General features: G+C 40.7%; 2 protein-coding genes, 1 long non-coding RNA gene and 2 pseudogenes across 5 annotated transcripts; 2 read left to right on the top strand and 3 right to left on the bottom strand.

Annotated features, from left to right (window-relative positions):
- Positions 1–14520: 14520 nt before the first annotated feature.
- Positions 14521–16887, bottom strand: LOC104415825 (cytochrome P450 78A7). The gene is given in 4 exon segments (XM_010027200.3): positions 14521–15246; positions 15726–16225; positions 16228–16492; positions 16495–16887. Coding segments are annotated over 4 exon segments (1620 nt in total). The 5' UTR covers positions 16738–16887; the 3' UTR covers positions 14521–14634.
- A 9099-nt stretch (positions 16888–25986) lies between these two features.
- LOC104417812 lies at positions 25987–27301 on the top strand (annotated as a pseudogene).
- Positions 27302–38034: 10733 nt separating this feature from the next.
- Positions 38035–52413, bottom strand: LOC104415824 (E3 ubiquitin-protein ligase RKP). 2 transcript variants are annotated; one of them, XM_010027198.3, is made up of 11 exons: positions 52140–52413; positions 50125–51740; positions 48686–49486; positions 46245–46405; positions 45388–45526; positions 44560–44643; positions 42917–43204; positions 42702–42833; positions 40008–40204; positions 39575–39779; positions 38035–38915 (listed from the first exon to the last, which is right to left on the bottom strand). In XM_010027198.3, exons 2-11 carry the CDS (start codon positions 51622–51624, stop codon positions 38610–38612), a joined length of 3813 nt encoding a protein of 1270 aa, XP_010025500.1. In that variant the 5' UTR covers positions 51625–51740; positions 52140–52413; the 3' UTR covers positions 38035–38609. The 2 variants fall into 2 exon arrangements, with proteins under 2 accessions (XP_010025500.1, XP_010025501.1); XM_010027199.3 differs by lacking the exon at positions 52140–52413 and adding an exon at positions 51847–51977.
- Positions 52414–54300: 1887 nt separating this feature from the next.
- On the top strand, positions 54301–58430 carry LOC104445749. Of its 2 annotated transcripts, XR_005545781.1 has the most exons (4): positions 54301–54853; positions 55229–55401; positions 55836–55899; positions 58132–58430. It is a non-coding gene; the product is annotated as an uncharacterized LOC104445749 (long non-coding RNA). The 2 variants fall into 2 exon arrangements; XR_726062.3 differs by lacking the exon at positions 58132–58430 and having other exon boundaries at positions 55836–56082.
- Positions 58431–62406: 3976 nt separating this feature from the next.
- Positions 62407–68543, bottom strand: LOC104447493 (annotated as a pseudogene).
- Positions 68544–72089: the final 3546 nt, after the last annotated feature.

Below are 72089 nucleotides of genomic sequence, written 5' to 3'. Positions count from 1 at the left end.
ACTTCAATGGTGCTCGTCTAAGCCTCCAAGGAAGTTGAAATGGCATCAATTATTCGAGATTGATGACTGCAACTCTTCAAGGATGCAGACTTTAAAAGCTCTGACTCTTCAAGGATGAAGTTAAAACTCTTCTAGGTTTTCAAGGGGTTTAAACTCTTTTAAGGTTCAAGGGAATTGGACTAAGCAAATTTTCATTAATCAAATTCAACGTGTATTTTACAGAGGCTCGATAACATTTTATAGCAAAACAAAAGAAGAGCAAAAGACTAGACTCAAACCTAGAATCTAATAGTCATTTTTGTACATAGAAACTAGAAACATTTAGAAACTAAGAGCTATTAAATGTACAACATTTTCAATGCTTGTGACCATCCCAAAATATCTTGATGCAAGCTTCAATGCATGAGAAATGACAAAGTCAAAGATGACGCCTTATCAATGAGGGATTTTTCTATAAGAATGCCATCGATCTTGAATGCGCGCTAATCTTCTTAATTGAACGAGTCGGTCTTGAATATGGATAATCATTCCCCCTTTCTTTAAAAGAATTCGTCCCCAAATTTGAATCAACAATTGGAAGAATCACCCACATAATGTGTTAGATGACGAACATTGAACACATCACGTATCTTCATATGATAAAGAAGCTTTAGTCAATATGCATTAGGATTATTGCACTCAAGAACTTCAAGTGGACCAAGCTTTTGATCACTAAGCTTATTGTAGCTTCCAACACGACGATGCTCTGATGGCAAAAAAGCCCAAACAAAATCTCTAGGTTCAAAGATAATTTCACACCATCACTTATCATCATCTTTTTTATAGGACTCAGTTTTGCTCTCTAACCTTTGGCGCTTCCTCATGAACTGTCCTCATTTGAGATACATTATCAGTCACATTATCGATCGACTTTGTAGCAAAAGGAATGGGTGCAAGATTGAGAGGAGTCTTCAGTTGATGTCTATACACGATAATAAGGGGACTGTATCTGATGGTACGGTTCACCAAATAATTATATGCAAATTCCCCAAATGAAAACCGAGTTTCCTAAGAATGGGAGTTATCATCGATGAAAGTTCTTAATAGATTTCCCAGGACCAATTGACAACTTCAGTTTGTCAATCCATTTACGGAGGAGACACCGCACTAGCTTCCTTCATGGCACCCTTTACTTCTCATGAGTAAAGTTGGGGATAAGGAATTCTCAACCAAAGGGTTCTTAGAAGATTCCTTGCTAGGCACCAAAGTAATTTTTTTCCTCCATACTCAAAAGAATATATATCACAATAACTATCATGGATTGTCTTTCTATCAAATTGCCACGGTCGGCCAAGAATAATATGACTAGCATCCATGGTAGAACATTACATCATATCTTGTCAAAATAGATAAAACCAATGAAAAGATTAGTAAGGCATCGTTTGTAAACAATTACCTCAATTACCTCTCTTCAACTAAGACATTTTGTAAGATGTGGGGTGTGCCTTCAACTCTAATTTTAGCTTGCTTGCCGCCACTTGAGAAATCACATTTTCACAACAACCTAGATCAATAATTAATCGACAGACCTTCCCTGAAATAGTGCAAGCTAGGTGAAATATATTGGTGCACAACCACCTATCTCCAATGTTATCTTTAGCAGTGAGAAAATTTTTCTCATTATGAGAAGCTTGCTGGAATCGGCATGAATTATTTGTTCATCTTCCACAACAACTTCGCCATCTTTTGATCTTCTTTAGGTGGCTCCTTTGTGTCCTTATCAAATTCATTCTCCACCAAGAAAGCTTCACAGACTGGCTGATTCTTATTGATTCGACAATTAGTAGCACAACAACCCATCTATTCACAAGAATAACAACATATATCGTAGTAATTGGTTTTTTGAAATGTTGGACTTAGTAGAAAGCTTACTAGTAGGTTGTACCATGGCTTTAGCGATTTTGACAGTATTGGTGGTACTCCTAGTTGCTTGGTTTGGCAAGGTGGAGGGTTGTTGTCTCTTAAAGGGAGAACGCTCCACTTTGACTGCCCAATGATGTGTATCTTCCAAGTTCCAAATGTCAAGGACTTCTAATGCATCTTGGGTATAAAGTTGAAGACCACTCAAGTACTTGTTCACGAACACCTCTTCCAAATATGAATGTTGTTGTGAATCACCAATTCATTGAATTCATTAGTGTATTAATATACCATTCATGTACTTTGTCTTAAATTTTGGTATCTTTGGTAGAGCTCTCTCTTGTATCCTTGGGGAAGGAAATACTTTCGAATCTTGTTCTCCATTTTTCTCCATAAAGTGACTAGAGCCTTACCAACGGATTTGGCAACTCTCTTGTATCCTTGGGGAAGGAAATACTTTCGAATCTTGTTCTCCATTTTTCTCCATAAAGTGACTAGAGCCTTACCAACGGATTTGGCAAGTCTGCTTCTCATGTCTCCACCAAGCTATGGCCTTGCCTTGGAATTGCATAGCAATGATGCCAACTCGGTAGTTTTCCGGGATATTCCTATGCTCAAAAAATTTATTTATAAGTGTCAACCGATTAACAATTTCATCAACAGAATTGGTGCCCAAAAACTCTAGAATGTCTCTCTTGATTTTTCTTTCCCAATCCAATTCACAAACTTCTAATATGGGGCATTCCCCCTTTGGGGAAATGATTGAACACTTTCTGAGAATGGGGAATCGCCGTTGGATTCTTCGATTCGGGAATGGGGTGGAGGGTTGTTTGCTTTAGCCCTCAGACACTAGACTTCTTGGGCCAAATCATCAATTTTTTGCTGCATATGTTGTTGTAAATTCTCTACAAATGTTTGTACTTCGTTTAATGGAATGGTTCTACCATCTCAACACCTTGCTTGTTTTGAAGGCATTGTCATCTCCTCCAAAGCTCTGATACCAAATGATGTAGCCCAAGGTCAACTACTCAAACAATGGGATTGGAAGAGTGACTTACACGCATGAAAACTCAGTCATAAATCGAGCAGAAATTTATGTTCCACGCTAACTTGGGAAAATGGGCATAACTTTGTTGATTGAGATCAGAATGACTTGATTCCATGACCAAAAGAACAAGGACTCTTATATCTACAACTTTTCTATTGTGAGTTTTCTCAGATAAGAACTATGGGCTTATCGATTTTTTATGTAAGTGGGCAAAACGGCATTGGACAAAATGAAGAAAGTATAGGAACTTCTATGGTTGCTCTACTAGGCCCTCAAGAAAGTTGAAATGGTATCAGTTCTTCAAGATTGTCAGCTATAACTCTTCAAGGATGCAGGTTTTAAAAGCCCCAACTCTTCAAGGACGGAGTGAAAACTTTTATAGGTTTTCAAGGGGTTTGAACTATTCAAGGTTCAAGGAAATTGCACTATTTTCATTAATCAAATTCGGTCTATAATTTACAGAGGCTCAATGACCTTTTATAGCAAAACAAAAGAAGAGCAAAAGACTAGACCTAAACCTAGAATCTAATGGTTATTTATGTACATAGAAACTAGAAACATTTAGAAACTATGAGTTATTAAATGTACAACATTTTCAATGCCTGTAGCCATCCCAAAGCGCCTTAGTGCAAGCTTCAATGCATAGGAAATGACAGTCTTTATGAGAAAGTCAAAGATGAGGCCTTATCGATGAGGGATTTTTCGATGAGAGCGTCATCGATCTTGGATGCACACTGATCTTCTTGATCAAACGAGTTGGTCTTGAATATAGGTTGCATCTAGGCTTGTACTCTTTATTTGGTAATGTGAACATATTACACTTTCCTCTCTTTTATTACAAACCACAAATCTCAAGTTAGTATCAAAGCCATTGTTACCCAAAGAGAGCCTATCGAATCTACTAAAAGGCTGGCATGACGCTAGCTGCACCGACAGCATTGCACTCGATTCTCCGCCGAGACCGAAGCCTTTAGTTGCTATTTGACATATTTATGCTGCTCATTTCGAAAAATCAACACCACCGTCACCCTCGCTGCTCTCAAAAGAGCCAAAACCTGAAATTCCGTGGCCAACGGATGCCCAATGCCACCACACGCACCACTGCGTCTCGAACCTAGGGAATTGCCGCTGTTCAGTAGTGATCTGGACGTCTCTGCCGCATATTTCAAAAAACAAACACCAATCCATGACTTGCTGCCCTCTGCACTCTACTCATGAATTTTCATCACAAACCACCGCCGAACGCACCGCCAACAGGTTCGACAAGTGAGATCCATGCGCCTGCACTTGGCAAAGGTCCTCCAAGCTGCTGACATCATTGCTACATCATCCGCTACGTTAGCGCCACGTCATCTAACAGATGCCAACCTGTTTTGGATCGCATAGATGATGCATGCATTAATCATATCTAATAAATAATATTTCAATTTTCAATGTACTAATCTCCCATAATATGAAAGAGATTGACTATTGAAATCATGGCTCTCTCTTTATTTTGATGTTTAATGAGTGCTCTAAAGGTACCAGTTAACAAAATTTGTCTCTTTATTGGTTCAATTAAATTAATAAAATATAAAAACGAAAGAACAACTTAATTGGTTACCGCAAATTAATTTAGGGAAATAACGAGAGGAAACATGGCCATTTGGGCCCCCGTGCTCAACTGAGCTCCCCTCCGCGCGATGCACGCATGTCGAGAGCTAGCCAAGAATCCAGATATATACGTTCCAATCAAAAGCCGCCTTCAACTATTCTCACCCTTTTTGTCCAAACATCTCATGAAGAAATTTTCAAATCTTATACATTTCTTTATCAACTTCACAGTCTCATAGGTTTCGAGTTGGGAAATTGATTACAATCGTCCAACCCATCACTCCCATGTCCCACAACTCATCAAAAGATACAAAACCAAGTGTTAGATTAATTTCAACTTTACCAAGTAAATTTTTGAAAAGTTATTGTTAAACTCGCTAAACCTCTAAAACACTCAAATGATCACCACACCACGCATATATATAATATAGAGGCAAGCTTTCACATATGTTGTAGAAACATAAAAATAAAATTCATCCATTTGGCAATTAATGTGTGCCTCTCACTAAAGCACGAAAGAGATCTCAAATTATTAATTAGGACTCATTTTATCAAAGAATTGGAAAAAATTGGATTCTTTTTTTCTATCTTTCGAGATTCACCTTACTATACGGGGTTGTTTGGCAACAGATCACGTAATTATGGTGATTTTCGTGAGGACGATCAATGTTTGGTGAACAAATCACTCTCAGGTAATAATGGGACCATGTCCAATAATTATAATTTCTTTTGATGAAAACACACAAAATGCGAGGAAATCAACGTCAGGCCAATTCCAAACTTCTACAGGAAAAAGGAAATATCAAGACTTCTTGAGATAAAGATAAATCCTAGTCAATCGTAGGGTCATTTGATACTCATTGTGCCTACCAATCATGCTTGTCCCTGTCCCTCATGGCAATCCTCTTCCACATTTTGCACACCCTTTCACGCGTGCCCTTTTGGACAAAGAAAAAGAAAAGGTTAAAAGCTAGGTGTTAGGAAGTTTGGACAAGATCTCAAATTATATTCTACCTTTGTCGTCTCTGTAACGATCTAGGCAGCGGACACTGAGTCCCCACGACTTTAAAATGCGTTACACAGATTAAAGGAACCCAAGCCTTTATAAACTAACCCAGGACTCTCCCCTAAGCGATGTAAGATTAGAGAGAGACCCCTTCCCCTTCCCTGCGCACGTTCAAGGATCGAGATGTGGACACAACGCCATCCCTCCTCCCCATGCACCGTCGCTTGGGCTATCACACTCTCCACCCCTTAGGAGCATAGTGTCTTGTGGCCCCACACGCGATTGGGAGTCGGCTCTGATAAAATTTAAACGACCCGAGCCCCACTGTATAATATTATCAGCTTTAGACACTGAGTCATCATGGCTTTAAAACACATTACACAAATTAGAGAGACTCAAGCCTTTATAAAAGCGTTGTGGGACTAGAGAGAGACCCCTTCCCCTTCCTTGCGCACGTCCAGGGACCGAGGCGCGGACACACCGCCATCCCTCCTCCCGCGCACCGTCGCTTGGACTGTCACAGTCTCCGACTAGGATATCTATAGCTGATGGATTGAAAAGTCAAATTGACATCAAGTCTTTGACTACTAGACATGTATCATTAGTCATATTTAGTCTAACTCATTTTGAAAATTATTGATTTGTTGCTTGATGTTGGAAATTCTGATTCACAAAGCAATTCTTTGCCTCAGGAGGGTGGATGGTGGGATGGGCGGAAAAAATGCGATCCTCGATCCCAACTCGGCACCACTCCATAGCCATTCCTTGAGACGAAGAACAAAGATATGGACGGTTCATTTCCTATTACTTAACCGTAATGTTATGATGTGGTTTATACTCCCCATCGATAGGAATGTACAAGGGGTCTAACTCTCCAGTGAGCAGGCAAGGGTCCAAGGGGTCCTTTCCGGTGAGCGAGCAGGAGTCTAGGGGTCCAAGGCAATACCCTCGAGTTCCCAAGGGGCATTTATAGTTTGGACTTGTATTTTATTGATAGTTTGAGCTTGAGCTAATAAATAGCTATTGATTTGTGCCATATATATATAATCTATTTTTCTTGTAAGTGAGAATTGTAGTAGAGATGTGGAAGATACTAATTATAGCAAAAATCCTCTACTAAATGTAATCTTAATCTAATGGTGAATCAAAATAAATATTGTGTCTCAATTTCTCTCTCGTATCACTCTTGTTTTGTTGTTTTTGTGCATCTAATCCTATCACCAAAAATATATATACGCTAGCCATGAAATGGATTCTAAGAGAAACAAAATCAATATCATCCACTATCTACTTTATCTAACACATATCTCTCTTGGCATCTCGTATGTGTGAAGCCGATAGACAAAACATGTCTCCGACGTGTCCCTCCTAACCTTTAAGGTCGACGTTGTCCGTCGCGGCGTCATGAGATTTCCAACCCCATGAACTAGATGTGGCCTTTTCGAGTCCTCCCAAAATTGCACACAAACATTTCTGTGTCAAGACGCTTTAACTAGTTCAAGGGATTTGCGAGGATTTACGGGCCTTCAAGCAATTGAGTTTGCACATTCACATCAAGTTATCGAAAAGAAGTCAATACACAGAAAAACGGACCTAGTAAAGGTTTTTTAAGATGTATATATTTGAGATTAGGCAAATTATAATTTACATCAATTGTAATTAAACCTAATTGCCTTCTCAACTTACATATAAGGAAGGGCTTGAACTCTTCATTTGGTAATGTGAATATTTTAACTCTTTCCACTCCTTTATTACAAATCTCAAGTAGGTATCAAAGCTATTATAACCTGAGGAGGGCCCACCAAATCTGCTACAAGTCCGCCACAACCCTAGTTGCACCGACTGCGTTGCTTCCGGTTCTCCGCCAAGATCGAAGCTTTTAGATGCCGTTTGTCATTCTCCCGCTACTCAGTCCAGAAAACCAACACCACCATCCCACTCGTCGCTCTCAAACGAGCCAAATCCTAAATTTTCTCGCCAGCGAATGCCGAATGCTACCACGCGCACCGCTTCGTCTCGGACCCAGGGAGCCGACGGCTATTCAGTGGTGTTATATACACCTTCTACCACGTATTTCGAAACTAACACCAACCCACGGCTCGCCGCCCTCCGCTAGGGCAGCTCATGAAATTTCACCACCAATTGCTGTCGAACGCGCAAGTTCAACGCTTGAGATCCATTCACCTCCATAACAACATGCGCCTGCACCATCAAAGATCTTCCGAGCAGCTAACATCAATACCACGTCATCTGCTACGTCAACACCATGTCATCGGGCAGATGCCAACCTGTTTCTGGATCGCGTCAATAATGTACGCACTAATCATATCAAATAAATATATATTTCAATTTTCAAAGTATTAATCACACACAGTATGAATGAGATTGAATATCAAGAATATGGTGGTCTCCTTATTTTGATGTTTCACAAGTACTCTAGAGGTGCTTGTTAATAAAATCCGTCTCTTTATTGTTTCAATTAAATTATTAAAAATAAACATTAAAGAACATCTTACTGGGTTACCGTATCTTAATTTAGGAAAATAACGGGAGGAAACATGGTCTTCTGGGCCTGCGTGCTCAACTGAGCTCCCTGCGTGCGATGCATGCATGTCAAGAGCTAGCCATGAATCCAACTATTTTTTATATACATATATATGTATGTATGTATATTCAATCCAATCAAAAATAGCCTTAAATTATTCCACACCCATTTTGTCCCAACATCTCATGAAATGAAATTTTCAAATTTTGTACATTTCTTTATATACCTCAAAATTCAGCTTGGGAATTTGATTACAATTGTCCAACTCATCACTCCTATGTCCCACATCTCATCAGAAAATGCAAATCAAATAGTGGGATAATTTCAATTTTACCGAACAAATTTTGAAAAGTCAATCTCAAACCGGCTAAACCTCCGAAACACCCAAATTACCACCACGCCATCGATGTATATAAAATGCAAAAGCAAGCTTTCACATAAGGTGTAGACACATGAAAACAGAATTCCTCCATTTGGCAATTAATTTGTGCCTCTCATTAAAGCACGAAATACATCACAAAAATATTTAAAAAGATTCATTTCATCAAAAGGTTGGGAAAAATTGGGCTTTTCTTTCATACCTTTCGAGATCCACCCTACTTTATGGGGTTGTTAATGTTTGGTGAATAAATCACTCTCGAGATATAATTGAGCCATATACTATAATTTAATCTCTTCCCATGAAAACATATAAGGAATGGAATGTGCGGAAATCAACTTTCATGCCAAATCCATTTTTTTGGTAAAAGAAGGAAATATTAAGGCTCCATTTGTCTAGCGGTAGCCAAACGATTTAGAATATATTTTCCAAAAAATAATTGTTTGTATTGTTTGCCAAAAAAAAAAAAAAAAAATAACGAAATATATTTTTATCATCTATGAAAAAAGTTATTGTTGATAATGAAAACATTATACTAACTAGTCAAAGCGATATAAGCTATCATCCTCAGAAAAAAAAAATTCTTGTCATTTATTTTTTGTGAAATAAATGGATTCTAAGTTTTATTGAAATGAATCTTAGTTAATCGAAAGGTCATCTGTTACTCCTGATATGAACCAACCATGATTGCCCTTTCCTTTATTGCGATATTTTTCGAGATCTTGGTCGTCCAAATGAAGGGTGATCTTTGTTTGTTCTCAAGCCGAGTCCTGCTAAGCAGCGGCCGTTGTTTACCTTCCGATGATGGATGGTCGGGTTCGACCAAAACAAAATAGAAGAAAAGGGTGGATGGTCGGTCGGACGGGCGGGAGATATTCATACGAAGAAACCATAGTGCAGGGAAGAGAATGCGACCCTCAATTCTGACTCGGCACCGCCCTGTGGCCATCCCTATGATGGAGAATAATGAGCCAGATAGTTCATCTCCTATTGCTTAACCGGAAAAATATGCATGTGGCTATGAAATGGATGCTAAGAGAGACGAAGTTGATAGCATCCATTATTAAAACTAATGTATCGCTCTTTTAACATCTCGAATGTACGAAATCAATAAACAAATCACGACTTCAACATGTTCTCCCTTCTATCCCTTAAGGTTGATGTAGTTGACTGCGATGTCATGGGATTTTCAGCCCCACGGACTAGATGTGCCCTTTCAAGTCTGGCCAAAATTGCAAACAAATTATCCTATGTGAAGGTGCTTTGATCATTTCAGGAGATTTGTAGAGAATTCAGGAACCTTTAATAAGTCGAATTTGCAAATTCACGTGTACAAATGATCGAAAAAGAGTCAATACATTGAGGAAAAAAAAAAAGCAGATCTAATAAAGGGCTCACGACACGGACTGCCCTCGTCGTTAGATCAATCGTATTCGATAAAATGACGTGAATCTTCTAGCGCACGGAAAAGGGCTATGATCCAACGACTCACGGAAAGCGAAATGGAGAGGTCGTACGAAGGAGAAAATAGGATGAGGATGGTCGAGTCAACTTGAACGTGATACACAACCAGAACAATTGCTTATGGTTGATTGGATGATGGGGACGTGACTTGCGACAGCAATTTGAGAGGCACATGAATGATTGCCATTTTCACATGGCTTTGCTCTCGCTCTACCAACTACGGCCTGTCCTCCTTTTCCATGCGCTCAGAAATTTGACACAAAGGCGACACAACATCGACCCCACGGAGCAAGTCCTCCGCACGGTACACCAGGTGGTACACAATCCACAGTATTGGCCAAAACAAGCCACTTTTAACACGGACAGAATCGATACCAAAACGGACAGAACCGATACCAAAACGGGGAGAGTTCCACGATTCGGAAACCGCGTAGATCCCGTGTTCACGTCACAACGTTGTTTTCACAGGGTCGTGCGTAACGCGAGCCGGACAAGAACAGCAGATTACGTTATTAAAGCAAACCTCACATTGGCCAAGGACTCGAGTCAGGTTGCCTTCGATTCGGTATTATTTAGAGTCGAAATGGACTTGCTACTTATTAGATGTGTCCTCGATCTCACATTGGTCGGCTTTTGATTATTGCTCTCTCAAATTATGGCACGATGCCTTTTGAATCCATGCGGATGCAGGCGAGCCACGACTGCAGCAGACATTCTCACACGTTGATGGCAGGACTAGGTGGGGCTACCTTCACGGAGTGTAGATATTCACTAGTGAAAATTCGGAGTATTAACCTCTCAACACCCAACCTTTCAAGTAAACCTCACATGTTCTACACACTCCAAATTATTAGAAGGTGAGTACAACTTCATCTCAAGCCCCCCTGGAAAGGTCATGGCCTAAAAGTGCTTTTCAAAATGAAGTAATGTTCAGTAAATCATAATTAAAAAATGCATTTGGAAGTAATTGTTATTTAAATAATATTTGGTAAAACCACATTTTATAAAAGGACTTTTGCAATTTATAATATATATATATATATATAGATTGGCAAAGGGTTCAGCAATCAATGAGGCCCAATCTGGTATTAATATTCTCAACCAGGTAACTTGAGTTGTGTACCCCAAGGCAATGGTCCCCCTTGCCTAAGGTCAACCTAGCTTGCTAGGCTACTAGATCTAGCCTCTCCGATGGCCAGTCAGTAGTTGAGCCCTTCGCCGATGACGTATCACAACTTGATACTTAAGATCACAAGCCATGCAACACTTAGTCTCCCTTCGGCTCTTGCTTGGATGCCCACTCGATTCATAGAAAAAGAAGGTATTTAGAGATAGAAGATTGAATTTATTTCTATTACTCAAATATTGAATAACACAAGTGACGGAAGAGATATCTCTATTTATATAAGTTTTCCTCAAATTATAACTATCAATCTCACCTCCCATCTAATGCTAGAGTTCATTCTCACTACTTAATCTCACCTATGAAGCTAACGGTGGAGATTCACTCCCACTTATTGATCAAATAATAGAGACATTTGATCTTCATTTCAGCTAATTTGATGACAAAGATATATCATGGTGTATACCAATCTTGTCTTAGGATTCGATAGTGTAGATTGAGTCCCACCCGCCAATTCGACATTTCTTGTTTATTTGGATTGATGCATAGCAATACATCCGTTATAAATGTCATGTGAGGTGATAATATTTTTGAAATTATAAAAGTTTAACTATAGCAAAGTTGGATAGAAAAAAATGTGTTAGCATTCCCAAAATGCTCAAAATCAAAAGTATTTCCAAACCTAACTTAACCAAAAGCCTTTGGAAATAAAATTGTATTTCTTCAAAACTCTCTAAAAAATTCATCAACTGGTTCCATTTACATAAGGGGTTTTAGAGCTCAAAACCCGTCAAGAAACATCATTAGCTTAGGTAAAGTGGAAAAGTATGAGGACTGGCTTTGGTTTCCAAATGCACCGACATGAACCTCATTTAAAATTTCTCAGGTCATCGATAGTCAACGCCTCAAAAATTCGAGTCATAAAGCGGCAATGGCCCAGGGCATGTGAACATATATAAAAGAAACGGGCGATCATATGACTTTTGCGTCAATTTATAAGCAATCTGGGTATTCATCTTTTCGGGTGATCTCAGACGCGCACTTCTCACCTGCACTTTTTGCTATTCTCGGGCGTTCTTAACAATGACTTTGAATTTTTTTTAAGTCACGAGGACCTTACTCTTGGAGTGCTTGGGGAGAAGCTATGTTCACTTGACACGTAATAAGCCAAAGAAGAAAAGGAAGAAGAGAGAGAAAAAAAGGCAATTGGGGGAAGTCACGGCCAGAGAGGCCTAGGTTTGTAGGGCAAGGTGCTCAAAAAGACACCAGGAGCAGTCACATCAGGGAGGATTGCGATCATACGGTCTTTCTGGTTCTTGAACTGTGTCGGCCAGAAGAGACCTGCCGTTCACCCCCAGCCACACACGCCCACGCCCGCCACCATACCACAGTGACTGAGATCCCACTGCCAAGCCACGAGATACGAGGCATCTCTCTGTCTCTCTCTCTCTCTCTCTCTCTCTCTCAAGAAGCTCCTTTTTTGACTGAGATCCCACTTTCCCTCGAGCTCGTTATGGTCAGCCTTCTCTCCCTCTCTCTCTCTCTCTCTCTCTCAATCTTTAGCTAGAGCTTGTTCGATACATCTTGTCTGTCAGTGCCTCAGTTCAAATTAGTAATGACCAGCTACATGACTCAGAAAATTTAAGACGGTGGAGGCATCGAATGAAACATGTTTGTTTCTTCTTTTACGTATTGATTGAACTTATAACACATTCAACCACTCTCCAAAGAGAATCTAATATGAAAGCAATATCTCTTTAATATAAAATTATTAATATTTCCTGATGACAAAGAAGAAAAATATCTACTGCCAACTTGGGGATATTGGGCGTTTGTTAAAATAAAGAATGCAATTCTACTGCAATTCTACTGAATGTCTCTATAGGAAATTTTCTGAGATGGCCCTCACTGGTGGAAACACCCCTCCTCTCTTTGCACGAGGCAAATCAACCGCCAGACTAATTATAACAATAACTTCCATACACCTAGGCCTCGACTACCTTATTACATTTCCGCTCTAATTCCTGCGGCCATAAGCATGTTCGTGAGCGAGAGAGAAGGATGTTCAAGCTCATGTGGTCACCTCTAGATGATGAGCGGTACCCTAGTAATGACTAGCATTGCTCGGCCAAATTCCTCCTCTTTTCACTTTAAGAAGAATATCTCCGCTTTATCCTATGTTTTTTTAATAAATTACACTAAATGTATCGAAGAAATCACGGTGCATTAGTCACTCTCTTTTTATCTGATGTATTTTGATCATTTAGGCGATGAATACAGGGAAGTAATTACGACACGAAAAGGGTGTGAACGTTTTTTTATTGTACATCAAAACGGCGAGGGACATGACAGATTATGCTCTTTGTCTTAGCTATTACAAATTGAAGTTAGGGTAGAGACAGACGGATGGGGTACAGGGCCCTAGAAAACCTCAACCTCGTCAAATTGGATGTACAGTCGCCTGGGGGTGTGGTCTACTACGCACGCATTCGATGTCGGTTGAGATTTACAATCGCCCTTTAGCCTCGTCGAATTATTATCCCCGGTAAAAAGCTACCTCACTTGATTATCTGGGCGGTAAATCTTAGGGGTGTTTTGGACATTTTCCTTATGGCACTATTTTTCTAAAATTTCCTCGTTTTATATATAGTATGTAGTTAAATTGAGTAAATAATCCACCAAATTACCAAGGAAAATTATTAATGGGGTGTTGTATTGCGAGCTCATTTGTACTTCATCGTTAAATTTGGTGAACTTCTCTCCTTCCTTTTTTTCTGAGTTCATTTAGGATTTTGTCGGACTTGTATATCTCTTAGATATTTGTGGGTGTTCGGGATTCGTTTTTTTATTGCTTCTTTTCTTCTTATTTTTTAGATTGCGTTTGTTGACTAAAGACTCCACTTTTGGGATGTCTACGCAAGGGATCCTATTATTCCCTGCATGCTTTATGAATTATAATAAGCTAAAATATTATTCGGATTACGACTGTCAAATTACTATTTTTACCCAAAAATCAAAATCTGAATAATCCTCAAATGCCAAAAAAGAATTTCCAGCCAAGTACCAAAATTGATATAATACTTAAGCTATTATAATTCAACTTTGCTAACATAATAATCTTTGAGATATACTTGTGAAAATAATTATTTTATTATGAATTATAAATTTATGAAATTACAGAATACATTTATTTTCACAGTACAAAAATTATTATCATTTCTCATTATAATTCGCAAAGCAAACACGGAATAACAAGACCCCTGGCACCGACATATCAAAAATGGGAGAGTCCCTTGGCAACATTCCCAAAACAAGAAATGCATAGGTAATAAAAACATAAATCCCGTACACCCACAGATAGCCAAGAGATACACACAAGTCTGACAAAATCCTAAATAAACCCGGGAAAAAAGAGAGAAAGCAAAACCCTGGAAGAAGACTCTACTACTACTTCTATTAAACAAACCCAGGAAAAAGAGAGAAAGCAAAACCCTAGAAGAAGGCTCTACTACTACTTCTATCACGTAGCGAGTGAAAGTGCTTTGTCGCGGGCCCTAATTATGAATGAAGCATTAGCTCAATTTCTCACCACCGCCACGGCGTGCAACGGATGCTTCATCTCGCAGGACAGCTTCAAGAGCTCGCTCAGGTCGACCGGGCACGCTGCATGCTCGGCCCACTCGAACCGGCGCACCAGCTCGGCCACCCACATGGTCACCGTGGCCAGGCCGAGATTCTTCCCGGGGCAGACCCGGCGCCCGGACCCAAACGGGGCGAGCCTCAGGTCGCCGCCCCGAACATCCACGTCGCGCTCGAGGAACCTCTCGGGCATGAACGTGTCCGGATCCTCCCACACGCTCGGGTCGTGGCAGATGGCCCACATGTTGACCATCGCCGTCGTGCCGGCCGGGACCAGCATCCCGTTGCTGAGCTGGACATCCGACGTGGAGAGTCGGGCCCACGAGAGGAGAGGGCCCGGGGGGTGCATCCTCAGGCCTTCCTTGACCACGGCCTGCAAGTAGGGCAGCCTGGCCATGTCAGCATCAGTCAAGCCTCCCCCGCCGCCGCGGGAGGCGGCGTCGGCAAGCTCTCTCCGGAGCGTTTCCTGGACTCGCGGGTGCAACACCAGCTCGGCCATGATCCACTCGGTTAACAGAGCCGTCGTGTCCGTGCCCCTGAAAATCATTTCCTGCACGAATGGACATTTCCTCACCTAATCAATTATAGCAAAAACGATGATACGACAAAACTGCGGCGGTAAATTGGCCATTTCCCCATCTAATGCGTAGCGGACAGCGACCCGATGTTATTACCACCTTGAGACGTTACGATCAAATTAGGCTTTGTCGCACTTCAATTTCAAACCAATCAAAAAGAACGGACATAAACAATCGAATGACCGCAGTACAACAAACTAGTCCCACGATTATTTTCAAATCTCTTCGTTTCTTGGCTTTTTCGTACGATGAATAAGGTTTGATCACGATGGAAAAGTATCATTATTTCATCCGACATGGTCGGCGGCTCCCATGAAGAAAAGGACCATGCTAATAAAAATTGACATTGGAAATGGCATGTCATGATTATTAAAATGAATTTGTCAAATGAAGTGAGGAATTGTAAGAAATTAGGTGGAGCATGCGTAGAAAGTTCAGAGCAAATACGTACCCATAAGATGGCGACCATGTCATCCTCATCGAGCTTCTCGTCGCCATCCAGGGAGAGCAAGACGTCGACGAAATCAGCTTCGTCGGCGGCGACCTTGTTGCTGCCCTCATCGTTCTTCCGCCGATGCTCTGCGATGATGCCGCGAACGAAGCGTTTCACCCTCGGGACGAGCCTCGCGCAGCGTTCGTCCACGCGAGCCGGGTCGTGCACGTAGCTCAGCCACGGCACGTAGTCGGACCAGTTGAACGCCCCCAGCAGCTCGAACCCTTCTCTCACCATCGACCTCAGGTCCTCCAGCTCCTCGGCGTCGCGGCCGACGTCGTATCGCTTCCCGAACACGCTCCCCATGATGCTGTTCAGCGAGGCCAGCTGGAGGTGATCCCGGAGCGCCACGAAGCCGCGGACCCTTTGTTCGGCGGCGATGCGGCTCACCATCGCGGCGCAGTCGAGCAGGCGGGCCGGCCCGTGGGCCGAGACGCGGCGCGGGGCGAAGAGGTGGACGCCGCGACGCGGCGGAGGAGCCGCCAGTAGGCGCCGGCGGGGGCGAACCCGATGGCCCGTTCGAACATGAGGCTGCGGGCGGAGCGCTTGAGCGGGCGGTCGGCGAAGCCCGGGGAGGCGAGGATCTCACGGGCGGTGCGCGGGTCGGAGGACACGACGGCCGGGGCCGAGCCGAGGCTGAAGGCCATGAGCTGGGCCCCGGCCGGGGTGCGGGCGGCGGCGGCGGCGAGGACGCGGTGGGGAGGCAGTCTCGACCGGGGCGGCCGCGGAGGGCGAGGAGGCTGCCGAAGATGGGGAGGCCAAGGGGGCCGTGGATGGGGACGCGGCCCTTGCGGTTCCTGCCGTGGCGCCACGCGATTCCGCCGGGGGAGAGAGCCCAAGTGAGGAGGGAGAGAGCGAGGAAGGCGAGGAAGATGGAGGGAACGACGACGTACGCATCTTCAAGGAGGCGGTCGGAGCCCAAGAAGGCAGGGAGGGCGAAGATCCACCAGTTGGCGTCCTTGCTGATCATCCCTTTTCCTCTCTTCTGGGTCTTTGACTCCGCTTCTTTGTCGGGGAAGTTAAGGTTTAAGCTGGCTAGAGAGAGAGGGGTGAAGCTGGAGTGAGGAGAGAAGGAGGTGGCGAGAGAAGTGATGATATATAGAGAGCGCTTTGTTTAGGAAGGGCGCGATGCTTCAAGTCCAAAGGTCGTTTGTCAAAAGGTAGAGAGATGCGATGGGGAGGCTAGGGGGTGTTTTTCCATGGACAAGGTGCATCGTCGATGGTTATTTATAAGGGATCGAGAGGTCAAAATAAATATCGAGTAGGGAGTAGTAGTTTCACGTGGGAAGAGGAGCGAGAGATTGTATGAATTTAAGAGAGAGAAGGAGACAGGGAGGGAGTAAATATAGGATTGTAAAATGTGTGGTTGGGGTGTGTTAAGGGGGCCGTTACGACAATGGGATATGCATGTTTTGAGTGTCCGCCGGAGCAAAGAGGACTCATGAGAAGCTCCCAAGTCTTTGTAGGCACCATGGCATGTCCTTTGTCCGAATTTAGTTCATGTGAAAGTTCATAGGAAGATGAGCCTTATGAAATCCTTAGGTTGTGATAAATATTTCATTCTCATGAAATCGATGCCTCAACACAATTTTATCGATTTGAAAAGGAAAATTGTAATATTGTTCTCCGCATCGTTATACATCGATTTGTCCGTGTAGCGCAAAGCTTCTTACTTCTCATTATTTAAGGAAACAAAAGGTGGCCCCGACATGAATATGGATATATTACCTGTACTACGAACAAAGCCCTCTCTCGAATAATTAGCATTTTGAGAAATCTTAATGTAGACTAATTGGATTTTGCCAACACTCCCTTAACCCGATCAGAGTCAGACACAAGTATATATAGGGGTCGAGTTGATACCTAATTCAACTTACGTGTCAAACTAAAAATCAGTGAGAGAATAAGGGTATTAAAATCATGAATTCCAATGTAGGTCGCATTTTTCTCCATTTTAACCTCAAACTAGTGAGTTGTAAAAATTGACATGGCTCACGTTCATCTATATGCGGGATGTCCATTTTTATAACCTAGTAGTCTAAGACTAACTTAGAGGAAATATACACCCCAATTAGAGATTAAGGATAACATGACCGTTCCAATATTATTTTCTAAATAAGACTATCCTAAGAGAGACTATGACAAAAGCATAGTTTTTAGGGTTAGAAGAGTGGGCAAAATGCAAATTTAAATGCGAAGTGAAAGTGCTAGAGATATGGATGTGAGCTTCGGCCATGGAGAAAGCGATGTAGAAGCTGCTCAAGTTAGGCATCGGGAGACGCGAAGGGGACTGACTTTTATTCATTGTGTCTTCTAGGGAGAAAAAAGAAATGGAAAGAAATCCATTTTTTTTTTTTTTTAATTTCAAGATAGATACCAAGGAAGGGAGACTGGCGAATGCCTGGTGGGGAGTAGCAAAATTGCTTGACATTGCACGGTATTGTCCAATCATGTTCTTGGGCTGTCTCTATGGAACGTGTCCTATAGTTGTCTCCCACCGTCGAAAGTGTTCTGTTCACTTTAGCTGACCAGCACCTATGTACTACAGGCTATTAAATGTTCATCTCAGGCGGCATGCGGGAGATGGCGGTGCCAGATTTTTGTCTCTCCAATCTCCAGTTTTGCGCGTGAGAAAGCGGTCTCTTCTCTATCTGCGAAACGGTTTCGATGGAAACCCTAATTCGTGTCCCCTTCCCTTTGACGGTGCCGAAACCAGAACTGCCCATTGGATGTACATATCGAAGGGCGAAAGACATTCTGCAATAATTTCCTTGAAATTTTAATAATTATAATACATGTCACGCGATATGAATATTTCGTGGTAAACTCTATAACAGCGAAAAGTTAGATGTTAGGAATGTCAACTCTATATGTGATCCACCGGGTTTCGTTAATGGTCTAGATGATTTGACATTTTTAATTTTAAGAAAAATTTGCTCATTTTCTAGGTACAATGCATTGTAGTTACATGGTTGATGTAGAGGGCGCTCATGGCCTGAATAAGGGTTTAGGTAGCTATTAAGTTTTATTTTAGTCTAGTTGCATGAACAAAACATGCATGCAATTTTTAACGTGTTGAGTTCTTTAACCAGGTCATACTCAGATAATTTAGCCCCTAATCACAGTTTATCGTTAATAGCATTGATAATCCCAACATCTTTCTAATGTTTATAGATATTTTTTCATGGGAAACGATTTTTTTTTTTTTTTGTAATGCAGAACCCTATGTAGTATGATTGTACAGGTTTTATGACAAAGCATAAGTTCCAAGGTTCCCCTAAAATAACATGGCCAATACCAATTTGAGTTATAGCAATAATTGAATCGTTGATTAATTAATCGGCATAAGAACCCAACCCTGCCTTCTTCTCCACAATGATAAAGAAAGAGTTCGGAAAAATTGGCCAAAAAGTCCTAAACCTCAATTTTGCCAATTTAATTAAAATCTTATAATTTTGCCGTTCTAAATTTTTCATGTTTTGCCAATTTTAACCAAAAATTACTAACGTGAATGCCAGCCATTTTACATGGCATGACCAACGTTGATGTAAAAAAAAAAAAATTAAATTTTGTTCTTTTCTTTATTATTATTATTATTATTATTATTATTATTATTATTATTATTATTATTATTATTATGGCTAGAAGGGTTGCCTAGCCCTTGCCTAGATCATTGCGGCAAGAGACGAGGTAGCCTAGCTCATGGCAATGGCCTTGCCCAGGTCCGGGCAAGGCTAACAAGCTCTTGTCCGAGGCCACCGATGGCGAGAGAGAGAAAAAGGAATAAAAAAAATTTAAAAATATATTATTAAAATTTTTCAATGTCAATGTTGGCAATGTCACAATAGACTACCAGATAATATTCTCAAAAGAGTTTTTGTAGAAAGAAGCCAAGTGAACAAGATTAGATGAAATCTTCAACAAGATTCTCAAGCTTTGATGCTCCAAGCTTGCCGCTTTCATACCCGAGATTCCACTCGATAGTCCGACACCGCGGATGACATTCTGCATTTATTTATGGTCGTTTGCTTCCTCGGACTGATTAAGAAACTAAATACCTTCGATCTTACAAAGCCTCCACAATGTAGGGAAGCTCCCATTGGTTGTTAGGGTCAACATGCGGCCCTTAGATAGCAACCACTTCATTTAATTACAAGTACTAATGTTGATTGCCGTCTCGTGTCCCGACACGTCGGTACAATTAAGGTGTGGTTCTTGTGTACTATAGTTGATTCTTTCGTCTGTGTTCATACCTAAAACGAGTGAGTTAAACTCCGTTGGATTTATCCCAAACCCTAACGTGATTGTGCCGTGTTAGGTCTTATGGGATTGATGGTTGTCCTTGGAGAGGTCGAGGTTCATGCATTCTTCAGGCGATGTTAAGATTGTTTAATGGTAATTGTCAAGGTGCATTTCGTTCAGCTTTGCAAATGGGCATTGAGTGTAAAGTAAATATTGGAAGTCAAAATCATTTGGGAAAATACAAATTGTGTTTGATTAAAACCTCTTTATAAATGGACTTTGAGTTGAATGTGTGTTTGGTAAAAAAAAAAAAAAAACTTTTACAATGAGCTTTGGATATATTTTATATATATTTATTTTTAAAAAAAAAAACACAAACCCTTCGATGGTCTAGCAAAGGGCTGCTATGGCATCCGACAAGTTAGATTTGGCGCCAGTGGCTATTGGTCAAGGTTGCTTGACGTTGGGCGACCTTCGATGAGGGTTGTGCAACCCAGCCGAGGGCCACCAAAGGTCAAACGACCTTGGACGACCCTTAGCGAGGGTCGCCGACGCTAGATCTGGCTCACCGACAACTGTAGCCCTTCGCCAGTCCACCAAAGTGTTTGGTCCTTTTTAAATTTAAAATAATAATAATAATAATGAAAGACGAAATTGGAATTTTGAAAAATTAGTAAGGGTAGTTCGGAAGAAAAAAGAGTTTCACCATTTGGTTAAATGCTGAAAACCCAAAGTTAGGCCCCGTTTGGTTGGACTTTCCCAAGGGGCTTTGGGCCCTGAAAGCCCCTTGGGGAAAATTTTTGTGTTTGGCAAAACTTTTGAATGCTCCTTCGTGGAATGTGGGCATTCCACAAGTTGAAAGCCCAATGCTAAGGTAGGGTCTGCTTTCGCCTTTGGCATTTCCAAAATGCCCGAGAGTCACTTTATTCATTCTTCTTCCCGCCATCTTCTTCCTTGTTCGGTTCTTCTTCCCCGCCCGAGAGTCGGTCGAGTTTCGCAGATTGACGCGCGCGCCCGCAAGAAGGCCGCCGGGATGCCTCACCGAGGTCGCGCAACCTCGGGCGAGGTGGCCTAGGTCGGGCGACGTCGCTTGAGGCCGCGCGGCCTCGAGCAACGCCTTGGGTCGCGCCCGAGGTCGAGCAACCTAGGCGACGCCGTCGACCTCGGCGACGCCCGGGTCGCTGGACCTCAAGCGACGCCCGGGTCGTTGGACCTCGAGCAGCGTCGCTGAAGCCGCGCGACCTCGGGCGAGCTGCTCCCCGCCACCACCAGCGCCACCACCACCAGCCGCACCCCCACGATCACCAGCTGCATCTCCTCCTCCCTTTTCTTTTTTTCATTTTTCATTTTACTTTGAAATAGCTTTGCAAAACATACACAAAAAATTAGTTTCCAAACACACTTCCCTTCCCAAAATGCTCATTCTCTCAAGGATACTTGTGCCATTTCCCCAAAGTTGAACCAAACGGGGCCTTAATCCCTACTAGTATTGGGCTTTTAGCATTCCCAATGCTAACTTGGAAGTAAAAACTTATTCAAAATAGTTGTCAAACAGTCTAATATTTTCCAAATGGGCTTTGGAGGTTGAAAGCCCTTTGGAAATGTTGAACCAAACACACCCATTGTCTCTCGCTAAATTCACGGGAGTGTTTTGATACATGTGGAAAGGCCATAAAGTATGTGAGAAGATGGGTGTGTTTAAGAACATTTTGAAAAAGCTTTTAGAAAAATGCATAGGAATTTAGGTAGAAGATATTTCCAAAATGCAAATCATATTCAATAAAGGTGTAATTTGAAAACCTTTACCGGTGGAACTCAGCCATCGTCCACCAGATCTAGCCATAAGCTAGCCTTGTTTGAGGCGGTGTTGCCTGGGACACGCGGCTCAATTGAGATATGGCATCGCTGGCAGCTTGAAGCCTCATTGATGGCATTATGTGATGTGGAGACATTTTCGAAATTACGAAACTTTAGCTAGAGCAAACTTGGAAGGAAAAAATGCATTTACATTTCCAAAATGCTCAAAACATGAAGCATCCCACTATGAGCCAAAATTTATTGACCTTTGAAAATGCAATTGCATCTCTCCAAAGCTCTCCAAAGAATTTGTCAAATGGTACTTGCATTTACTCAAGGGGCTCTCGAAAAATGATTCCTTAAAATGCCAGACTGTTTATTTGTTTCAACTTTGAATGAGGCTTGTGTTAATGCAAATTGCCTAAGTTGATGGTTAGATAGATTTCCATCCAAGATACAATTGCAATGCTTGAAATGTAGCATAGGATTAGACTTATGCCCTCACTAGGGGTGTGCAAAATAACCAAGAATCGCCCAGAATCAGACTCACCCAAAATCAACAATTCCCAAGGGGACTGATCTGGTTCCTAGTTCCAATTTACTTGAATTGGTAGTATTAGTCCAATTTCTAGTTCCGGACATGGAACTACCCACCCAAACCAAACCAATATATATATTAAAAAATAAATTTCAACTCAATTACTTAATTATTTTGTAGTTTTTCAAGCAATATATATTTGTAATATTAGATATTATTGACTAATTTTGTCTCTTAGGTGTGCAAAAAGATTAACTCCCTTACTTTTTATTTGTTCTAATAATCCATTCACTTGATTTCTTAGTCAAAACAAAATAAATAAATAAAGAGGATGGAGGAAACCGATTGGAGATGTCCGTAAATGTCGTGGCACTTTGTCATTATGATACGAAATTAAAAGCTAATGGCTCATTTTAAGAGCGTAATTAGATTTCTCCTTAGCAATCCTATGGTTAAATTAAGTTAATGTAGAAAAAAGATGGATCAAACGATTAATATTTTGATTTATGCGGAAATTAAGACTTCTAACGTAGAGTCTAATTCTTAATATGTTCCTGGTGTCGAGAAATCCTACGAGAATGACACCATGACTTTCAGAAAAATTAAATTCCTAGCCAACGAATATTGTCAATTCGTTTTGCCCTATAAATTTCAATCATTCATCAAAATCAATGGCTCACAATTTAATCAGAATTCAAGGCCGAATAAGTTTTAGTGCTCTACATAAAAAGTAGGTTCACCATAATATTAATTGATGAATGTAATTTTATAGGGATTAGGGAACGATTACATAAATCCACTCGGATATCGAACCGAATCAACAGTCTAGTTTTTGGATGGATCCATAAAACTAATGAGTGATTCTCAGTTTCAATTTTTTGGAATTGATCTTTAATGGATAGTTTCTAATTCTAAAGTGGGAACAGTCCACCCAAATCATGCTCATCCCTAATCTCCACAATAGCTGTTTTGCATTGCGATGCTTTACTTGGGTTCCAACATCACCTGCCGAGAGCTCGTGGCTTTCTCGCTCGGGGAGGCGAGGACGGCGCACGATTCTCCACGTCGGTTGTGGAAAAGAAGAGGGATCGATGTGCCAGCTCCGGAAATGACTTGTGCAACTCAAAAGTTGCAAATGGAGAAACTTCCGACCGCATACATTTTATGATTGCATCGTATGAATCAGACCATTAGAAACTTTTTCGTAGTTTACTTTATAGAATTTGTGACTTTGTTAATACAATTCATTTATCTTTTTTACCTAAATTTATGCAAATACTGAGGTCATGAGAGCAGTTGGTCGACTATACTGGCGGAAAGCGCAAAAATATGTCTCACGTTGTATTAATTAAAAACGAGAAGTCTCTCATTTCAACATTCGATAACATACCACGTATTCCCCCCTTTTTTTGTTCTTGTATTTTCTAATTCCTGTTGATTTAGTTGGAATTAATAAAGAGATTTCCAAGCATATAAAATAACAAAAAGGGATTGCTGCGGCACCATGCTCCTTCACGTGAAAAAAAAAAGGATATTAGGAATCTCTAAAATAATATTTTCAATCCCTCATTTAATGAAATTGCTCGAAAAAAAAAATCTTAGTTCAAGATCACTGTTTTGATGTCGGGCTCTAGCCCAATAGTTTCAAAAGATTGTTTTAGGAAAATGACACATTTCCCTAGATTTTTGTTTAGTGTGCAATGAAATCTCTAAACTTTAGCATAATATATAATGTTATCCTAAACTTTTGATTTACTCGATGAGGTCCCCGATTTTTTTGTATAATTCAATTTAATCTTTTCATTATATGAAAATGTTCAATATTGTCTTTGAATTTGGATTGATGGAAGAATAATATTAAATATTTTCTTATAATTCAGGGGGTCACATTGTATATAAGACCAAAGTTCATTATAATTTATGTCACTATCCCATTATTTTAAGGGAATAAGTTACAAAAAAAAAAAACCCCCAAATTATAGCCGTTATGACATATTTACTTTAAACTTTTTTTTATGATATCAAAAACCTCAAACTATACCCATTGTAACACAATTACCCTAAACTTTTTCCCGTGACATAAAAAATCCAAATTTGTACCTATGTGACACATCTACTCTCCATCAAAGTTCTATTAGATGATTTTTCAGTCAAAACATCATTTTTATTTTACTTAAGTTACATGGATGCTATGTTAATGTTGTTTATTTTCTGACGTCCATGTAGGTAGATTGATAACGATTTTTATTGACAAAATTTTGATGGAATGTAAATATGTCACACGAATACCATGCAATGTCAAGCAACTTTGCTACTCCCCACCAGGCATTCGCCAGTCTCCTTCCTTGGTATCTATCTTGAAATTAAAAAAAAAAAAAAAATGGATTTCTTTCCATTTCTTTTTCTCCTAGAAGACACAGTGAATAAAAGTCAGTCCCCAATGGAGCATTCAATTCAAACCTTCGCGTCTCCCGATGCCTAACTTGAGCAGCTTCTACATCGCTTTCTCCATGGCCGAAGCTCACATCCATATCTCTAGCACTTTCACTTCGCATTTAAATTTGCATTTTGCACACTCTTCTAGCCCTAAAAACTATGCTTTTGTCATAGTCTCTCTTAGGATAGTCTTATTTAGAAAATAATATTGGAACGGTCATGTTATCCTTAATCTCTAATTGGGGTGTATATTTCCTCTAAGTTAGTCTTAGACTACTAGGTTATAAAAATGGACATCCCGCATATAGATGAATGTGAGCCATGTCAATTTTTACAACTCACTAGTTTGAGGTTAAAATGGAGGAAAATGCGACCTACATTGGAATTCATGATTTTAATATCCTTGTTCTCTCACTGGTTTTTAGTTTGACACATAAGTTGAATTAGATATCAACTCGACCCCTATATATACTTGTGTCTGACTCTGATCGGGTTAAGGGAGTGTTGGCAAAATCCAATTAGTCTACATTAAGATTTCTCAAAATGCTAATTATTCGAGAGAGGGTTTTGTTCGTAGTACAAGTAATAATTGGATATCTATATTCATGTCGGGGCCACCTTTTGTTTCCTTAAATAATGAGAAGTAAGAAGCTTCGCGTTACACGGACAAATCGATATGTAACGATGCGGAGAACAATATTATAAATTTCATTTTCAAATCGATAAAATTGTGTTGAGGCATCGATTTCATGAGAAGGAAATATTTATCACAACCTAAGGACTTCATAAGGCTCATCTTCCTATGAACTTTCGCATGAACTAAATTCGGACAAAGGACATGCCATGGGTGCCTACAAAGACTTGGGAGCTTCTCATGAGTCCTCTTTGCTCCGGCGGACACTCAAAACATGCGTATCCCATTGTCGTAACGGCGCCCTTAACACACCCCAACCACGCATTTAACGATCCTATATTTACTCCCTACCTGTCTCCTTCTCTCTTTTAAATTCATACAATCTCCCGCTCCTCTTCCCACGTGAAACTACTACTCCCTACTCGATATTTATTTCGACCTGTCGATCCCTTATAAATAACCATCGACGATGCACCTTGTCCATGGAAAAACACCCCCTAGCCTCCCCATCGCATCTCTCTACCTTTTGACAAACGACCTTTGGACTTGAAGCATCGCGCCCTTCCTAAACAAAGCGCTCTCTATATATCATCACTTCTCTCGCCACCTCCTTCTCTCCTCACTCCAGCTTCACCTCTCTCTCTCCAGCTTAAACCTTAACTTTCCCAACAAAGAAGCGGAGTCAAAGACCCAGAAGAAAGGAAAAGGGATGATCAGCAAGGACGCCAACTGGTGGATCTTCGCCCTCCCTGCCTTCTTGGGCTCCGACCGCCTCCTTGAAGATGCGTACGTCGTCGTTCCCTCCATCTTCCTCGCCTTCCTCGCTCTCTCCCTCCTCACTTGGGCTCTCTCCCCCGGCGGAATCGCGTGGCGCCACGGCAGGAACCGCAAGGGCCGCGTCCCCATCCACGGCCCCTTGGCCTCCCCATCTTCGGCAGCCTCCTCGCCCTCCGCGGCCGCCCCGGTCGAGACTGCCTCCCCACCGCGTCCTCGCCGCCGCCGCCGCCCGCACCCCGGCCGGGGCCCAGCTCATGGCCTTCAGCCTCGGCTCGGCCCCGGCCGTCGTGTCCTCCGACCCGCGCACCGCCCGTGAGATCCTCGCCTCCCGGGCTTCGCCGACCGCCCGCTCAAGCGCTCCGCCCGCAGCCTCATGTTCGAACGGGCCATCGGGTTCGCCCCCGCCGGCGCCTACTGGCGGCTCCTCCGCCGCGTCGCGGCGTCCCACCTCTTCGCCCCGCGCCGCGTCTCGGCCCACGGGCCGGCCCGCCTGCTCGACTGCGCCGCGATGGTGAGCCGCATCGCCGCCGAACAAAGGGTCCGCGGCTTCGTGGCGCTCGGGATCACCTCCAGCTGGCCTCGCTGAACAGCATCATGGGGAGCGTGTTCGGGAAGCGATACGACGTCGGCCGCGACGCCGAGGAGCTGGAGGACCTGAGGTCGATGGTGAGAGAAGGGTTCGAGCTGCTGGGGCGTTCAACTGGTCCGACTACGTGCCGTGGCTGAGCTACGTGCACGACCCGGCTCGCGTGGACGAACGCTGCGCGAGGCTCGTCCCGAGGGTGAAACGCTTCGTTCGCGGCATCATCGCAGAGCATCGGCGGAAGAACGATGAGGGCAGCAACAAGGTCGCCGCCGACGAAGCTGATTTCGTCGACGTCTTGCTCTCCCTGGATGGCGACGAGAAGCTCGATGAGGATGACATGGTCGCCATCTTATGGGTACGTATTTGCTCTGAACTTTCTACGCATGCTCCACCTAATTTCTTACAATTCCTCACTTCATTTGACAAATTCATTTTAATAATCATGACATGCCATTTCCAATGTCAATTTTTATTAGCATGGTCCTTTTCTTCATGGGAGCCGCCGACCATGTCGGATGAAATAATGATACTTTTCCATCGTGATCAAACCTTATTCATCGTACGAAAAAGCGGGCAGCAGCGGCGGCGAGGACGCGGTGGGGCAGGCAGTCTCCACCGGGGCGGCCGCGTAGGGCGAGGAGGCTGCCGAAGATGGGGAGGCCAAGGGGGCCGTGGATGGGGACGCGGCCCTTGCGGTTCCTGCCGTGGCGCCACGCGATTCCGCCGGGGGAGAGAGCCCAAGTGAGGAGGGAGAGAGCGAGGAAGGCGAGGAAGATGGAGGGAACGACGACGTACGCATCTTCAAGGAGGCGGTCGGAGCCCAAGAAGGCAGGGAGGGCGAAGATCCACCAGTTGGCGTCCTTGCTGATCATCCCTTTTCCTTTCTTCTGGGTCTTTGACTCCGCTTCTTTGTTGGGAAAGTTAAGGTTTAAACTGGAGAGAGAGAGAGGTGAAGCTGGAGTGAGGAGAGAAGGAGGTGGCGAGAGAAGTGATGATATATAGAGAGCGCTTTGTTTAGGAAGGGCGATGCTTCAAGTCCAAAGGTCGTTTGTCAGAAGGGAGAGAGATGTGATGGGGAGGCTAGGGGGTGTTTTTCCATGGACAAGGTGCATCGTCGATGGTTATTTATAAGGGATCGAGAGGTCAAAATAAATATCGAGTAGGGAGTAGTAGTTTCACGTGGGAAGAGGAGCGGGAGATTGCATGAATTCGAGAGAGAGAAGGAGACAGGTAGGGAGTAAATATAGGATCGTTAAATGCGTGGTTGGGGTGTGTTAAGGGCGCCGTTACGACAATGGGATACGCATGTTTTGAGTGTCCGCCGGAGCAAAGAGGACTCATGAGAAGCTCCCAAGTCTTTGTAGGCACCCATGGCATGTCCTTTGTCCGAATTTAGTTCATGCGAAAGTTCATAGGAAGATGAGCCTTATGAAGTCCTTAGGTTGTGATAAATATTTCCTTCTCATGAAATCGATGCCTCAACACAATTTTATCGATTTGAAAATGAAATTTATAATATTGTTCTCCGCATCGTTACATATCGATTTGTCCGTGTAACGCGAAGCTTCTTACTTCTCATTATTTAAGGAAACAAAAGGTGGCCCCGACATGAATATGGATATCCAATTATTACCTGTACTACGAACAAAACTCTCTCACGAATAATTAGCATTTTGAGAAATCTTAATGTAGACTAATTGGATTTTGCCAACACTCCCTTAACCCGATCAGAGTCAGACACAAGTATATATAGGGGTCAAGTTGATACCTAATTCAACTTACGTGTCAAACTAAAAACCAGTGAGAGAACAAGGGTATTAAAATCATGAATTCCAATGTAGGTCGCATTTTTCTCCATTTTAACCTCAAACTAGTGAGTTGTAAAAATTGACATGGCTCACGTTCATCTATATGCGGGATGTCCATTTTTATAACCTAGTAGTCTAAGACTAACTTAGAGGAAATATACACCCCAATTAGAGATTAAGGATAACATGACCGTTCCAATATTATTTTCTAAATAAGACTATCCTAGGAGAGACTATGACAAAAGCATAGTTTTTAGGGCTAGAAGAGTGTGCAAAATGCAAATTTAAATGCGAAGTGAAAGTGCTAGAGATATGGATGTGAGCTTCGGCCATGGAGAAAGCGATGTAGAAGCTGCTCAAGTTAGGCATCGGGAGACGCGAAGGTTTGAATTGAATGCTCCATTGGGGACTGACTTTTATTCATTGTGTCTTCTAGGGAGAAAAAAGAAATGGAAAGAAATCCATTTTTTTTTTTTTTATTTTATTTCAAGATAGATACCAAGGAAGGGAGACTGGCGAATGCCTGGTGGGGAGTAGCAAAATTGCTTGACATTGCATGGTATTGTCCAATCATGTTCTTGGGCTGTCTCTATGGAACGTGTCCTATAGTTGTCTCCCACCGTCGAAAGTGTTCACTTTAGCTGCTATACGACCAGCACCTATGTACTACAGGCTATTAAGGGCGTGCATGGAAACACTTTTCCGGCACACTGTACGGAAAGTGTTCCCTGAAACAAAAAGGAACAAACTGTTTTTTTTGTTTTTTTGTTTCGAACGAAATAGAAACAGAAAAAAACAAAAAAGTTGTTTCTCCTGAAAGAAACACTTCTCGGAAGGAACAAAAGAACAAAAATCACTCTTCTCTCTCTTCTTCTTCTCTTCTTCTTTTTCTTTTTTTTTTCTTCTTTTTCATTTTGCCGATCGCCGGCCTCGGCCATGGCCGGCGACCGGCTGTCGAGGCGAGGCTGCCGGCCCCGTCGGCCGGTCGTCGCGAGGCCGGTGACCGGCCGAAGAAAGGAAAAAACAAAAAGAAAAGAAAATAAAAATAAAAAATGTTTAAAAATTAAAAGAAACAAAAAATTAATAAGATTTACCAAACGTGTTTCGTTCATTTTTATTCCCGGACCAAACGTTACCAAACATGTTCTTTTGTTCAAAAACTGTTCCCAGAAACAAACACTTTTTTTTGTTTCTGTTCCCAAGAACAAAAAAAGAACAGAAACAAATCCATGCGCACCCTAAATGTTCATCTCAGGCGGCATGCGGGAGATGGCGGTACCAGATTTTTGTCCCTTAAATCTAATCTCCATTTTTGCGCATGAGAAAGCGGTCTCTCTGTCTGCGAAACGGTTTCGAGGAAACCCTAATTCGTGTCCCCTTCCCTTTGGCGGTGCCGAAACCAGAACTGCCCATTGGATATACATATCGAAGGGCGAAAGACATTCTGAAATAATTTCCTTGAAATTTTAACAATTATAATACGTGGCGCCATATGAATATTTCGTGGTAAACTCTATAACAGCGAAAAGTTGATGTAAGGAATGTCAACTCTATACGTGATCCACCGAGTTTCGTTAATGGTCTAGATGATTTGATATTTTTAATTTTAAGAAAAATTTGCTCATTTTTTGGGTACGATGTATTGTAATTATATTAACACCTAAATTTTGACGACTCAATCATTGACTTTTTTTACATAAAAATTAGAGATTAATTTTAACTCCTAAAAAAATGCATCAGAACAAATAAAATGAAAAAATGGGAAATTGATTTGTTTGATTATGTATGGAAGTTTGAAATTCCGATAAATATTCGGATTTTGTTAAATGCGGAAGTAATTTAAAAATCAAGTGAATAAAGAGCAATAATTTTTACAAAATGAAAGAAATCTAAGCAAAATCGAACTGATTGTGAAATCACGCTCTAATTTACAGCTTTAATTTAATGCGATAGAAAATGAAAGCTCAAAAAATACCATATAAAACGGCCGTTTGGAATTACTATAAAAGAGTCGCAATTTTCGTGACGGGGGTGGATTTTTTTGAAAAAAATAAAGGGCCTTCTTTGGTTCGGGAGAGAAAGAGAGGAAAAGAAAAAAAAAAAAAAAAAGGGAAAAGAAGAGAAGTGACTGGTGAGTGACGTGAGAGAGAAAAGAAAAAAAAAGGGGGGGGGGAACCCCGACTGTTCATCTACCTCGCGAGGTTGCCCCGCCCACGCCATCGACCATGCCAGCACCGCCTGCCGGGGGAACCCCGACTGTTCATCTACCTCGCGAGGTTGCCCCCCCACGCCATCGACCATGCCAGCACCGCCCGCCGCCCACCTCCACGTCTCCGCCGTTGTCGCTCCGCCACCACCGCTTTAGTAAATTGGATTTTTTTAGTATTGCATTTTTAGATTTTTTTTTTTTTAAATAGGTTATGGTTGGACCTAAATAACTTTTTTTTTTTTAAAATAGAGTCTTAGATAAAGTTGCATATTTTAATAATTATTTAAAAAAAAAAATTCTAATATAGGATAGGATTTAAGTCAAATTAATCCCTAAAATAAATTAGAAAGTTATTCATTTTAGATAGTTTAATTATGATTTTTATTAATTTCGAATTTCTAATAAAAAATAAAAATTAGGTCATGAGATGTATATTAACTAGTTTGCATAATAGGATCATTTAATTAGAAATTTTTTTAGTAAAATTAGGTCATGTAGTTAAAAATGCATTTTCAAAAAAATCTGAGAAAACCCAAAAACAATTGTTTGTTTTGTGTGATGCAGTTTATTTTATTTTTCGAATGTTTAATAATGATTAAGCACTCGTGTGATCACCTTTTGACATGACAGCAATTTAATTTAAAATAAATTCAAGCTGCCTGCAAAAATATTTTTGAAAAATAAAAGAAATGATACCAAAAGGGCATTAGAGAAGTGTAGTGTAACCAAGTCCCCGTAACCTTAGCCTCGATTCGTAGAAGTAAAATAATTCTCCTATTATTTTACTTAGGTGTCTAAACCATAAACCGATTAGTGGCGACTCCTAGTTAATAACCTTTTGCATGTTTAAAAATTTAGACTTAAGTCACAATTTGATATAAGCTTGGGAGAGCCCGAGCTAAGTTTAAAAACTTAGTAGGCCTTTAACCTAGTTTTAGATAGTGCACTCGAAATTTTAGGTCACGACAGCGGGTGACCTCCGAGGTCAAACAACCTTAGGCGAGGGGTTGCACAACCAGTGTTTAGTCCGAGGGCTCGAAAAAATGGTGAGGTCAAACAACCTTAGACGACCCTCGGTGAGGGGTTGTTGACGCCGGAGGGAAGATCCGGCTCACCGACGCCGGCGATTATAGCCCTTTGCCAATCCACCGAAGTGTTTAGTCCTTTTAAATTTATAATAATAATAATAATAATAATAATAATAATAATAATAATAATAATAATAATAATAATAATAATAATAATAATAATGAAAGACGAAATTGGAATTTTGAAAAATGGTGAGGGTAGTTTTGGAAGAAAAAAAGAGTTTCAACATTTAGTTAAATGCTAAAAGCCCAAAACTAGTCCTTACTAGTATTGAACTTTTAGCCTTTCAAATGCTGACTTGCAAGTAAAAGCTCATTCAAAATAGTTGTCAAACAGTCTAATATTTCCCCAAAAGGCTTTGGAGACTAAAAGCCATTTGGAAATATTAAACCAAACACACCCAGTCTCTCGCTAAATTCACGGGAGCATTTTGATACATGTGGAAAGGCCAGAAAGTATGTGAGAAGATGGGGTGTTTAGGAACATTTTGAAAAAGCTTTTAGAAAATGCAAAGGACTTTAGGTAGAAGATTTCTCTAAAATGCAAATCATATTCAATAAATGTGTAATTTGAAAACACATTAAAAGAAACTCTGACTTTAATGCTATTTAAGAAAAATCACAATTTGTAAAGGGCTTTTGCTATATATATATTTTAAAATTCTTAGACCTTTGCTGGTGGAACTTAGCCACCGTCAGCCAGATCTAGCCATAAGCTAGCCTTGTTTGAGGCAACATTGCCTAGGTCACACGACTAATAGAGATATGGCCTCGCTGGCGGCCTAAAGCCTCACCGATGGCATTATGTGATGTGGAGACATTTTTGGAATTACAAAACTTTAGCGAGAGCAAACTTGGAAGGAAAAAATGTATATGCATTTCCAAAATGCTCAAAACATGAAGTTGCAAATGAGCCAAAAATTGTTGACCTTTGAAAATGCAGTTGCATCTCTCCAAAGCTCTCCAAAGAATTTGTCAAACGGTACTTGCATTTACTGAAGGGGCTCTCAAAAAGTGACTCCTTAAAATGCCAAACTGTTTATATGTTTCAACTTTGAACAAGGCTTGTGTTAATGCAAATTGCCTAAGTTGATGGTTGGATAGATTTCCATCGAAGATACAATTGCAATGCCTGAAAGGTAGCATAGGATTAGACTTATGCCTCCACTAGGAGTGTGCAAAAGAACTAAGAATCACCCAGAATCAGACTCGCTCGGAACCAGAACCAGAATCAATAGTTCCCAAGGGGACTGATCTAGTTCCTAGTTCCAATTTACTTGAATTGGTAGTATCAGTCCGATTCCTAGTTTTATATATACACATACATATACATATATATACATATTAAAAAAGAAATGTTAACTCAATTACTTAATTATTTTGTAGTTTTTCGAGCAATATATATTTGTAGTATTAGATATTATTGACTAATTTTGTCTCTTTGGTGCACAATAGGATTAACTCCCTTACTTTTTATTTGTTCTAATAATCCATTCACTTGCTTTCTCAGTCAAAACAAAATAAATAAATAAAGAGGATGGAAGAAACCGATAGGAGATGTCCATAAATGTCGTGGCACTTTGTCGTTATGATACGAAATTAAAAGCTAATGGCTCATTTTAAGAGCATAATTAGATTTCTCCTTAGCAATCCTATGGTTAAATTAAGATAATGTAGAAAAAAGATGGATCAAACGATTAATATTTTGATTTTGTGGAAGTTAAGACTTCTATCGTAGAGTCTAATTCTTAATATGTTCCCGGTGTACGAGAATGACACCATGACTTTCAGAGAAATTAAATTCCTAGCCAACGAATATTGCCAATTCGTTCTGCCCTATAAATTTCATCCTTCATCAAAATCAATGGCTCACGATTTAATCAGAATTCAAGGCCGAATAAGTTTTAGTGCTCTACATAAAAAGTAGGTTCACCATAATATTAATTGATTGATGCAATTTTATAGGGATTAGGGACCGGTTATATAGACCCACTCGGATATCGAACCGAATCAACGGTCCGGTTTTTGGATGGATCCATAAAACTAATGAGTGATTCTCAATTTCAATTTTTTGAAATTGATCCTTAATGGACAGTTTCCAATTCTAATGGGACCTGTCCACTCAAATCACGCTGATCCCTAATCTCCACCATAGCTGTTCTGCATCGTGATGCTCTACTTGGGTTCCAACATCACCTGCCGAAAGCTCGTGGCTTTCTCGCTCGGGGAGGCGAGGACGGCGCACGATTCTCCACCTCGGTTGTGGAAAAGAAGAGGGATTGATGTGCCAGCTCGGGAAATGACTTGCACAACTCAAAAGTTGCAAATGGAGAAACTTCCGACTGATTGCATCGTATGAATCAGACCATTAGAAACTTTTTCGTAGTTTACTTTATCGAATTGTGACTTTGTTAATACAATTCATTTATCTTTTTTACCTAAATTATGCAAATACTGAGGTCATGAGAGCAATTGGTCGACTATACTGGCGGAAAGCGCAAAAATATGTCTCACGTTGTATTAATTGAAAACGAGAAGTCTCTCATTTCAACATTCGATAACGTACCTGTAAGAGCTTTCCTAATGTGGACTAAATTAATTGATATTGTAATTTACTGTTTTTACGGTTACCGTAAAACAGGATTGGTCTAAAGTGAGATAGAAGGTTTCTTAATTAGTCTAATATGGGCTGGCTAGTGTGGGCCGAGTTGAGCCTGGCTCGTAATGAGAGGGACTAGCTGGAAACTCTATAAATAGTGCTCAAGTCTCTCATCTAACCCTAATTCTCACATGTATCCTCACCTAAGGGGCGTTTTCCTAACGCTAAACGTGAGGGTGGCCGCCTCATTAAGCCAGTGATACGGAGGGCAATAGAGGAGAAGGACTTGATGCGTGGATCCCCTTGATATATGTGGGTAATTCTTTTTCTGCTTCCGCTTTATGTTCGATGGATCCCAAAACAGGTGCGTTAATCTTTCTACTCAATTATACATGTTCTTGTTCTGGTGATGGAGATCTTTGGGTTGCGCAATTTGCGTCCAACAGTACCACGTATCCCCCCCCCTTTTTGTTCTTGTATTTTCTAATTCCTGTTGATTTAGTTGGAATTAATAAAGAGATTTCCAAGCATATAAAATAACAAAAAGGGATTGCCACGGCACCATGCTCCTTCACGTGAAAAAAAAAGGATATTAGGAATCTCTAAAATAATATTTTCAATCCCTCATTTAATGAAATTGCTCGAAAAAAAATCTTAGTTCAAGATCACTGTTTTGATGTCGGGCTCTGGCCCAATAGTTTCAAAAGATTGTTTTAGGAAAATGACACATATCCCTAGATTTTTGTCCAATGTGCAATGAAATCTCTAAACTTTGGCCTAATATATAATATTATCTCTAAACTTTTAATTTGATTAATGAAGTCCCTGAATTTTTTGTATAATTCAATTTAATCATTCCATTATATGAAATGTTCGATATTGTCTCTGAATTTGGATTGATGGAAGAACAATATTGAATATTTTCTTATAATTCATGGGTCACATTGTATATAAGACCAAAGTTCATGATAATTTATATCACTATCCCATTTTTTTAAGGGAATAAGTTACAAAAAAAACCCGCCAAATTATAGCCGCTATGACATATTTACCATAAAAATCTTTTTATTATATCAAAAACCTCAAACTATACCCATCATAACACAATTACCCTAAACTTTTTCCCGTGACATAAAAAACCCAAATTTGTACCTATGTGACACATCTACTCTCCATCAAAGTTCTATTAGATGATTTTTCGATCAAAACATCATTTTTATTTTACTTAAGTTACATGGATGCTATGTTAATGTTGTTTATTTTCTGACATCCATGTAGGTAGATTGATAACGATTTTTATTGACAAAATTTTGATGGAATGTAAATATGTCACACGAATACAAATTTGTGATATTTTGTGTTACAGAAAGAAATTTAGAGTAAATGTATTACAATGGATATTTTTTATGGCTTTTTTTCTTATTCTAGTAGCTGTTGGTGTTCATTGAGGTTTATAGTTGTAGTTGAGCCAAAAAAATTGGTGATGAAGTCCACTACCTTTCACGCAAAGATTTAAAGATAGAAAAGAATCTAGATTGTCATGAATGAAATCAGGCCAAGCCCAACATTCCCGAATCATTTTCCAAGGCCCGCCCAGTTCGAGAAAGCCTATAAGCCGTTATATATATATATAGAGAGAGAGAGAGAGAGAGAGAGGCATGGAGACTTCAGAAGAAGAGGAGAGAATAGGAAGGAGCGGAGGAGGGGGGATAGTGGAGCTGCACAGCCCTTGCCATTGCCTTCAAACGTGCATCAATGCCCTCCTCAGGTGCTTGGGTTTCGAGTTCCACCCCGGCTCGACCGCCTGTAGATCACCGGATGGTCCCGATTCACAAGCGCCGCGCCACCAAACGCTACTAGTACCGCATCAGCTCAACTCTCTCTCTCTCTCTCTGCCTATATATGGTGGAGTGTACAAGTGCTTGTGTTTGTGTTTACTTCCGTGTGGAGTTTGGAGTCGATGCATGCATGGGGCATAAGTAACGCTGCGTCTCATCATATTCGTAGATCCATTAATATACATCGATCGTCATATATATCGTGATCCTTATAATGCATGTAGGACGACGGAGGAGAAGAAGAATATTACACAGAAGAGGGACGGCGGACGGCTCGGCAAGGGGGGCCGACAAGACCGGCCATAGGCACCGGCAGGGGAGGTCAAACCAACTAATCGTAGCCATGCCATCTCTCATTTTCCTTTGCATTGTATGTTGATGGCTGCTTTCGTTAGATATGCAGAGACATTTTTCTTTTTCTTCATTTTTTTTCCTCTCATTTTCCAGCTTGAACGTACATATTCAAGTCTCTTCTATTGGATGCTAATCTAGCAACTGGAAATCCGCACATGTATGTAGTGATGCGCCTCTAGGAATTTAATGCAGTCTACCCCGTGGGGTTTTTATTTATTACTTTGGGTAATATTGTGAAAGAAGTTCATCAAGTGTTTCTTTACCTAGTGATAGAATCGAGCAACATAAAGAACATTGGGTTGAACCAACTCATGCAACTTAGGAAAGCACAACAAATCATTTCTTGGCTCACTCAAATACCACTCTGCACAATAGTAAACGCTAAAGCAGAGTAGCTGATATTATCGAATTTTGAAACAAAATTTCAAAATGCAGTTTGATTAAGTGCTCCTCAAGAATAAGTAATTTTAGTCGTCGAAACATAGGTCATGTCCCGAGATAAAATTGAGTCCTTGCAGCAAATCCCCGTTGGATGCGACCATACAGGCACCCCCGCACGCTGCAAAATGTTCGACCAGCCGGTTCCCCAACTGCAACTCATCGGAGCTCCCCTTTCGCACGGTGCCTGACTGATACATTACCATCGTGAGCAGATTTGAACTCGTGACGCAGAGGTGGCAAAACCTAACTTAACACCTCGAACCTGGCACGACGCTCAAATGGTTCAAACAACTCATCGATCAAATCGCTCACCATAATGGCAACAAGATAGACATCACATTGCGCAGACTGCAATAATTTATTTTTAAAGTTGCACCGACTTAACAGAGCTGGCGTAATCGAGGAAAAGGGGTGTGCAGCTTCCGTCGTGTTTCGATTGTACGTAGCGGGATCTCGACGTTCGCACGAACATTAAGGCCTCGTACCGCTACCGCTGGCACTGACCCAGCAGCAATTAAAGGACTGTGGATTCCAAATTGAATGCTGATTTCAACTTTCTACTGCGCCCCTATCCCCATGTGTCCAAAACTTCATATCAGGCTTTTCACTGCTTTTGCCATCGACATTTGTTCGCATAAAATATTTTAGTTTTATGGTCAATTCCCGTGGACATTTATTTTACTCCATTTAATGCTACCATGTGTCCATGTCCAGTATAAAGCTGCACATTGACGCTCCTTTCTACTCTTTTGCTCTCTCTCTCTCTGAACCGGTCCAACCCTATGAACCGCTCAAAGAAATCAACTAGACTCGCTTTCACTCCATTTTTCAACCAACTGGACAATTTCAGCCAGCCCCTTGAAGACCCTCTTTACGGCTCCAAGACACAATTTCATGCGTCACCAAGCAATCATTTGAAATAGCTGATGATAAGACGTGGCATTTTATTTGACCCCAAGAGGGCAATGTAAAACAATTCTGCAATGGAAATATATACAAACCATCCAGGAAAAAAGACCAAATCTGGAGACAATTGCCACGTTTCTCTCTGTCCTAAAGCTTCTCAGAAGTCCTTTCTGAACAGAAAGAGTTGAGAGAGACCAGAATTTAACTCCGGGTAAGAGTTGAAGCAAGATTCTTCTTGCCCCCTTTACAACTCGATATTTACAAAAGGAAACGCCCCGCGATTTTTCTCTACAAAATTTCGACCAAATGACAGGTGCCGATCGCGATTCTGTGATATGACATATACAGGTATAAATACTTGAATTGAATTAACTTTCCTAGGTAGTTCTTTCCCCTCTCTACCTAAGTGGATTCAGCAAAGTCTGGCATTAACACCAGGCAGCCTGCAACTATGTAATTGTCATCGGCCAGCCAAATCTGCACGACAACATATTATTCTTGTGCCCAGAAGAAAGAAGATACCTTTTCTGATTTTTTTTTCCTTTTTTCTACCTTGTCTAAATTAAGTGAGGATGCTATGGTCGCTATACTACTTATCGTATGCGTCCTCTCCAATCTGTATGACCTCCGAGATGCTCGCTTTGCAGAAGAAGCATCTCTGGCAATTGAGGAGATGTCTGGTTATGCAGCCATAGCAAGATTTGTGGCAGCAAGGCACTAATCGTGCATTTGCGACGGATTCATAACAAATACAACACATGTCATCAGAATCCTTCTCTTCCATGGGTCCAGCGTCCTCAGCTTCCTTCAACTCGGACTGGCAGATGAGCTGACTTACGAAACTCTCTAGCTGTGCTATCTGTGGTACATAAGCATTGCTTCGGAAGGACTCGACCTGCAAAATGAGTAGGAAGTAATCAGTGGGTAAAGTCCACAGGACAGCCAAACCTATATCAAAGCACAGTCAAGATTGGCAATGGCAACAGTGTGAATAATCAGTCAGAAAGAAAGGTGAAGATTTAAGCATCTTAACGGCAAAACATACCTTGATGTCATCCTAAAAACTCGATGAAGAAAATAAAACTATAGCATGAAAAAGACGGCAAGGATACTTGGTTTATCATCGGAAGGGACACAATGCAGACACCTCCGCATGATGTACACAAAGGCAGAAAAGAATGGAAAATAAATAGTTCGAGTGGAATCCATAACTTAAATTAGCCATTACAAAACCCTGCATCTACATTATTTATTCCTAACTTGACAGCAAAGCAACCACTGTTTTGACAGCACAACCAAGCAATGAATTTGTATGTTGGAGATCATAATCCCAGCAGTTAAATTATCTTGGCCCAACGTGCACAAAAACAAGCACTGCTTTTGTAAGTGGAAGATCAGGTATGATCAAACCAAAAGTGATTGGGCTGTTTAGACGACATGCCCACTCAATAATATTACCTTTTAACCTTCACAAGGTAAGACTCAAGATTAAGGAATATCTGCGTAATTCTGAGGTATAACAGAAACAAAAGATAGACTTGCAAATTTACTCACCCAATTGTACTGCAAAAGAAATTGGAATCCATGATGAATTGTGTTGGAGCAGTCTGCACTCGCAAACACACTCACTACATCGTTATGATCCCGGCAAGATTTCTCCCCACTAGCATCCAAGAGATTTAAGATAATCCCTACAAGAGGTGCCAAAAGCATCCCCCGGTTCACTTTCTCTGAAGATTGAACATGTTTTTTCAATGACCTACAAAGGACAAACAAAAAGATGAGGAAACTCTTAATGTACCGAATTAACCATTTAGCCTTCAATTTTCAACTGAATTTTATGCCTGGCACTAAAATAAAATTTGGAAAGCCGATTAAAAGATTCACAGCCCTCAACACACAATCAAGGAGACATTACAAATAATGTAAATAAATGGCCTGAATCAGTGAACAAGGTGAATGAGACATTGATAGCACTAAAACTTACAGATCAAACTCGGCATATGCACTAGAAGATATATGGTTCAAGCTGAAAACAATTAACTCAGTCAGCCTTCGTAGATTTGTATCAGCTCCAGCCAGAAAAGCTTGAGGAACTTCATGAGTGCAGAACTCCAAAACCCTTGCAAGGTTGCAAGAAAGATCAAATATGACACTGCACTTTCGCTGATGGAAGTCCAATACCTGCACAATGTTCCCCAACAGTGAGTAATGAAGCTTCTCCAATCATTCTGCATGTGCGCATGCGCGTGAGAGAGCGAGAGAAAGAGAGAGAGAAAGGAGCAGTGCTACCCAGAAACACACAAAAACGACAAAGCTGGCAGTTCATTAAGAGCATAACTTGACATGAAACCTAAATATCTACTCGCGATCCATTTTCATATCACCAAAAAGCTAGCACAAGAACTGAATCTGGAAAATTCATTTCAGTAGCAAAGTAAAATTACAAAATGCATGAACATGGTCAAAATGAAGTTTGCACTAATGGTTCAACCATACTGATATTCTCCCCAAAAGATGTCATAGTTGCTTTATAGATTTCTTCATGGATTTATTACAGATCACACTCTATTCTGCTCACAGCTGTATCTTACAAGCTGCACCTCAAATGAAGAGGTGCCGAGTAGTAGCAAGGAAAACTGAACTAAAGGTTAGAGGAAGGGATGAAATTTATACTCAGATCTTGAAGATGAAATGAAAGTGCTGACAGCACCGTTTATATTTTGAGTCAAGAGTAAACAGTACAATAGGATTGTCCACAATAAGACACAAACAGCAGAAAGATCTGCAGCGTCTTGGATATGAATTGACCTTGGTTATCTGCTATCCACCAACATATACTCAAGAAGTTCAGAACCTCCCATGAAGAAGCAACAGACAAGTAGCGCCTATGAGATCCATCTGAAACTCTAGCAAGCTTAAATATAATAATTGAGAACATTTTCCATATAAACCGGCAGAACTATATGTCGCATTTAACAACATAAACATCTAGAATCTGAAAATTCTTAGTGACGTCCAGAAAAGGAACTCTATTTAGCACTGCAGCTCCCATGTCTAGCATATAGGATAGAATGTCAAAAGTTATTATGCAAAAGAATCCCACATAACTTGCACCGAAGTGCACATGTAGGCAAAAGTGCTAATGTTGCATATAACTTGCTTTCAAACAACCAATGCAGGGAAGTATAAAATCTCGATTTCTCCCACAAAGAAGTGAGGTTTGCACTATGCCTCACCATTAACAGAACAGGACTGGTGGATTTTAAAAAGTTGGGGACTGAAAGACAGCACAGATCTGACATATTACATGACACGATCCCACAATTCAGATTGCCAATTTACGAACCTGACTAATGCAACTACAATAGAACACAATATGGTACTGCTAATCAAATTAAGTCTTTATTTACTGCTGTTTTATCTAATCCGTTCAATAATCTAATTGTAGTGTTTTATCTACTTCATCCACCCATTACAATGTGGAACCAAGGTTGCCCAAGATGCGGATTCTCCCAGAACGTGGAACGGAAAAAGGGCCACAGAAATCGAGTTACCTAGGACACAGTTGTGGGTAGACTTCTTCAGAATCTTTCATTAGAACACAACATGGTTTTTCAGAACATGGAGCAATATAAAAGATCAAACGTAAGTAGATTAGAATACAAAACATATTCTTACGATACATATTATTTAGATAGTATTCTCCGCTTTAGTTAAATTAGCTTGTAATAAGTGTTTTCACATGTATTTACTTTTTGGGCCTTTTTGGGCCCAAGTTACAGAACCCGTTCTAAAAGATAATTTGCATAAGAGTTTTCTTATTCTATTGTAGGATCTAAAACCCAGGGTTTGCCTCTGAGTTGCACACCACTTCACCTCTTCCTATTCTGGTTGTCTAAACTTGAAAAAGTTGCTTCATCTCAATGGCAAGGACAACTCAAGTCCCTGCATCCCGACATAGTTCTTGACTCAACTTCCTTCTTCATTTATTGATGATCCAATCTGGGCTGATTGTTCATTTTTCTCTCAGTTGACTTTGCTGATTGTTCGAAATACCACACTTGGCATTCTAAGTTGCTGGCGATCTGTATTCATGTCTTGTTCCAGATTACAGTTCACCAGTAGACTACAATTCCTATTAAAGCTGGGTGAAAGATCCACATTCACACTTCAAACTGTAGACTTGAATGTCTACTCCTCAAGTACGACTTGTCTGACTATAGGCATATACTGTCCCACACACCATGATCTCCAACTTACTGCAATCAAATTTCATACTTCAAACTGGAGACTTGAATTAGTGATCCAAATTGTACTATGAAGGTCTACCCTCAAGTACCACTTCTTCACTACAGGCATCCACCGTCCCACACACCATGATCTACAACTTACTATAAACTCAACCTTTCCAAATTATAAACTACAACTTCTAAGATTCTCTGCAACTCCTAGCGTATTTTTTCTTTTGATCCTGCAGTTCAACTGTTTCGCCTCTGCAGCACCGCATACTATAAGCATGTTATAAATAAGGCTGAAGAGATCTATCATATTTCTAAATTAGGATGAAAGATATCCGCTAGTACACTTGTTAACTTAAGCACCCATATCACTATCCTGCATAGGCCAAACAAACAAAGCACAGATGATTAACAGTCCAAAGGAAATTTCTTCAAAGTACCTGATACTTTTCTTTGACTTCACGAATTGAGACAGAAAATTCTGTCATTGTCCAGCTCAAAGTATTAAATAGCTGATTAAGAAAAGTCGAGAATAGGACTTCATCATTGACACAAGCTTCTCGCAGCAATCTCTATCGAGCAAGAGGCAAGAATTCTAGTCAGAAAGAAGTCTCACAGGGGACACAGGGAGGGATAGAGAGAATTTATCATTTACCTGGAAAATAACTGATGATGATGATGATGATGATTCTCCATTCTTTGAAGAACCAAAACCAGAGCCCTTGCATAACCTTAGAAGAATGTTTGTTACTGGGATCCAACATCTGTTGTCAAATGATGACAGCAATGCAGTGGGTAGGTTTTGGATGACGGCCTCATTGTTCTCAAAGTCATCCAAGAATTCCTTGTATTGTACCAAGACTGAAATAGACTGGAGAAGCAGATCCTTGAGATCTGCACTTGATATTCTTGGATCGTTGAAATGCATGACAAGGAAAGTGACCTGATCAACACACGCAAACATCTTACTCCTACTCGATTAACAAAGATGGATATATAAAGCTCAAGAATAGCAGTCTCGCAATAATATTCTGCAGAATGCCATAGCTATTAAATAAAGATGCACACCAGTCAATTTCTGACATCCAAAAGTCCTCTTCAAGTCAAAATATTGAGAATACTCATCAAATGAGTGTGTGTTTGGCTCTTAGCTTTTAACTTTTACTATATGTTCATATGCGTGACATTTTTCTTTTTTAAACAATAAACAACTATTATCTTTAAAAATTATCGATAGTAGTGCTGTCAACCACTATTTTTTTTGTAACTTGTTATAAGTACAAAATTGTTCCCATCTTGGCAGAAAATTCACGTGCAGCTAATTGAATTGCTCAGAGCCACCCCAAAGCCCATCCAAACAGCTTCCTGACAAAAAAGTAACTGATCGAGAACTGCAGGAGAGCGTTTTATGAAATCCAAAGAGCACACTCGAATAATATAGTTCAGAATTTATAATTGTGACCTAATTCATCTCAGTCCCCCCATCACAACCTCTTATCTGCATCCAATAATTGGGTTGTTCAGTTGATTCTTCTTGATAGATCCATGTTTTCTCATATCTTGGCTCTGACAAGCTATGAATTTACACACTTAAAATTATCTATATAAAGCTTTTTCAAATAACACCTCCTTTACCCCAATATATATATATGACAAGCACATCACCCAAACAAACCCTCCTTGATCACATAAAAGTATTATCATATAACAATCTTATTAGAAGATTTCAACAAGACACAAAGGTGCTACATGCTCTAACTATTAATAGGTTAAAGGTAAAAATCAATTACTTCATGTGAAAAAGAAACGGCAATAAATAGAAAGTGCTGCTCGACATTATTCTGTCCTAACGAGTAATTCTCTTAAAACATGACCATGCTTGCATTGTCCAAGGAATTTCAATAACTATGTGATGGCATAATGCAATGATCATACATTTCATGGATAGTCTTTCTCTTGTCAACAAAGAAATGCATATGCATATGCACACGCACACTTTATGTGGACATCCCAATAAGGTGAAAGCAAACCATATAGCAAACCAGCGACCAGTCAATGAATAACTTTGCTCCAAATTTCCAAGGCTCTAGAGCCACAAGATTATGTCATTTACAGATAGCAATTTTCGAATGGTATGCACCTTGCAATATAATAACAGCAAATAATCAGGCTACAGTTTAAGCACAGCACATAAATAATAACAAATGCAACCCTGGAAAACACTTATCATTAGTTAAATGAAACTTGGAGTGCACTAGAATGTGAAGGAGAAGTAGGAAAAAGTGGAGCAGAACATACAAATGAAGCCAGTCCTTGCTTAATAAATATAGCTGGAGGGACGAATGGTGTATCGCTCTTACGTAAGACATGAAAGCAGTCAACCTGCAACAACAGAGGCAACTGTTAGTGACTCAAAACATCTCAAAGGGCATAGTCAGAGACCATGAATCTGAATTTCGAATTAAATACTGTCTTTTCCAAGTTAGCTAACCAACACAGCGATCCTCACGAATCACTCCAAGAGAAAAACCAAAGAAATAAGTAACAAATCATGCGAGCGCACATGCAATGATACATCAATATAATATATCAATTATTGATTAATCACAGCATCTAGAGGTTCACCTGCATTATTACAACAAAAGATAAGTGAAATAAATTGCCCATGCATTCAAAATTTCTAATCAAAACGTCAATCCTCATTTCTATTTTAAGCTTGCGCAGACATGACTGGGATGTCATGGATGCTCTAATGAAAATTGTCTCTGAAATGCTAGCAGGTCAGAATGTCCTTCCTCACAGGGCAGGAGCTCATGTCCTAAGATGTCCTTTCTCTTTGTTTATTCATTAAGCATGGATGAAAAGATGAAGATAACAGGTAAAAGTACTGCTACTAAAGGAAATGCATAATGCAAGAGACAAGTTAGTTCTGAAGTCGAAAAGATAATAAAAGGTCATAGAGAATGCAAGCTTCCTTTGTTAACATCCAAGTTTGAAGTACAAATCCAAGATTCTAATAAGATGCACATGAAATGTACCAGGGAAGTGGCAAACACCAAATTAACTGGACAGTGAACAGACCAAATAGAACACAAGCATTTGAGTTAAAAGAAATGAAAGACTTACAAGAGATTCAAGATAAAACTCGGGAACATATACAAACACAGAATCCACTTTGCTAAGAACTAGAAGCAGTTGTGCAGTCCACATGCAGGCAGCAAACATGCCTCTTTGCTTCCATCGTGAAAATAAAGAGATCCTGTACCTGTAGAAAAAAATTATAACAATCAGGAACTGATGACACCAGCATGGATGATGCATTCAAAAATTTCTGTTTGATTTACAGAACCGGCATGTCAGGTAGGCTCAATCCAACCAAGAATCCCTAGGAAATCCTCTGACACTATACAGGTCAATCATAGAAAAAAGTGCAAGAATTTGAATTAGCCACAATGACAAAAGAAAAAAAATCACATTAGCTGCAATAACCAAAAAATGTGTTTGAATAAACCAAAGCCTCAAAACTTTTTCTTTCACAATAAATAAAGCAGCTGACATGAACCTTGCTTGGGATAGAAAAATCCATAGACCCAAACTTCTCTTGTTATGGAATGATAATACCAATGCTAGAGCAATTACAAGAAAGATCAAATGTCTTGACAAATAGAATCAAATCCCCAACATTCTCAGATCATAATCAACAGTAAAAGCAACCACCTTAGAGGCAATCTGGTATCGAGGCAGTACAACCTTAATAAACTAAGTTACATAGACACTGCATGTTTCTCAATAGCATGCAAAATCATAGGATTTAGGACTCGATAGAGTATAAAACAGTCAAGTCTCGTATGCACTTTCAAACTTGCCTATAAACAAGAATCAGTAGCTAGTCATCTCAAGCGACACCCGTCATATAGTTTAGAGCACAATTACTTTGAAATGTATATGAGACAATGAAATCATTAGTCTCCTTGTCCTCTTACCAAGCACAATGTCTAACACAGTTAGCAACTTCCTCCCGATAACCATTCCTAACCTCCTTTAAACGCTTCAACTTTTCACCATAGGCTTGCTCCCTTATTTGTTTGTCAGTGTCTTCCAAGAGAGAGATGAATTGGGACTGATGCGATGTGTAATATGATGCCTGAAAATAGAGCAACGAAAATTTTAGACTAAGAGATATTACCGTATAGGCAGAGGCACCGGTAGATCATCCTGAAACATTCAATGCATTAGCTAACTCCTTATCTTAAAATGAGTCTATCAAGTCCCATAAGCTATAAGGGGAAATCATAATATCCTTAATTGGTTGGCATCATGTCACTTATGTTTCCACCATTTAATTTGTACTACAAAGGAAGAGAAATTTCCTTAAAATTGTTTTCCGGAAAAACACAATCCATCGCTTTGGCGCTAGGAAAAACCAAATTTATTATACAAGCCATCGGCTGAATGTAATTCAGAGCTTTCCTAGCCAGTGCATGAGTTGCCTCGCAATAAAAGCTTTAGATGTTAAGGAGCCTACAGAGATCTAAATAGATAAAAAGGAACAAGGTACCAACGAATATCATTGCTATCTCCATTTAAGGCTCAAGAGAAGATTGCAACTTGATGCAGGAGCATAGGAGAATATTTTCTAAATTATTTATTTTTTGAATTCTTGTTCACAGCTATGGTAGTTAAGTTTTATTTTGTTTTTTGGGTCCTTTTTGGTCATTTCTTATGTTTTATGAGTCCTAGTGTTACTAGTTTTACTTCCTTACATAGAATTCCTACTGATAAAGGGTCTTTATGCCTATTTATTAGTCTTGAAAGGTTGGTTTCAGATCAGGGACTATTATTCATTGTTGACTATGGTTTCTCTCGAGAGACTTGTCCTTTCTTATTCCTGGATTTGAAGTCTAGAAGGATATCTTTTAGACTGTGTTTCCACTTGAATTGTTCTTTTGTGCTTCCTCAATTCTGCTCTTGGTGTTGAGTACCTTGTAAGGTCTTTGCTTTTCCCTACATCAATTTGGTATCAGAGCTTTCTCCAATCAGGAGAGAACAATGCTCAATAAGAGATCAGACAAGATAATGGTGGGGCTCCTAACCCACAGATCCCAAGGTCGAAACCTGGCAGTTGATACCAAATTGATATATGAAAAGCAACCCTAACAAGGTACATCAACACCAAAAAAATAATTGAAGAAGCACAAAGGAACAATTCAAGCAGAAACAAACAACCTAAAAGATTGCCTTCTGGACTTCAAAGCCAGGAACAACAAAGAACAGATTCCTTGAAAGAAACTTTATTCATAAAGAAAAATAATTACTAATCAGATAACCACCCTCCAAGACTAATAAATAGGCATAAAGATAGAAGGATTCCTACCTAAGGAAATAAAACTAGTACACTATGACTCTTAAAACTAAGAAAAGACCGGAAAAAACCCCAAAAACAATATAGAAGAACTACTGCCGTAACTGTGAACAGTAATTCGGAAAATAAATAACTTAAAAATATTCTCCTATGCTCTTGCATCACAACCACTTGCACAGTAAAATGAAGGAGGACTTTGCACGATCCTTGGTCAATGGCACACTCTAAAATCATCTCTAAGCTTTTACTGTGTCAAAGCCCACCAATGGCTATTGGTACTAATTAAACCTCCATGAGGATTCTAACCACAGAGAGAACTTTAAACAGGTCCAGCCATTAGCTTTCAATCCTCGATGCAATAAAAATTTTAAGAGGTTGGAGATTTGAGGTGTTTAGATTAGACCTTAATTTAAAGGATGTCACAAACTTCCCTAACAAAGAACTCAACTTTCAAGCACCAAATTGTCCTTAGAAAACACAAAACCCAAGTCTGAAAAAACAAAAGCAAGAAGATTCGCTAAACATTTTCTTACTCCATCTTTTTTTTATTTTTTATAAGTACAAGAAAATTTTAATAAAAAGGGCACCAAGAGGGTGCAAAATATCCTAAGATAGTAGACTATCTCATGGAAACTTGACAAAATCAGTATGTTTTAAGCATCAACTGTTGCTTTTGAGTGTACCTTTTCAGCTGTATCAGTTGTAGTTCAGGAGAAATAAAATGAGAACCAGCTACTTTGGTCAACCTATATCCATCTTTATGTAAAATTAATCTAAATAAAACAAATATTTTCTGCCAAAAAGGTAACAAAGCAGTATGTGTAAGACCTGATCTTCTTAGACGAGCTAATTTCCTAAGCTACATACACAATCCGCCAAGTTAATTTCCTAAGCTCCATACACTATCCACATTCTTTGCAAAAACATTTGATCATTGTAGCTGTATATCCGACACAGTATTAATGTCACAAAACTCAATTGGCTATGTGAGAATTCAGCATGCTAAAAGGTAATTGATTAAGATTTGCAAGTTTTCTATCAAGCGAGTAGCTGAGTCCTCACCTGCTTAAAGTTTGGCGCAAGACCAATATGATACAGCAGCAACAAAGCGTCCAGAAGTTCTTCTTCTCTTACTGTCGCTGAAGACATACTGCACTCTATTGGTAAACTCCTGATATTCTGAACTGGCCGATAACCAAATTCTGGTTCAGTTTGATCACTAGTGCTAGGCTTTTCAGCTATTTCATCATTTAAACTTCCCGCACTGCACTCAGCAGCAACATGAGCAGATCTTTCTGGAATAGAACTACAAGGGGCACGAGAACCTTTGATTCTATGTCTATTTGGACAATTGGACATTCTTCCATAGTCAACATCATAGCTGGAGCAACAACATGGTTTTTGGAGTGTTGAATGGGTTATTCTAGTTTCTTGGCCATCCATACATCCCTCCTCCCACTGAACTACTTCAGCTTCCTGATCATGTACAGGGTGAGATTTTGACAGATGACTATAGGACCCTCCAAGCCTCGAAATGTCATATCGATGCGGATCATCTTTAAGGAACAGACTGACAGGGAAGCTTTGTTGTCCCCCTCTATGAAGAAAAGCGACGTCAGAACCACCAAACATTTCCCCTAAGGCAAACCCTTCTGACAAAAAGTGAAGGATGACGGTGTATAAAGAAACAACAACAGAATTGCTTGAAACTCCAGGTGGAGGAACATCTCGATCTGCTCCCCTGTTCTTTAATAAAAGATTCTGTATGAATGTCCTAAAAACTGAACCTGGCAACTGAGGAGGTGCTGCAGGAGGTATAAATTGTATTACCAGTCGACAGAGCTCCCTATGCTTTTCCTCAATCTGCCAAGATAAAAAATAAGCAAGCATTAGTTTCTACACTACCAATTGACCTTATATCAATAAGATCTACATCAGCATAATGTTCAGAAATGAGATACCATTACCCAAACATTTCACAAAAATTGCCGAAGCATGTGCAAAGTTAGTCTAACACTGACATTATAAACCACTTCCATGGTCCAGATCATGCCAATCAACAGTAGCCAGCACGAGAATGTGTGGCATGTCGTGAGAGTCAAAATCCATTCCTCTGCAGTTCCCTTAAATACTATGACCTAATTGACTAGAATAATCAGAAGCATGAAATTAAGACAGCACAAAGGTTATTTTGGACAGCAAACAAATATTCATGGACAACAAAGCAGCAGACACCCTGACTTTGCTGTAGCTTCAGAATTCTTTGATGGAAGCAGTAGCATAAAAGAAATGTCCACAAGGCAAAACAGCCCATGAGAAACCTCAGTCCAAGATTATCAGACAAACTATACAGCGACACTGCCAAATCCTCGATAGTTTTTTTTAGGACTTTCTAGAGGGATTCTGATAAGTTAAGACATCCCTAAACTAGGAATAACCATACATCTGAGGAAAACAAATCAAAATAGCTCAAAACTAACAGTTGCAACTGTAATGCGTACCTTACTTATAGCGTCACAAAGGAATGTAGTTGTCAAAACCATGCTTTTTTCACTAGAAACATCTTCACATGATCCTGGCCACCAAACAGAAGGCATTAAGCACTGAAGATCCTCTCTATTTGGAGGCTTGCGGGACAGAAAACCCTCGTATAGAAGTTCAAAATTCCGAGATTTCCACCAAAGCACCATTATTTCTTCTCGCCTAAAAAAATGACAGGCCAGGGCAAGGTAAGGGTAGGATCCTGAATATGGACATTCTGTTAGGACCAAACATGCTGTTTTACAACAGCGTGAAAGAGCATATATTATGTGCTCAAAAATCGAACGTGAGGCTTCAAATTCTAGAAAGATATCAAGAACTCTATCAAAGTTCAAATTGTCATGAGGGGCTTGCACCCTGAACACGTCCATCATAAAGGAAAGAAGTGGTCCACAGGCAATGTACTCAAGACTCCCATCATCTGCTTCAAGCTTAGAGAAAAGTTCCTTACATATAGCTCGAGATACAGGCACAAAAAGATCTTCGAACGGAACAAATCTATTGAGCCTTCTCAATTTCTCAACTGAAGAACACTCAGCTCGCTCCATACGATACATGTCCAAAAGCCTTGAGAAGTAATGCAATAGACGGGAAGCCAATATATTGGTGGAAGGTGGTGCTTGAAGAGGAAGATAGCCTTCAATGGGGTATCTAAAGGGACGGGCACCAAAATTTATATCACAACGTTCGCCTTGAGATAGTGAAATGGCAGGATAATACCCAGCTCCAGGGCCCATTTTCCGAATCCCATGAAATGCAGCCCCCAGAGAAACTCCATTTCTGAAGAACAAAATCTGATCATCATCTAAATCTATGCAGCATCCAATGACATCACCAATAACCCACAACTGACCATATGGATCCGCTTCCTTATTCCATTTTTTCACCCTTCTTCCATCAAATGCATATGAATCATCTGCATCTCCCACGCCCTTCTGGTCAGTAAAAGGGCAGGATACAGTTGCCCATCCAAGCTGCTGTATGCCAGAAGTTTCCAGAATAACTTCATACATCCATTTTCCTTTCCACACACAGGCATTAGCCCTCACGCTGCTGAACATTGCCAAGCTCTCAACAAGGAATGGTGGAACTAAGGTAGTAATTTCACCACAAATGCTGGAAACATCGAGAGCAACGATGTTTGGACCACGTCCACAACCAGTTATCAATATGCCATCACTATTATGATCCTGCCATTTCAGATTTGCATCAAGTTTCGAAAGCTCACTCCTTATAATAGCATGAATCGAGTCATTCTCGACTGGACGACAAAGCGGACCGAGTGACTTGCACGGAAGATCGAATATCTGCTCCAAAGTGTGCTCCACAGATTGATTCCGGATCTCATCACGGTAAGAGACTAGATGGCCTTTCGACGAATTATCAGCCCAATCCTCCTCATTCAACAGCACTGCCAAACCAGAAGAAAGCCCACCGATCCGCAGGCCGTCTTCCGCCATCCGCAACAAGTGCCAGCTAGCGGTAGCCGGAGCCCTCGCTAGACCATACTAACTCCGCGTATTCAAATTCCAACTGGATGCAACTCCAAGCTTGTTCTACTCTTACGATTTCGATCCTACAAACATAACCAGACCAAGTCAAAAACAAAGATTCAAATCCCTACTGCAGCCCAATCTTTACGAAGCCATAAAAGGAAATCACACAAGCGAACACTCGAAAACCTTCAAAGAAGCACAACAGACCACCCCCGACAGCAGCTCAACAACACGAATCTCCTAAAGCAGCATCCCTCCGCTGAAACGCAACGGCACGGACCATTCAACCTCCTCCCGAAATGCTCTCAAATACTCACGCGCAAGGACTCTCTCTCTCTCTCTCTCTCTCTCTCTCTCTCTCTCTCTCTCTCTCTCTCTCTCTCTCTCTCTCATGTTCGACTCACGCAGGCAAAGACTATGTGCAGCGAAATCGAACATCCGCGAAGGAAGAATCAGGCGGAACCGAATCGAAGACTTACAGCCCCGGGGTCGACGAATTCCCCACACGACACCTCGCGAAGCGGCGGCGGCGGCGGAGAGGCGGCGGCGAGCCGGCCGCTAGGGTTTGCGCGGGGGCGCCGCCGGTAGAGCGAGGCGACAGCGACAGCGACTCGACGGAGAGGGAATTGAATTCGACCGAGCTCCCTTAGAGAGAGAAAATGGGAATTGTAGAGAGAGAAGGTGGCGTGGAGAAGATGGTGAAGAAGAAGAAGAAGACGACGCTCTCTCTCTCTCTCTCTCTCTCTCTCCCCCGGTTTTGGGAAATGGGGAGAAAAAAAGGGAAAGGGGAAGCGAATGCCACACAGCAAAGCAGCCACGCGACGAGCCCAAACCGGTTGCAGCTACGTCCCAAACGCACGCCCGTTTTGGATCCCCGCCCCCACCATTCGAATTTTTACCTTTTCCTCCCCCGCCGAATATTGTGCTCTCCAATATGGATGGTCCTTCTGCTTTCATTTTTCCCCCCCACCTTTTATTATTATTATATATTTTTACTATATTCTTCGCTTTTAATAATTTGGACCTTTATTCGCATTTATAATTATTGGCCAAAAGGAATGAAATGTAAGCTACTTCCTAATTGCCGGCATCTTACTAAAGGTATGAAGTCATCCTGAATTGATACACATATACCGTGGTGGACAAATCACTTTTGAAATACTGTATCATGATAATGGATAACGTAAATAACCTTTCTCGAACCCTTTACTTATTAAAAGAAAAGAATTTGGCATATTAATGATGCGATTGAATATAACCAGTGGAGGTCGTGTCTCTAGACCTTGTAAGATTTTGTCACATGTCATGTGCTTGTATTAATGAGAGGATGCCTGTAGAGTTTATTTTTAGCATGATATTATCTCATGTGCACACATTCAATTCAATCAATGTCAACAAATACTCACAAATAGCTTTATGCTCTATTTATTTCATATATGATAAATGATTTGGGACACATTTTTTTTTTAAATAACCACTCAAGAATACCAATCAATAAAAAGTATCTTCATTATCGTAAACAATAAAAATACTTGTCGTTCGTTTATTTTCCTAAGCAATATGAACAATTACTTTTAAGAAAATATATATCATATTATTCATTTTTTTTTTTAAAAACGAATGAAGCCTTATAGCAAAATACATGGCTCTAAGCGCCAAGCGAGACAACAACGCCATGAGATGTATTTTTAAATATGTCAAACATAAATTTATTTAGTTTCATTCTCATTTAACTTAGTTTTTCATCTTATTTCTTTAATTTTTATTCGCAGTAATCATTTTTTTTTTTTTTTTTTTTGGCAGGGGGTGAGGTGGTGTGGTCTACGGAGGCAAGGGAAGTGCGAGAGCTGAAAGCGCACTCCGACGTTGGTGGCGTAAGCTGTTGCCAGGTCAATGGAATTTCGGGTAAAAAGCTGCGTTCGGTCAGGCCTCCACGTGGCGCTCGCTCGTCATCTCTCATCTCGTGCGCTTTTTCTATCTCGTGCGCTTTTTCTCAAAATTCAAAGCGCTAGGTGATAACGGTTTATCGAGAAAATATTAGGTACCCTCAAAGGACCACGTCATTGGTGCTCTGAACGATTCACCGTTCAACACCTGTCCAGCGGCAGGTCCACGTCGGCCCTCTTTGCTTTTCGGTGCGCTTCTCTCTCTCCTCTCTCTTCTCACTCTCTCCCAAGTAACTCTGCGGCTGATGGCTCGGCTCGGCTGAGCAAAAGAAAGCACGGATAATAAATGCGCAACATCCCGCTTAAAATTTCTCTCTCCTCACTTGAATATTTTCTGGACTCTCTCTCCCCGTGGACGAGCTGCACTTCCTCTGTTTCCTTCTCAGCGCATTCCACCCCTCCGCCTCCGCCTCTGCCTCCGCCTCTCCAAGAAGCCTCGCCGGTCATCTACCTCTGGCATGTCGCCTCCTCCAGGAGCCCCATCAGTCGCAGCTAGTTCCCGACCCCCTTCGCCTCCAACTGTTTCCAACGCCGAGATCGAGCATAAAGTTTGTGCTCGCGTTGTTCTCTCGGCAACTTCTGGCCTCCGTCTGATTGCCTCCCTCCGATGAACTACTCATCATCAACTCCGACTCCGAGCCGCCGCCGCCGCTGATGGCGTCCTTCGTCTCTGACATCTGCTCGTTCTCCCCTCCCTCAGGCCGAAGACGCCGCCGGCCTCCGCCGCGAAGCCGTCGGCCTCCGGCAGTAGGGAGGCGGCCTCGGTCTCGTTCCCGAGCGGCACTAGGCTCCCCGCCGTTGACTGGGTGCTGTCCCTGTCGCTGGCCCGATCGGTCGCGAGGGAGATGTCAGTGTACCTGGGCAGGGCCGACGGCGCGGCGAAGAAGGAGAGGCGCGGGCTAGAGGGCTAGAGCTCGCTGTGGACGAGGTACGTGGACTGGCTGCACCAGCACTGGATTTAGGGCTTTTCCTTGGACGCGAGCCGAATCAGGTTCACGGACGAGTTCGTGGAGAAGATGGAGCCTCGGTTCCAGGCCGCGTTCAAGGCGATGGAGGAGCTGGAGAAGGGCGCGATCGTGAACCCGGCCTGGACGAGGGCCGCATGATCGGGCATTACTGGTTGAGGAAGTCAGAACTCGCGCCGGCCCGGTTCCTGATGCACGCTCGACGCCGTCTACAATTTCGCTGCCGACGTGGTCAGCGGTGAGGCCAGTTCTGGAATTCCGGTCGTTGTTGCTCTCCGTGTGGTAAGAAAGTTTGTAGTTCCCTGCGTTCTTTTTTTTTTCTTTCCTGGGAATCCGTTTGCCGTCGTAGATGCCTGTGTCAGTTTTCTGGTAAACGCCAGCATTGTAGCTTGAGAAGAGCGTGAGCTGGGGATAAATTGAATTGGTTTCTGGTTGAAGAGATGGAGAGCTCGTTTACGTATTATTCACTTGAAATGACCGTGTATGGAAATTTCCGACTCTAAGACGCAGTAATTTCAAAATTTTCTTCAGGTTTTCCGATTAATGTCAACATGAAATTCGGTTTTTGATCGTTGGTTTTCTTTTAGTGTGCTTAGCTGATTGCATCAGACACGGATGGATTGATTGACTTGATTATGTTTGACGCTTAATTTGCAGATTAAGCCCCTCTTACTTCTCCCGTGGATCGCTTTCTCTCTCGCCCTTTCAGTTGGAATAGGAGGTTCAGCTCTTGGGCCACGGTTTGTTGCAGAGGCATTGGCTCCCAGTAATCCTCCTTTTAATTGTTAAAGACCGGAGTGTCCATCCTCCTCTCACAATCTACCCTTAAGGTATTTAGCTTTATGGAATGTGCTGCTCTTTTAACGTTTTATACCTTCATTGATCTATCCATTTAAGTTGTCGGTGGATGCACATTGCACCGTTGATAGTGGAGGTGAGCATAGCCCTTTTTCATTCAGTTGGGCACAGAACCAAACAAACTGCATTAATACGGTTTACCAAACCAAACCACACTATGTTCTTTTTGGTAACTTTTACTCCATCCTATTTTTCAAAGCAAGCTGAGCTGGTCACTTCCTTCGGTTTTATTGGCAAATGGTGCGGCAAGCCAGACTCTGTTTTTGCTTAGCGCATTCCTTCCCCCTCAACAAAAAAGAGTCCCTCTAAAATCTATGGCATGGACAAATATGTGCACTATTTGGTGGTTTAAATCAGCACCTAACCTAGCTCTTCACCGTATGTCATTTTTTATTGTCTTTATTAGGAAGCAGCCTTGCAGGAGTTGGTATTGCTCTATGCTGAAGAAGTGGACGAAACTGATGTTCAAGGTGAATCTGAGTTCAAATCATTGGATGTATAGATCTATGAGAGAATCCCTATTTGAGCTTTGCCGTTAAATTCTTTATGATATCTGACATTACCATGTTTTTCGTTTATTTAATTTTTCCACATGAATCGATGAGCTCTAAACTTCTAGAATTGAATTCACTGCATTTTTTTGCAATTGATTAGGATATATTTCCTCACAGAGTATCATTCCGTATCATGGACACGGCATGTAGAAGATCTACTCTAATCATGTCTATGCTCTCAGCATGTCCCGAATGAACTTCTTTTATACTTCTCTGATTTATTTCTTCCTTCAGTGAAGTAGTTTAGATTTTAATAAAGAAAGTGATCTATCTAAATTACTTCCATTCACATCATCTACAGCTTCATGTTTAATTGCCAGAATCAAAATTTGCTACCTGTTTTATCGCATTTCAAGTAACTTCAATGGTTAATCGTAATAATAATAGAAAAACTTTCATTGTTAATCACATTTAAAATAAAGCGAGGTACAGAGGATGTATATCCACTGGATAAGAAGACCTTAAATCCCAGTACTCATTTCAAGTCGTTAAGTTGCTCAACATTTGACGCTCATAATAATCTTTTAGTATCAGGGAAAGGTGTTGAGAGATGAGAATATGAGCCCCAAATCTATTATTTGATACTCCTGATAATTGCTTAGTTGTAGGTGGCTTATGGACAAATAAAAGAGTTACATATTGCTCTACGACTTAAATACTGGCTTCTTGTTGACTACATATTATTATTTGTCATCTAATATTCGTGAAATTAGTTGGAGAGCTTGGATTAGTGGTGCACAGCAAGTCCAGTTCAAGCCAAGAATCGGGTAGAGCCATCCTGATGAAGTCCGGTTCCAGGTCAATTCTCAAAAAAATTAGTCCACTTCTTGATAATGAAACCGTAGAGTCGGCCTTTTTTCTGGTTTGGCTCCCGGTTCTTATACTAAAACCATCTATAGGACCATGAAATCGACCAACCAGGGTGGTTCTAGGCTCAAACCAATCTAGAACCCATGTTTCACTTTATTTATAAAAAATGTAATAGCAAGTTGCAACTGAGAGGGATTGGAAGCCGTGACCTCAAGTATGAGGTGTATGCATAACACCACTAAGCTCACAAGAGTTTGCTCGACAACAGCTATAAAAGATGATCAATGATATTTTAGACATGATTTTCACAAGAAAAACCTGGTTCTTGAGTACTGAAACTGGCCCGAAACCGGCCAAGTGTAATTGACTCGGTTCTTGCTTCCAACCTCGGAAATGAATCGCCCAATTCCCAAAAAGAGCTTTTGTGGAAATCAGATCATACATATTGTATGTTATTTTCCATTGCTCATGTCCAGGCTAGTTGCAGATCATTTGTAACTGAGACCTCCATGGTTGGTACTAGGTTTTTGCCGTGGAATTGACACATCCTAGAACAGGTCGCCTGTAGTTTTAGATGTCAAGTAGCAGTATTCTTTATACATCTGATTTTTCGATCTCAAATTTTCCTTTCAATGATTCAAGGAATTGATACTCCACCAATCATTGTTGTTTGATAGGGTGACAACAATCTATCCTTTTTCTCAGTTTTTTCCCCTGCCTATAGAAGTTTCACCGACAAGTCGTTGAGTTCCATGTTTTTTATAAAGATACTAACTAGAGCAGAGTTAACAACTAATTATTAGCTTCTCATGACGCGCAAGAGCTATAAGCTATCGAATATCAGACTTATCCTTTTTATTGCAAAGAAATTAGTTGATCTTGGTTGATGTGCTCACGTGGTTATCACAGAGTAGGTTCCATGGCCTTTCTATTGTTGTTGCACATAAAAAAAAAAAAATAATAATAAATCGAACACCTTGTTGGTTTCTTTTCTGGTTGAGCATTTTCTTTAGGGCAAGCTTCCGTGAGGTCTCGGGTTGAACTCTATTTTGGTGCATGTATTTTATAATTAGGACTATCCAGTCTAGTGGCTTTTTAAAGTCATTATTGCTAATGAGGCTTAGTCAGTTTGTTAGTCTTGCGTAGAAAAGTTATTGCTTGTGATGTATAACAAAATCTTGGGTAACTGGATGTCTTCATTTATATGTCATTCTGATGGTACACTTGCATGAAGTTATGTCAAAATTAATCTTTTTGGTCGTTTGGTTAAGTGAAATTTTGGCATCTTTAATTTTGCAGATATTGCATTGATCACTGTTTTCCCCATCATGAATGTAGGGTGTTCCCATAACACGAGAACTCGTTGTTGGACAATACTGCGCGGGTTGAGGGCTGGTTGGCTAGGTTTCCAATGTTTGATCGGGTGGGTGGTAGAACATCTGACATGTCTGCAGTTGGTCTATTTCCAGCAGCCCTTCAAGTTCGTAAGCCTTACTTCTAATCTCATTGTGGTTATATTCTGATTTGACTCGAAGAGCATATTCATTAGCGAATCCAACTTTGGGGGATTGATATCAGAGAAATGCTTGTTGGTGCATCCTTGGTGGATGAGGCTACCGCGACGAAAGTGGTAACATTGCTGTCAACTAATGTTTTGGTGTTTCTTCGAACGTTTTGTTGTTACCCAAGTCCAGTAAAGGAATTAGTTTTGGTATCAATGGGGCAACTTATGGTGTAAAATCTTGCTTAGTGCTTAGGATTCTGCATGTGCACTTTTATGATGTAGGAAGCTGGGTCGCCAGAATGAACTTAGTATGGTCGAGATATCAGTCTTGATTATAGATACCTAATCAGGCATTAAAGGATGTCAGCTAACAAGTTGAACAGTTGTCACTGATGGTATGCACTGTGATGTATGCAAGAGTAACTTGTGAACTTATATGCAGCAGAATCGTACTTGTATCCAGTCATTATGCGCTGAGAAGATTTTGTAGTATATGTGCTAGAGGATGTCATACAGTATAATTCATTGTAAAATAGAATGTAGAGGATCCATTTGATCCATTTAAGCTCACGACTGGCAATTGCTAGCAATTGCTGTTGTTGTCGTTTAGTTGCTTCAAGGCATGTTCATTTCTAGTTGCTGATGCACGCTACAGTGAATCAAAGTACAATGCACTTTGATTTGTGCCTTCTCTTGTTGCCTGCTTGTAGTATCAAATTCCCCAGCAATTTGAATCCTTGTTCAGGATGCAGAGTAAATCTGCAATGCAAGTCGGAGAGATGATTCTGTTTCCTTGTCCAGGATATCCATTATTTTGTAGGTTGTCTGAAAAAGAACCATAGACACGTTTATTTAGGGACTGAGCATATCGACAGTGTTTGCATTCCTAGATTGTGATTCCTGTGCTTGCTAGCAGTATTAAATCTGGCAGCAAATAAAATTCTCTTTAAGGATACAGTCCAATGTAAGTCTGGGAATCAATTCTGTTTCCTTGTCCAAGACATTGCTAACTTGTATGTTGTGTCAGAAGAAGATCCACAGAAACATTGATGTAGGGACTATAGATTAACTTAGCATGTCCACATTGTTTTTTTTTTTGGTGACCCAGGAACCCCCGAACAGCCAACAGCTGGCGGGGTAAACCCGGGGCAAACTAGGCCACCACCACAGACCCAGCCGCGGGTGAGTTGCGCAATGGAGATGCGGGGTTTCGAACCCCTCCCCCCTCGGTGGGGGAGAAAGCGCGAAACCATTGCGGCCACCGCGGGCGGTGGTAGCATGTCCACATTGTTTGTGCTTCCTACATTGTAAATCCTTTGGCAAGTAACTTATCATTGTACTACTTTCATCAAATAATCACAAACATAAATGTAAAGGTCTGTTTGGGTTGGCTGTGAGTTTCAGCTTACCCTTCTGGTTTTAGCTGTAGGTTTGAGTTTTTGGCTTTACAAAAATGAAGTTGGCGGACGAGGTATTTTATCTAAATTGCCTTCTCTTATGCTGTTAGGGCTGGAAACTTTAGAATAAGAGTGTACTTGATGGTGTTAAATATTGACCAAGGGATTATGATGGTGATCTAATGGTTATTTCTTTGATATGCTGAAGAAACTCTCTGTTGTGCTGAAGAGCAACTTCATGGATCCACTTTTAACCATGCTCCTTTTATGGAAAGGGCAACTAAATAAATCCCTTTGTCATTGTTCTTTATTTATTCTGGGTCGTGGGAGTTGAAATTTGGATTATGAAGTTGCAAATGTCTTTCCTTTTTTAATTCGTTATTTTTCCACTAATGAAGGAAAGTTCAGTCGCAAACACTTGTAAGGAGGACCCATGCATTGAACATACGGCTTATTTTCCTCCTCAACTTTTGTGCATGCATGAGTTTGCTTTCAAATTCCTGTTGAAAGATATATTTTTTCTCTTCATCTTGTCCTAATGTCGCTGTTGGCTTGAATTGCTGACATCCTTGAAGGTAGGATGCTGGTCTGTATTTTGAGTTTTTCACTGAGTATATTAAGCTATTTGATCCATTAGAAAATTTATGGGCAATAAAATCAAATTTGTTCCTGATCTCAATGGTGCTGAGGTTTCCATGCATTGACTTGCATTTATATAGCATCATAATTTCATTATTTGTTGGTTTACCTTTGAAACATAAAGCAGAGTGGTGACGAAGAGGAACGGGTGCCAGAGCAAGAGCCAGAATGGGAGTATACACCTGCTGGACGCGCTCTAAAGGAAAAATAGTAAGTGCCACAATTCTTTATGTTTTTCTTCTCAGTGTAAGTTTTTTGCTGCTAATTCAATTGATGAAAGGGATGCCAATGCTAATTCAGTTGATGAAAAAGAAGTTGTGACTGCTCCTCCGCCCCCACCAGATCCTGAGCTGCCGCCCACTGTATCTGCAACAGCTCAATCAGTTAGACTGTTATATGGGGAAGATAAGCCTACCATTCCTCCTTTTGTGATACTAGGCCCTCCTCCTTCTCGACCTAAGGATGCAAGACTCATTCTTAAAAAGAGAAAGAAGTTAGAGCAAATGCGGCCCATCCAGGCAGAAGTCCAGGAGAGCAGGCAATGCTCTCTGCAGAATTTCTTAGGTGATGATGCTGCTTCAAGTTCTATCCCTCTGGCCCCTAAGCTTAATGCATTTCCACCATCGGTGGCCACAATGCCAAGTCCTACTCAGAAGGAGGCTCCACTTAACACATCAACTTCAGCGATGCGTCAACCTTCTTGGGAGAAAATGAATGTAGAACTGTCCCCATCATCTGAAGTACTTCAGTTGGTTGTGTCGAGCATTGGTCCGGGTCAACAGCTTGCCCTTTTTCTGCCCCCGAAAAGCTTAGATCTCCCTAGAAGTGATGTATCCTCAATGAAACACAGTCTTGACCCTACACGCAATTCTGAACCAAATCATGATGGAGGCAAGAAGCAATCACATCCCGTCAATGGGCTTGCAGATCCTGAGAAGTTAGACCAGCCTGAAAGAGGGAATTCTTCCAGTAAGACTTGGTCGGTTCTTTCTCGGACTAATCATCTTGATGCAGAGGAAGTCTCGTCTAAGGAGACTGTTTCAGGTCATCCGACAGTGACACTAATCCATAAATTCAAGGCAGGGGAGTGACAATCTATGGAAATCACAATTCTTTCATGGGACTAGAAGCGTTAGGGTGCTTTGCAGATGGTGGCATAAATTCTTTTCTTGGAGACTTTGAGTAGTGACAGTGAGCAATGAAACTGCAAAGATAGGGATAATTAGCCAAATTAGGACACCCCCGTGTAAAGCTTTTGTTATAGAAAATGAGATTATAGTGTTAGTCGATGTACATTCGTCTTACTCAAGTGTTACAGTGTGCTAGATTAGCATAAAGATGAGTTAGTGCAAGCGTTTAACCGAGTAAGGTTGTTGAGTGGCTTTGTCCAATACATCACCCTTAGATCAAGTCTAACTGGTGCATTTACCTTTCTTTTCTTCACTTGCCTTGTTCTATCTTCCCAAGCTTTTAGAAGGTTCTTCAGTATGAGACTAAAAGTTTGTATCATATATATTGTATTGTCAAAATATCACAAATTTTCTATGTCAATAAGGGTTCATTTTCAAGTTATAGTGATGAATTTTTTTGCATAATGAGCAGTATTAGCAACCATGAAAAGCCATTGTTAAAACTCTACCCAGCTTTCAGGAGGACAAAGGGGAAACGCACATATAGTTTACCTAATTTGTGCATAATTTCTTATAGATTCATATTAATTGAAATCGAGACTATGAGATTGCAAAGTGTACAGTTTTATCTCTTCAGGCACATAAACATACTTGGTGAAATTGAGTTTTACTGTGATGACCAATCGAAGGAAAGAATGGGTATGGAGACTACTAATGAGATTTAACCAGCTGAATTGAGAGCTTAAAGAACCAAAGTGGACGGAATTATAACTTATTAAACCAACATCTCATCAAAGTTGAACAATGTTGCGTCTTCTCACCAACATTATCATATGAAATCGAAGCAATGTATTTTGTATGACACTAGTATTCTCTAGTCGATGGCCAAAAATAACTTGAACATAGCATTTCGATATTTGAATAACAAAGTTTTCAAGATATCTTCCAACAATACAAAGAGTGAGAATTAAGAACCACCATATTCTTTATAACAAGAATTAAAAATTCAAGATTGTCCTGATTTCCAAAACTAACTGAAAGTTAACTAATGTCAATTTTGTTTGTATATCTACACACTCAAAAGCTGATGAGAGAATAACCACTGAAAAACATTCAGGTTGTGCAGTTTGATATCACTACCAATACAAAAGATGGCACACCCCTCAAGCGTATAGTATCTTCTCTTATACAGAATATGCATCCCACTAGCTAACTCAGGTTATATGCCTCTCACTAGCTTAGTCACATAACTGAGACCTACTTCACAACCGAGCAGCACAGCATCTAGTTTCTCTGGACACAGAAAAGCCATGAAAACAACAAGGTTGTGTATGGATTTAGCCAGCTTTCTTCTGAATCACACGTGCTATGACGTCTGAGACTCCACCGGCCTTCTTTTTTCTTGTTTTCTTCTCAAACGACAGTGCCATCTTTGATTGTTGCGTTTTTCAGTGTGACTGTTATCCCTGACCTGATGTAGAATCCTTCTTCTGGTCTATCTGCTTCTTGAACACCCTGTAAATGGAAGGATCACATACAGTCATAAATCCAGATGGAATTGAAGTATCAGGATTGCAAAAGGCAATACTTGCATCAGTGTCGTGAATAACCACATTTTTCCCTATCTGGGCATTCTTGTCAATTATGCAGTTCCTTGAGAAAGGAAAAGCAAGGGAATTTGTCAGTGGAAGGATTGTGAACTACTATTAACAAGTCGTCGATTCAGAATTTCCTGTAGACATGCCTATTCAAAGAATGAATAATTACCTGATTTTAATATTTTGTCCAACCCCAATAGGAACCTTCCCTTGTGCCAGAAGAGATGCGATTTCAGCTTCAGTCTGATAGTAATCTGCACCCATCATCACGGTATCCTGCAAATTCAAACGTGTCCCAAAAACCAGCACCCAAACTATGTCGCCATTGCTATAGAAATTGGCACACAAACTAACCCCAGTATTGTGAACTTGTAGCAAATTTGGAATGTCTATACTGATGACTAGCTTAGTACATTAGCTTGACAAAGGAAATTAGCGTCTATAAAAAACGACATGTAAAATGACCATCAAGTAATCAAAAGACTTGTATTAGAAGCATCCTGACTTGTTCTAAGTCCACTATACCTTCAACTTGAGGAAATACAACCAATAGATGAAGATACAGCAATTCAAAAATATCACTGTACACCAGAGTTATATGAACAAATTGAATGGCATCATTTGCCCTTGTTAAATCTAGTCCACCACCTCAAAATGTTCTGATGGGATCTATTAACCCAAAAAGTTGAAAGCTGAAAATGTCAACATTCCAACCAAATCATCCAAGAATCTGAAAATTATTTTTCTCAAGCAATCACCATTATGATCTTCAAAAGGTCAAAGAATGGATACGAATGCAGCACACCTTAAACTCAACACCATAGTCTAGATGCAAGCGCACACCAACAATGTAAGAAGCAACCGTGAGAGATTATTGCATCTACAATCTGCAGAAACAGTTCAAATAAGAGACAGAGTTTAGACCATTACAAAAACAGAGACTTATCGTGTTGACAAGCTTACCCTGCATTTATCAACTTTACTGGGGGTAAGAATCTCGAAGACGTGTAGAAAGGTGTTTGCGGATCACAAAATTCAAACTTTGGAGGCTGCATTACAGGAAATTAACCCACTATTAGAAAAGCCACTGTCTCCTCAAAGGACAAACAATATCGCTTTATGACAGCCAAAGTTTGAACTCGAAGCTTCTATAATTTTTCTGAGAATGTGATTGAGATGACGCCCCAGATTGACATAGAAATTGTAGCCAAAAAGATCTAAAGAGTAAGTATTTTTCCAGCCCTAAGGTTAAGCCAGCATATCAAGTGATTAATGACTATAGAAGGTGATGACTGAATTCGCAGATGACATTGACATCTCCAATTGAGTTATCGAGCAGAAGATGCAATACCACACACACACCTGCTCTGTTAGGGCCAAATTAGTGTCAAAGAATGACTTGATTGTTCCAATGTCCTCCCAGTAGTCATTAAATAGATACGCCTGAAAAATCAATGCATCCTGATAAGTAAGCATTTCTGTTAAGGTAGCTCGCAAGTACAGGTTACCTATAAACACACATCTCTAATGAACGGGAGAGAGAGACAGAGAGAGACAGAGAGAAAGCCCACAGCTTAGTCTATGTTAAAGAAAAGGTCCTGACCTGGACATTATGCTCTGCAACAGTTGACGGAATTATTTCAGAGCCAAAATCATTGCATGAGGGGTAGCTCCATCTCAGAAGCTTTAGTAACACGTCGGTTTTACATACATCGACGCCCATTGAGGCAATGTATGGCAAGTTCACTGCATCTTGCTTTGATAGCCCAAGAAGAGTACTATCGACTTGCTGTGGGCAGAGGTTTGTGCAGGAGACGAGAATCCAAATAAGATTAGTAACTAGTCGATGCATTACATGATGTGCAGAGATGATGTCTGCCAAGGAAACAGCTAAAGCAGTCACGTCAATTGATAGGAAGTGTTTATTGCATTAATGATACCATTGCTTTCAGCTCATTGCCCTTCGGTTTTCCGGCAAATTGGATGATCCGTCCAGTTCTGTCAATCTTCATCAGTCCACAACTCGAAGCACGACTGCAGCAACAAAAACCAGAAAGGGTTAGTTGCAAAACCCATCAGTAGCTCTAAATTTAGTGCAACTGAAAACGGACGTAAGAAACAATATAATCACAAAAATTTGGTTCTTCCCAACCATAAGTGGAATGTCAGGGAGAAGTGAGCTTTATATGCTCTTAAATCTTCTCAGCTTTATATGCTCTTAAATCTTTTAAGGCAATATATTTAACCACAATAAGAACCTGTCATCCATTGGGACACATGAAACTGTGATATCGGCATTTGTATCAATATGCTTCTGCAATCAAGCCACAACTGGTCAATTTAAACTCACAAACATATTAGATGAAGGAGTTTACGATGAAATCTTCAAAGTACCTGCACAAAATTCATGTAATTCATCCAGTACAGGTGGTCACCAGACAAAATCAAGATATTCTCCACATTCTTGTTCTTGGCATCCTGCGGAAATAATTTGAAACCAACATTCAACTTCAAGAGAAACTCCAAAAAACTTTGCACAAGTAATTGCCAAAACCCTAAGCACTTGCCTCAAAGACCCATATGAATTGCCTAATAGCATCAGCAGTCCCCTGGAACCACCTCTTTCCAGCTTCACCCGGAGTTTGAGATGCCGCAAGGACCTATATGTGTTACCAAATTTTTTTCATATTAACTGCAGTCGTTTCTTGAGTTAAGTCATCAGGAATCCAAAATAATAAATCGGAAAAAAATTATACCTCCACAAATCCATCACCAAAACTAACGCCATTATCAAAGTTGTATGTCCAGGAAAGGTGGCGATTGAGGGAAAAGGAATTAAACTGCGTTAAGATGAATATTTTTCTGATACCACTGTTAATGCAATTGCTCATTGGGATATCAATCAACCGGTAGCATCCTCCTATAGGAACCTGCAGATTTAAAAAACCACATAATTGAATATATCGTTGAGAGAGTGCTATGTAGGTAAGCAATGGGCATATACAAATAATCACTAACTGTTGGCTTGGCCCTTCTGCTAGTAAGTGGAAACAATCATGTTCCAGCACCTCCTCCCAGTATAATTAAAGCAACACTCTTCAGGTCTGCTCTTGGAGTTTCCAACATTGGAGCTTGAAGAGTCTGAAATCACAGTTCAAGGAAAGTAACAAGTAACCCACATTAGGGAACAGCATATTGGGATCAAAAGTAAATCTCATATAAGAGCAGACAGGAGAGCATCTTCAACTGAGAACTTCCCCATTTTTAGACAACTAAATTATCTCAATCAAGTACGATAAGACAAATGATAGCAATTAACACATCGAACTCAAGGCAAGACCCCTCAAATAGCTATGAACTACCTTGAGAGGAGGATCAAGGCACTCAATATGAAAGGTCTAGGGAGCTATCACAAATAACGCCTTCATAGTAATACTGCAAGACAAAATGTTACAAAAACCACCAGTGAGAGAACAATAGTTGGTCCCCAAAAAGTCCTCAACATCGAAATGATACAAATCCTCAAGACATCTAATTGACACAAAAGAGGATAAAATTTTATCCTGTAGACAAAATTTTGCCTATGGTCACTGTTATGATTCAACAAGGGTTTAATGTAAATAAAAAAGAAAACTAGAAGGTGCCTCACAACTTTAGAAACGGCATAGTTACGAATAAACAGAAGTGGTATGTGATGGCAAAGCAATTGACAATATATTACCCCATCAATTCCTTTCTTCTTAGATGAATACCAATCCAGAGAAATTTCAGATTTTAGCTTGTTCCTGGCAAAAGTCGTAGTCTCTGGGACCTCCAAGCCTACTGAATTCTGTTCTTTATCATATTTCTGAGTGTTATGACTGTTCTTAAGTACTCGGGACAAAAGCCTCGAGCTACAACTTGCAATGTAAGCTCCAGAGTGAAAAACTTCTACAAACTCCAGAATTTAACAGTCGATTCATCTCGATCCAAGAGCAAATAATACATTCCGCAGGGATATCTATGAGCTTAAGACAAGGGATTAGCAAGAGAAGACGACGGCAAGAGAGAAAGCGATCCACGGGAGAAGTAAGAGGGGGCTTAATCTGCAAATTAAGCGTCAAACATAATCAAGTCAATCAATCCATCCGTGTCTGATGCAATCAGCTAAGCACACTAAAAGAAAACCAACGATCAAAAACCGAATTTCATGTTGACATTAATCGGAAAACCTGAAGAAAATTTTGAAATTACTGCGTCTTAGAGTCGGAAATTTCCATACACGGTCATTTCAAGTGAATAATACGTAAACGAGCTCTCCATCTCTTCAACCAGAAACCAATTCAATTTATCCCCAGCTCACGCTCTTCTCAAGCTACAATGCTGGCGTTTACCAGAAAACTGACACAGGCATCTACGACGGCAAACGGATTCCCAGGAAAGAAAAAAAAAAAAAAAAAGAACGCAGGGAACTACAAACTTTCTTACCACACGGAGAGCAACAACGACCGGAATTCCAGAACTGGCCTCACCGCTGACCACGTCGGCAGCGATTGAAGACGGCGTCGAGCGTGCATCAGGAACCGGGCGGGCGCGGGTTCTGACTTCCTCAACCAGTAATGCCCGATCATGCGGCCCTCGTCCAGGCCGGGTTCACGATCGCGCCCTTCTCCAGCTCCTCCATCGTCTTGAACGCGGCTTGGAACCGAGGCTCCATCTTCTCCACGAACTCGTCCGTGAACCTGATTCGGCTCGCGTCCAAGGAAAAGCCCTAAATCCAGTGCTGGTGCAGCCAGTCCACGTACCTCGTCCACAGCGAGCTCTAGCCCTCTAGCCCGCGCCTCTCCTTCTTCGCCGCGCCGTCGGCCCTGCCCAGGTACACTGACATCTCCCTCGCGACCGATCGGGCCAGCGACAGGGACAGCACCCAGTCAACGGCGGGGAGCCTAGTGCCGCTCGGGAACGAGACCGAGGCCGCCTCCCTACTGCCGGAGGCCGACGGCTTCGCGGCGGAGGCCGGCGGCGTCTTCGGCCTGAGGGAGGGGGAGAACGAGCAGATGTCAGAGACGAAGGACGCCATCAGCGGCGGCGGCGGCTCGGAGTCGGAGTTGATGATGAGTAGTTCATCGGAGGGAGGCAATCGGACGGAGGCCAGAAGTTGCCGAGAGAACAACGCGAGCACAAACTTTATGCTCGATCTCGGCGTTGGAAACAGTTGGAGGCGAAGGGGGTCGGGAACTAGCTGCGACCGATGGGGCTCCTGGAGGAGGCGACGTGCCAGAGGTAGATGACCGGCGAGGCTTCTTGGAGAGGCGGAGGCAGAGGCGGAGGCGGAGGGGTGGAATGCGCTGAGAAGGAAACAGAGGAAGTGCAGCTCGTCCACGGGGAGAGAGAGTCCAGAAAATATTCAAGTGAGGAGAGAGAAATTTTAAGCGGGATGTTGCGCATTTATTATCCGTGCTTTCTTCTGCTCAGCCGAGCCGAGCCATCAGCCGCAGAGTTACTTGGGAGAGAGTGAGAAGAGAGAGGAGAGAGAAGCGCACCGAAAAGCGAAGAGGGCCGACGTGGACCTGCCGCTGGACAGGTGTTGAACGGTGAATCGTTCAGAGCACCAATGACGTGGTCCTTTGAGGGTACCTAATATTTTCTCACGGTTTATCCAGCAAATTTCAAAAAGGTGCATGACATGGAAGACTGAAAATATCTAGATTTATTACGTCAGCTTCTTCTTCTTCTTCTTCCTTTTCCTTCCACACATTAGATATCTAGATTTTATTAAAAATATATATTGGTTATTGCATGATTTTACACAACACGATCAATTTTGAATTGGTGTAATTTAATTAGTAAATATGTACCGTTGGACACAATGTTCACACTAAGTTCCGATTTTTTTAATTCAAATTCGATTCAATAAGCATCGGATATATTTGAATATGGTAGGATTGCAGTCAATACCCAAAATCTAATGAACTTGTGTTAGATCAAGCTCAAATTCCAACTCAAAACCCAACCATTCGGAGTATCATGGCGATTTTTCGCATGCAAATGTAAAACATGCGTAAAAGAAGTACATTTTAATTGTGAATTGAGGAGGAAATTGCCAAAATGAAGGATTTGGAGAGACGAACTTGAAGCAACAAGAAATTTGCTTTTTGTTTATTATTATTGATTGAAATTGAAATGCATATGAGGGAGGCCAACTTCCAAATTCTAAGCCATTGACTATTTAGAGTAAGAAAAGAAGCCAAAATCAAGAATCTGTTTTTTTAATTAAAAATAAATAATTTAAAAAATAATTTCTTAAAATAATCGTATGTATTGCTTAAAATAATTATTTAATGAAAAACTTGTTAATTTTATATATAAATATTTTTATGGACGATGAAAATATTATTTATTCATTCATTTATATTAGTAATACAAGTAATATTTATTGGATAATGTTTTATAAATTATTCATTTTCCGCGAATAAAGCCCAAGTGTGGGTTTGTTTCGCAGAAATATATGATTTGAAAATTATTTTCCTGAAAATGATCGCGTGTATCTTATAAAAATGAACAAATAAAAAAAATTCATCATCCATAAAAATGTTATCGATAATGACATATTTCATTAATTAATTATTTCAAGTGATATAAACATCCATTTTTAGTAAAAAAATTAAATTATCCATTTTTTGCGAAATGAATATAGTCTAAAAATAACTAATTTTGCCACACGTGATTGCGATGCAACGAAGTCGCGAAACACGTGATGATCATCTCACGGTTCACGGATGGCGGGATGCGATCCACACAATCAAATCCCATGTGGGATATATCGGGCCACGCTACCGTGCCGGATGCGCTCCTATCGCCTTCAGGCTGGTCAACCCAATGCAAAGCCGTATAAGCAAAACGACGTTATCATTTGTCCGGCTACGCCGTTTCACTCGTCGTGTAGCTTTTATCCTTCGAAAGTGACGAAATCCCTTGCTACTCTCCATTTTTTTAAAGCTCCGTGCAACGCAAGCACACTTAACTAGATTGAATTATCCAATAACTAGCTAGTTGGACCTTTTTAATGCATGCACATAGCATAATCACTCAGATAAAAATATGAGATTGAAATATGTATGACTATGATGGTCAGGAGATTCGATCGGCTTTGTGTTTGTCAATTTTTATTTTTAACATATGTTGCGTCCATAAAATTGTTTCGTATTCTTTTTAATGAACAACCTAATCACAAGTCTAATGATTGCATGTGCCTATGTAACATCATCGCATCCAAAAGGTGGGTGCTCAAAGTGAATACTTGAGATGATACGTGGTTGGTTCAAAAATTTCAGTGGTTGTATTGAATGTGTTATTTTAAAACTACCATTTTCATTTGTCACGAGTGAGAATTAAGATTGATGTTTTTTCGGAAGCCTTCCCAATGCCTTTTAGGGTGTATTTGGGAGAGCTTACATTTTCACTTAAGTAGTATTTACCAAAAACAATTAGTGCTTGACAACTAGATGTGGTGTAATTTTCGTACAATGAGGCTGGGAGGTAGGCAAGCACCGCGACAAAAGATTAGAGGCGAGCATCCATGCTGGACGATCAAAGGCGACCATTGGCAAAGCTTGACAACCCTTGACGAGGCTTTTCTAACCCTCCACGAGTCCTGCGATGAATAGATCTAGAGCAACCCTTGATCCTCAATGAGCCTCGCGACCTTGGCAAATGAAGAACAAATCTAGAGCGACGAACGAAATCTATCGCAGTGAGAGATTATGAACAATAATCAAGGGCAACACAAGAGTACAAACATAATAATAATAATAAGGGCAAGATTAGAAGAGAAAATTCCACTAAATCCTAAAAGCAATATCTTTGCAATGCTAAAAGCGAATGCTGATCCCATGTTGCATTAGGCTTTAAGCATTTCAAAACTAAATATGGCCTAAAGGCCTTCGGACTTGTGTTATCATATGCCTCAACTTTGGCACGAGTGGAGAAATTGTCAAATGAATTTTAAACTTATTGAATAGATGCTAATTCAATTATAGATTTTTCAATTTTGCCAATTAAGCCTACAATTTTTGTGTGAGATTTCAATGAAGTCATTTTGGCTAATTCACTTAAAATTATGGTAATGTGCCACATCAGATGGCCAATGACGGCTAAACAACCACATAAGCGATTTTTTGGTGAAAACTCCAATTCCACCAAAAGTATTACATAGGAATTCTATGCAAAAATTTAAAACTCAATTGATCAAATTAAGAAGTTTATGATTGAATTGACATCATATAATAAAATTAAGACTAAGTAGGTAATTTTCCCAAGATAGGGGCCTTTGGAGGCCTAAAGGACTTTGGGAATGCTCTTAGACTTCAATCACAAGGTCCTCAACAATCCAAAAAAATTTGGCTATAGTTTTATTAATTAGCCCTACTAATTAAGAATGAGAAAAGTGCTAACAAAGTCTTACACTTATTACATTTGTACCAATTCAATTTTAAATTTTTCAATTGGGTCAATTTAGTTCTAAACTTTTTGCATTTGTACCAACTAAATTTATCCACCAATTTTGATTGGAAACACAAAATGTTCTATATGGCACGAACAGAGCTGACATGAATTTTTTTTAATAATATTTTGAATTTTCATTGTTTGTTTTTTTGAGGGTCGGTAAGGGTCACTAGCCAATCCTCATCAGCACTGGGTGAGGGCATCAGAGGGCCCGCGGGCCTTTAGTGGCCAGTGAGGGTGAGGCCCATGACATCCTTGTTGGCCATAGAGGACTTGCAAGTCCTTCCCTACATTTGGCGAGAGTCGCGGCACCGGCTGTGAGGCCCTCGCCTAATGCCAATGAGGGTAATTGGCCCTTGCTGATGGGCTACTTCCTTGTTAACCTTGGAGCAATCTCTCTCCCCCCCCCACCCCTCAAAAAAAAAAAAAAAAAAAAAAAAAAAGAAGAAGAAAAAGGAAAAGAAAATAAAAATCATAAAATTATAGAAATTATCCATATTAGACTTGGTCACGTTACATAAATTAAATTGCATCTACAATAGCA

The sequence above is a fragment of the Eucalyptus grandis genome, chromosome 8 (assembly GCF_016545825.1).
Source record: "Eucalyptus grandis isolate ANBG69807.140 chromosome 8, ASM1654582v1, whole genome shotgun sequence".
Taxonomy (NCBI): domain Eukaryota; kingdom Viridiplantae; phylum Streptophyta; class Magnoliopsida; order Myrtales; family Myrtaceae; genus Eucalyptus; species Eucalyptus grandis.
This window is presented reverse-complemented; position numbering and strand designations above follow the sequence as displayed.

Bases quoted from the DNA above. Each gene is read 5' to 3' on its own strand.
- LOC104415824 (XM_010027198.3), bottom strand. From the start codon at position 51,624: ATGGCGGAAGACGGCCTGCGGATCGGTGGGCTTTCTTCTGGTTTGGCA. The intron at 45,527-46,244 runs GTAAGAGGACAA...TTTTTTCTACAG, and splicing joins TGTGTTAGACATTGTGCTTG to GTACAGGATCTCTTTATTTT. The intron at 43,205-44,559 runs GTATGTTCTGCT...TGTGTTGATCAG, and splicing joins AGCAAGGACTGGCTTCATTT to GTCACTTTCCTTGTCATGCA.